This window comes from Pseudophryne corroboree, chromosome 1 (assembly GCF_028390025.1).
Source record: "Pseudophryne corroboree isolate aPseCor3 chromosome 1, aPseCor3.hap2, whole genome shotgun sequence".
NCBI lineage: Eukaryota > Metazoa > Chordata > Amphibia > Anura > Myobatrachidae > Pseudophryne > Pseudophryne corroboree.
In genome coordinates this window covers 133,557,940-133,630,028 of record NC_086444.1, presented here as the reverse complement: position 1 = coordinate 133,630,028, position 72,089 = coordinate 133,557,940, and positions in this window count along the sequence as shown.

Here is a 72,089-nt window from a genome sequence, read left to right as displayed (position 1 = left end):
ATATTTTCAGCACACTGAGCACAGATTATTTGCAGCACACTGAGCACAGATATTTGCAGCACACTGAGCACAGATTACGGAGCTTTTCAGAGAGAACGCAGCCACGTCCTCTCCGTTCAATCTCCAAAGCACGAGTGAAAATGACGGCTATGCACGGCTCCTTATACAGAATACAAATCTCGCGAGAATCCGACAGCGGGATGATGACGTTCGCCCGTGTTCGGGTTAACCGAGCAAGGCGGGAGGATCCGAGGCTGCCTCGGTACCGTGTAAAATGGGTGAAGTTCGGGGGGATTCGGATCTTGAAGAACCAAACCCGCTCATCTCTAGTTTCTATATATGCCCCAAATGTCTACTCCTGTGCCTTTATGCTGAAGATTATTGCATTACTACTCCCTCACCTACACTTACCTATTATATTAGGCTGTGATATGAATCTTGTTTCCCTATTCCATTTAGGTAGACAATCAATACCTGGTCCTAAACTGAAATTGCCTAAATTGGGGGTTCCTGAACTTGCGAATAAACTTGAGCTGCTGGATACCTGGCGCACGCTACACCCCACTGATATTGAGTTCTCCTGTTTATCGGCAGCGAGAGGGACTATGTCAAGAATTGATTTCATTTTGATATCTAACTTCTTAATGCCTAAACTTATTTCAGCAACCCTTGAGCCTATAGTTATCTTAGACCATGCCGTTGTATGGATAGAACTGCAGATGGTTGGTGAAAGAGGATCTTTTATTAGGTGGCGCTGTCCCTCTTCTCTGGCGACTTCCCATATCCTAAAAACAGTAGTTTTCCAAACATGGAGTGATTTTGAATCTGACAACTCGGAAACGAGACTGAATAATCCGGTCCTCTTTTGGCAAGCCTTTAAGGCCACAATACGTGGTGTACTTATTGCACATACCACAACTTATAAGAAAAAGGATATTTTTTCATACACCGTGGCTCAGGATCTCCTCACCTCCACTTTTAATATATATAAATCTCACCCCACACCTAAGACCCGCACAGCGTACAATCAGGCTCGAAAGCAATTTGAGGGTATATTCATTAAACTAGAGGCCTCTTACACCTTTACTAAAAATTTTAAATCCTACAAATTTGCAAATAAATCTAGTAGACTACTATCTAATTTACTGAAGGGACATCAAGCACCATCCGTAGTGTTTCCTCTAAAAAACACTGCTGGTTCTCTGACCACGTCGAATTCTCAGATTGCGCAAGTTTTGCGGGAGTTCTATGGGTCATTGTATTCAGCTCCACCTCCCCCCACTTGTGACGATCAGTCCTTTTGGGATGACTTGCCTCTGCCCCAATTATCAAGGGAAGGGAGAGAGACACTGGTCAGGGCCATTACAGTGGAGGAAGTCACAACTGCCATATCTCAACTGAAGCAGGGAAAGGCCCCAGGCCCAGACGGATTTACAACTGAATTTTATAGATTACTAGCGCCAAAAGTTATCCCCCATTCTTGCTATAGTCTTTAATTCAATTTTGGAGAATGGTACACTTCCGCTCCATTATAACACGGCCAATATTAGAGTGCTCCTCAAACCAGGCAAATGTTCTTCTAACCCAGGTTCATACGAACCTATCTCTCTCTTAAATATTGAATACAAACTTCTCACCAAAATTCTAGCGACCAGACTGAAACCGATCATTGCCTCTCTCATACATTTATATCAATCTGGATTTGTTGCGGGCAGAAATCCTATGGCCAACATACGCCGCCTTCTCATGGCGGTGGGGGAGTCCCAGTGCGCCATGACGACAACCTCAAGAGCTATACTTTCCCTTGATGAAAAAACATTTGACATGGTGCACTGGGATCACTTATACTCTACCCTGTCCCATTTCTCCATTCCGCAAAAATTTATACTTTTTCTCCAGACTCTTTACACTAACCCATCCTCTTACATTCTATGTAATGGACTCCTTTCCCAATACTACGGGGTACAAGACAGGGGTGCCCACTATCCCCCTTACTATTCATCTTAGCTCTTGAACCCCTGGCTATATCCCTTAGACAATCCCCGTTATTTCAAGGTGTATTGATAGGAAGAAGTGATCTGAGAGAATCTTTATTTGCAGATGATTTACTTCTGCTCGTGTCAAACCCAGAACACTCAATTCCAATGATTCTAGATTTCATAAATAAATTTAGCGCTCTCTCTGGATACAAAATTAATATAACTAAGTCAGAATTGCTTATCCTGAGTAGTGCACGACCTAATCTCTCCCAGGCAGGGCCGGTGCAAGGTTTCTTGGCACCCTAGGCAAAACTTCAGCCTCCACCCCCCCCCCCAAAATAAATAAATAAATAAACACCCCGCCATTGGCTACCACAGGAATATATAATAACAAACACATTCGCCCCTTTCAGGAAAAAAATAAAAAAACACTTTGGGCTCCACAGCGTAAAAAAAACACACATTAAGGCAGACGCACACTCACAATGACACTCATACTGAGGCAGAGGCACACATACACACTCATACTGAGGCAGAGGCACACACACACACACACACACACTCATACTGAGGCAGAGGCACACACACACTCATACTGAGGCAGAGGCACACACACACACACACTCATACTGAGGCAGAGACACACACACACACACACTGATGCTGAGACACACACACACACACACTGACACTCATATTGAGACACACACACTGATACTGAGACACACACACACACACTGACATTCAAACTGAGGCAGAGGCACACACACTCGTAATGAAACACACACACTGATACGGAGACTCACACACTGACACTCATACTGAGGCAGAGGCACACACACTCGTACTGAAACACACACACTGATACGGAGACACACACACTGACACTCATACTGAGGCAGAGGCACACACACTCGTACTGAAACACACACACTGATACGGAGACACACACACTGACACTCATACTGAGGCAGAGGCACACACACTCGTACTGAAACACACACACTGATACAGAGACACACACACTGACACTCATACTGAGGCAGAGCCACACCCACTCGTACTGAAACACACACACTGATACGGAGACACACACACTGACACTCATACTGAGGCAGAGGCACACACACTCGTACTGAAACACACACACTGATACAGAGACACACACACTGACACTCATACTGAGGCAGAGCCACACCCACTCGTACTGAAACACACACACTGATACGGAGACACACACACTGACACTCATACTAAGGCAGAGGCACACACACTCGTACTGAAACACACACACTGATACAGAGACACACACACTGACACTCATACTGAGGCAGGGCCACACACACTCGTACTGAAACACACACACTGATATGGAGACACACACTGACACTCATACTGAGGCAGAGGCACACACTGAAACAAACACACACACACACACACACTCATACTGAGACACACACACCCTGACACTCATACTGGGACAGAGGCACACACACTCATATTGGAGGCACACACCTGGCACTACCACTTACCTCTAGCTCTGATCACAGGAGCCAGTCAGGCAGGCCAGGCAGAGCCACAGACAGACCGCGGGGAGAACAAGCAAAGTCGGGGGCGTGGCCTAATCACGGCTTATGTGGCCACGCCCCCTTAAACACAAAAGCATCTAAAAAATACAAAGCAGCAGTCTATGGAGCCGGCAGAGAGGGGACACGGGAACGGCCGAGGGAGAAACCACCTCTCTGCTGCCACTGCATAGCTTCTACAGAGAGGTGGTGACTTAAAGAAAAACGGTGGTGGATTCCGGGACACTGAGTAGGGTATAGTGGCCTGGAATGGCCAAAAAGCATCAGTTGCTGTCACTTGGTTTTAGTAGCGTTGCAGGACTACCCGCAGCGCTGCTACTAGTGTGTCCAATGTCCATGCCGCCGGGTGCCCTGCTGCTGCTGGCCTGCTATTTCATGGGGGATACAGGGAGGGGGTCTGACCACTAGAATGACCAGGGCTCCTGACAGCCTCAGTGTGCCGCCCCCTCAGTTCCCTGCGCTCATAGGCAGCTGCCTAAAGCTGCCTAGTGGAAGCGCCGGCCCTGCTCCCAGGTAGAAAATGGGAGAGACATTGAGATTGTTTCTTCTCATATCACATATTTTGGGATTAAAATTCCGAATGATCTAAATAATCTCTATAAACTAAATTATACCCCAATACTGGCTAATTTAGAGCAGGCAATGGAGCAGTGGCATGACCTTCCACTGTCCCTCATGGGCAGGATTGAAGTATTTAAAACAATCCTTCTACCTAAATTGACTTATCTTATGCAATTACTCCCCCTAAAGTTGAAATCCAAAGATATCAAACGTCTTACCAGTGCCTGCTCAAAATTCATTTGGCGATCTAAGAAACCTCGCCTTGCTTTTTGGAAGTTAAACTGGCTTAAGTCTGATGGCGGATTTGGGGTCCCAGACCTGTCTCAATACTCTAGAGTGCTTCTCTTTCGCATAGCCCTAGACTGGCTCATGGAACGGGACACATATATAGACTATAAACTAGAATGCGAGGCATTTGCTCCATACTCCCCGGGGGCGCTTCTGCAAATGCCAAAGGCCTTACTCCCAAAAAAGGTTTATATCAATCTGTTGTTTAGAGATGTATATGATGCATGACATGCTTCCTGCAAGAAACTACATAGCCCCTATACCAGGAGGAATTGGCTGCCAATTTGGGGTAATCCGGCTTTTACTCCAGGTATTGAAAATCCAGCTTGTCAACGCCTCATTATTAAGGGCCTTAGAGCGATGTCTCAGGTATTTGATCCCGGGGGTGGAGTCAAGTCATTCCAAGCATTACAATTGGAATTTCATTTACCAAGCAGTAGTTTGTTTGCACTCATGCAACTAACCCACTATGCCAGCTCTCTCCTTCTCCACACTGAAGTAGAATCGACCCCTGATGCTCTTCAACCTATTTTTACGGCCTATATTAATGGAACATATAAACCCAAGATCCTATACACTAAGCTGATCCAACCTTCCTCCCTGAAACTTCAACGACAGGTGTCTGCAGCGTGGTCCAGTGACTTCCCACACTTGTCTACTGAGTCTATTTTATCCAAGAGGCATGATAAGGTATTGTGTACCGTGCGGACTTCTGTGTTGCAGGAATTGCACATAAAAACTATTCACAGAGCATACATATCCCAGAGCCAACGTAAACATTATGTGGCTGACGAATCCGGTCATTGTCCAAAGTGCTCAGCATCCTCTGCTTCTCTAATGCATAACCTTTGGTCCTGCGGTCATATTAAAAAATATTGGTACAAGATTGTAAATTTCCTAAATACTACATTTAGACTAAACACATCCCTAAATCCGATACCCCTGCTTTTTGCGAACTTTGACCCCTGGCACTTAGATAACACCCAGAAACACTTAATCCCATTTTTGACCATATATGTGACCGCTGCTTAAAAAGCATTATTGAACTCCTGGATTAGTAGACACACCCCGACTATAAGAGAAGTAGATGATTTATTGATGAGGTACATGTACTTTGATAGGTACGATTTAGCTTTTGGGCCCCAGCGAAGGGTAACAAACTTTCTTGAGAGATGGAGTGCCTATATAGCAACGAAACCAACAGAGGTGCAAGAACAAATTTATGGGGTCATAGATATCCCTCGACATTGAAATAATCTACTATCTCACTGTCTTTAAATCCCACTGATAGGTAAAATATGCATCCTAAATCACCGGTAGATCTCAGATGATTGGTTCTTGTCCCCTTCATTGTCAAGAGTGGAATACCTGCCGTTACAGAATTTTCTCTGTGACCCTTTCCTGGGATCATGCACCCTCTAAACCTATGGAGAACTACTCCAGATCTCTCTATTAAATTTTCTGTTCTGTTGATGGGAATCCAGATTACAGACGGAAGTATGCTACAGGTTCAGAGTAGTGTAGATGCTCTCTTGTGGTAATACATATCCCTCTGCTACACCGTAGCGTGGAGTTCATACCTGGTAGTGGACAAATGTTTAATGAGGTTTTATTTTTTCCCCTGTTTGATGTTTTATTTGTGTATGTGTCTATTCAACCATTGTAGAGTATATTATGAGGAAAGCACTATTTGGGAAGATCCTATGCAAGGACTTTCTCCCACTGATTGACTATGGTACAAATGTTTTTTCCCTTGTCACCGCTAATGGCATATGTTTTGAACTCTGCAATGTTACTGTATGTATGTTAAATGTTCTATTCTGAAAACTTCAATAAAAATATAAAAAATAAAAAAAAGATCACAGGTAAATACTAATTCGGCAAATGGGAGTAATGAGAGAAGTGCAACATTACCCTTTGACAAAACCTGCTGAAGTTACGATTAGGCCTCTATGATGATAAACCCTTTTCTTTTCTCCTAGCAGCAGTGGCCCCTGACTTACTTAATCGACAGAGATTTTGTTGTGTAAATTGAAACGTGAAATACATATATTGTACTCCTGCTCAGGAAGTACAAGGTATTTTAGATACTCATCAAAGACTAATGTTGCATTCCACTGTTCTAGATTCATGTCCATCACAGGTAGAGGAAATTATTTCACAGATACCAGGTTCCCTATGAACTTAGGATGGAAAGGACACTGGATTGATGGCTGAGGTAGTCCCAGTAGTGACACAGCAAGCACAATATTAAAGGGGGGTTGACCAAGTATTTAAGAATCAATTCCCCGTAGTGTCCAATCCAGTTGTCATTTTAATAAAATCCTCTCCACCTCTATAAACTTTACTGTCACCAACCTCTATTCTGTTTTCTTCACAGTTTCCTCTTCATCTTTGCGTTCACAAAGGGGGTACAATACATGGGCCCGATTCTCCCAAGGTTTCAAGTGACAGCCTGAGTATTTTCTGCGAAGTCCTACATGACTGCTTACAGTCCTTTCAGCCTTAGAATGGGTCGGTGCTGATACAATATGTTGTGACTTGTTGTTGTGCGCTGATTCATTTGAGTCGTCCATGGCAGATACGAAACAGTTTCTGTTTCGTCTCTTCCAGACAGGACACCAGGTCTCAAGGAATAAACTGCAGTTGTGTAGGACAAGGGTCAAATACTTAGGACGAAGTACTGGTACATGATTTGACAGTTCATACACCACATGCCGTACTGGTCCTTCAAAGTTCTGCCCGCACCCGGTATGTCTCATCAGCACGATGACACCAGTATATTACTGCATGTGCCTTGTAATGCACAAAGGGTGGAGGATGATAATACTGGTGAAGAAAAATTTTGTACAGATGGTGTGGAATATCTGAATCAGACCTTTACTACAAGACCAGACATAAGTGACAGCCCGTTGGTGAACGCAGACCTGATATTTTTTTATTTTTCCCTCTAGAGATGTTTTTACTCTATATTGCAAACACACAACAATTAAATTGCGATGCAAATTTGTGTTCCCTACAGGAAAAGGAGGTCTGGAAGGCGAAGGGGTATGGTCATGAGTCCTCAGGAATCTGGAGAGATGGACAAGGTAAGCCAGTGACCCCCAGGGCGTATCTCCCAAGCCTAGCTGAGGCAGCACATGGTCTGACTCATCTGCGTAGAGAAGTTTGTGTGTTTATGTGCAAATTGGTAAGAGCTTACTGACATGCACCGGGGTTCTCTTCTCAAGCAAGCAGGAAAGCAATGACCTGTCTTACTTGCATGAGGAAGAACATTTGGTAAGGTAGTACTAACAGAGCCATCCCATACTCCTCCTGCAGCCAGACCTTTTCAGGTAATGCAAATCGACTTTGTACAGTTAACACCCTGTAGGAATTTGAAATATGTATTGGTGTGCACTGATGTTTTCTCAAACTGGGTAGATGCATTTCCTGCCACCACAAATACTGCTGTGTTTACCGCAAAGAAAATTGAGCAGAAATTTGTGTGTAGATATGGTAACCTTAGGAGTAGGAGCAAAGTGATAGCTTGAAACTGGACTATTGTGGTCATAGACACTGCCACTAGTGTTATGTAGCATTGGAACCAGATGACTGTTATGATTCCAGTACTCCTGACCGGAGGAGATCTCATGGCAATGGCCAGAGTACTGGAAGGGAATGCTGGTTACGGAAGCTGGAAAGACTAGTTGCCCCTGGCGCCCTAACTCTATTGTCTCACCCGTGCTATCGGAAATACCTTGCGAGACTATGGTTTCTTGAGCCCCTGGCAGCCACGTTTGAAAGGCGGATTATGTCTGCCCAACTCCGGTGCCCCCCGGTCTTAGTGAGAGACAAAGGGAAATCCGAGGCAGGATGATGACAAGAGGACCTCTGACTGACAACAGGCCAGGGGCAACAAGCTAACTAAACAAACCAGAAGTATGCGCGGAAAAACCGCCAGATAAAAGGACAACCAAAATCCACTAGTCCGTTACTCCTACCCAGCACCGCTGGATACCAGAGTGGATCTGTGGGAGCGGAATCCTCCGCAAAAGCTCCGAAACACAAATAATAAATAATAAGTAATAAAGCGGCCAAGCCGCAACACACGGCTACGCCGTGACTCACGAACACCACTGGATGTTTAAAGGTGCTCAGTCAGGACTCCAGGAACAGATGACAACTTCCGAGTACAGGACAACTGAGGACAGGAACGACTGGGTACAGCAGGACTGGAAACACTCTCAGCAAACAGATACAGCATGCAGGAAGCTATTACCGGCGTCTGTGAGAAGCCCTGGGAGTGTACTTAACAGGGAGTCCTCCAATCAGCTGTTTAGAGGCTGATTGGACTAAATGCCGTGCAGCTGCCTTGCTGCACGGCCAGGAAACAGGTGCCCTTATTAATTTAAATGGACCCAGCAACGGGGAACGCGGTCCGCCAGTGGCGTCCCCGTTGCTAGGGTCCGTGCGGCTCCGTGCACCCGGCGTCTAGCGTTGCCAGGGAGCCGGCGGCTGTACGCGCACGGCGTCCCTGGTTGCTAGGCGCCGGGCCGCACCGACGAGCGGACCCCGGCGCCTAACAATGACAGTACAGTACCTTATCGAGATGAGCCAGCATTTCAGAACTTCACAAAAGAACTTGAAACTGTTGATTCCTGATATGCCAACTACTAACTGTCTTGATTGTGAACCAAGAGACTGTGTGATTGTTCTTATGCTCAGGTTGCCTAATAGACAGGTGGGAAGGACCATACCAAGTTTTGTTGACAGCACGATTCCAGTGTAGCCGAGAGAGAGACTTGGGTCCATGATTCCCATCGCAAGAAAGTCGATAGTCCAGAAGGAACTCGTAAAGGGAGTGAAATCGCAAAAATATCACCCGAGAATCTGTTCCGTGAAGACTGAGAGGCAGCACTGTTGAACACTACCTGAGCGTACTAAACGATTGCAAAAAGACCAGTCGTAGTAATGGATTTGCTATAAGCAAGATTTGTTTTGTTCTATCTTTCTTTTTCCCCATTGACAAACATTTTTTTCAGGACATTCTATTTTTGTGAGGTTTCATGAGGAGTCGAGTGTGGGACTGGAACTGGTTCTGAAGAAAGTAGTGATGTCTTTATAGGATCCCAGAATCATCCTGTCACTTTGTTTAAAGCCAGAGAAAATCAAAGGTCTAGTAGTTACGGAGTTCGGAGGTAATGTGATAGGCTATTTTCTGAGGAATACTGTATTTTGTAGTTACTGCGACCCCATAATTGAAGATGAGTGCATCCAGAGATGTCAGTTTAGCAATAAGGCAGCATTTGACAGACATCCCTTGAGTGATTACCACTCACTAGTGGGTAAGGTCTTAAACCAAACAGAATGTTGGATGTGCTCACAGGTACCTCTAAGACAAAATAATGCAGGATTAGTGACATATTCTTTAGAGGTAGCTGAGGTACTTGAATTACATGGAGGGGTGGGACTGGTGGACGAGGAATATAATATAATTAGACCCCCTAGTCTTAAGAGCCACGAGTACCATAGATAAATCCCGGGTGGTCTTCTGGTTGCCGACTGTCGAGATCCCGGCGCCCAATATACCGGTGCCGGAATCCCAACAGCCGGCATACCGACAGCCGGCATATCAACAGCCGGCATACCAACAGATTTTCTCCCTCGTGGGGGTCCATGACCCCCCTGTAGGGAGAATAAATAGCGTGGCGCACATAGCGCGCCACCGTGTCCGTGGTGCCCGCAGCGTGGCGAGCGCAGCGACCCTGCAGGGGGCTCATTTGCATTTGCCACACTGCCGGTATGCCGGCGGTCAGGCTCCCGGCGCCGCTATGCTGGTCGCCGGGAGCCCGGCCACCGGCATATCATACTACACCCATAAATACCTGGTATGTTTAAATCTCACCAATTTCAGGAAATCAGGAAATTGGGAGGTAATCAGGAACAATTATACAATGGCTATTCACACATAGCAGATAAAGAGCTCATTAACATATGTGGAATAAAAGTTTATGAGTGGCTCTCCCCGGACGCCGAAGGTTTATGTTATCTAGGAAGGACACTACCTGAAATAATAACCCTTGTTCAATGACGAAACAGATCTAGCATATACGTTCCAGAAATGGAAACAATGTTCTGGGAATGATAGGAATGTATACCATGAAAATTGTATATGTCTCTTTCACGACTTGTTTGTGTTTTCTCCCTCTACCCAGCAAAACCTCTATCGAATCCAAACATCAGTGTGCAAAAACGTAGGTACATGTATGTATGTAATGTTTATTCAAATTAGACATCATAGACCATAGCACCGTTCCAGCATACTCTATAGGTTGAATGTCGTCCCACACTCAACCAGTGATCCTGCAACTGCTGAGCACATATAGAGGATGTCCCGTCCTCCTCCCTGTCTTCCCCAACTATGGTCAATGTCTGATTTGCAAAATGAATACATACATGTGTCTAGGTCACCAATTATTGTTTGAAATATTTTTTATGTATGGAAATTATGTTTATCGTGACAGTTATGACAGTTATTGTTTACTGTCAAAGGGTGGACTGTCAAAGTCAAAAATATTACATACAGACAACATACAAACTCCAAACAGAGAAGTCTCTGTTCATGCACATACACGCAGTGTGCACAGGATATATGGTAGCATACGCATCAGCACAGACAAGCCACAAAGATATATTCAACACATATTTCATACAACACATAAATTACACTTAGACAAAACATGTCAAGCACCAATTATACTGTATTTATATAATAGAGTGTAACATCAGATATATATGTATTATTGGAACAGAACAAGTTAAATATATCATTTTTAGTGCCAAAATGATCAGGAGAGTGTGTGTATTAATTTGATAAACAGATTGTAGCACATTGCAACGATTAGTTATGACCAAATGTATGAATACAAAGGACTTCCTGAAGACTTGAACTCGATTCACAGTCATGGCCCTGGGGGGCATACACATGTGTTTCCAACATAGGACAAAAGCCCTCACACTGACCTATGAGCCGTCAAGTTCTTGAGAAGTCTAGCCTCTGGACCAATGGAAGAAGATGAAACCCACTGTTGTATACTACACCCATTATCTTACTGTATAAACATAGGTACCCAGAAGCAGGCAGTTCTCTAAGACATTTTCATTCACTCTTACACACAAACACACACACTCACTCACACATTCCCTCTCACACACACACACACACACACACACCCTTACCTGATGACTGGCTGCCTGGGACCAGTGAAACTAAGCATATGTATATTGGCTGTAACTGAATCTTTTGTAACTGTAACTGCTTCTTGTGTAATTGTAACTCTGTAACCATATATATGTTATACTTATTGATATACTGTACATATGTAGTTTTGTATGCATACCCTTTTAATATCAAATATATATCTCTGAGCGTTGGACCTCAGCTTACAATGTGTGCGACTGCTTGCTTTCTCTTAAGGGATATAGTGTTGCGATGTTCAGCGCACTTTTAATGTATATGGTAATAAGATGTGCCTTGCATCCGCAGTACATATATTAATGCTGGCATTGAAATGTTTATTTAGAAACAATTTGAAATTCACAGAAGTATTTCTCAAGCCAGTAATATTCAAAACTGCATGAACGATTCCTTCCTCTGGGTCCTCTGGGTAATGGGTTTCAACACTTTAGTCCCCACAGTGTCAATAACACCTCCAAATGAATCCTAGATGGGGAGATAACATAGTGTAAAAGCATAACATTTTATTTAAATATGCAAACAAAGGGCCTGATTCACTATCATTTTTAAATAAGGGAACGCCCGCACTGATCAATTATCATCAGACTGTGCATGCACTGCGAATGCATTGCACATGCTCAACGGCAAAATGCGATTGCTCTGTATTTGCAACCTAACTGAAAAGCTATCACAATTTGATTGACAGGAAGTGACCATTCATGGCTGACAACATGGTGTTTGTGAGAAGTGGTTGGGAAAATGGAGGCATATCATGCCCGTTTTCAGGGTGTGTATCTGACGTCATCTGCAATCACTGCAATGACAAACATGGTGCCTGGTGCAACTGCTATTGCATTACTCTGGGTAGGCATGGGTCAGCCGCAACTGTCGATGGTACTGAGTTTTTGCGTAAGGACTGCAATTCCAGGGGCATGATAGAGTCAGATTTAATTTCTAATAAATATTTAAAATGCCAGCGCTAATATATGTTGTTGACGCAAGGCGCATATTATTACCATATATGATAAAAGTGCGCTGTACGTTGCAAACACTACACCCCTTAAGAGAAAACAAGTACAAAGACACATTTCTGAGTTCCAAACCTCACTGATGTATATATTTGATATTAAAAGGTTATGTATACAATATATCACATTTACAGTGTATATATAGTTACATGGTTACAATTTACACAGGAAGCAGATATGTACAAACTAATCCATTACAGCCACCAATACATCACCATATTTGCTCAATGCACCCTCCGCTCCATATCTCTCTCTCTCAGCAAAAATAAACAGCCACTGGACAGACAGCATCTCGATCAGTACCCAGCAAACAACAGGGACTTCTTGTGTGTAGGATCAGCTATACACTGTGTATGTTGGGGAAGTATAGGTCTGGGACTGGGTCTTCTGTTATTGGTCCAGGGGAGGGAACTTTCTCATTCATGATGAGTCATTGGTCAGTTCATATGCAAGCAACGAACATGCCATCATAGGGGCTGGCCTCTGGTTTCCTGTCCACATGCTTTAAATGGAATGTCCTTTTGTTCACTTCAGAATTGGGGCTTTATATTCCTACATTCAATCATAACTACTCATTGCAATGTGCTAGAACCTAATCACAGGCATCAAATGAATCCACACATTAATCTAATTACTTTGACACCAAGCACGACATGTCCATCTTGCTCCGCTCCAACAATACACATAAATGACGTTATACTCCATTATATAATTTAAAACCTTATAATGGCTAGTGCTTGATATGTTTATTTTATGTGCTGTATGAAAAATGTGTTGAAGATATCTTTGTGGCATGTCTGTGTAAATGCATATGTTACCATATATTGCTGTGCTCGCTGCGCGTATTCGCAAGCATAGCGACTCATCAGTGTGGAGTTTGGATGTTCTCTCTATGTATTATTTTTTACTTCGACAGGCAAATGCAGGATTTGTGAGGAGGGGTTTCCAAATATGCTATATAATTATATATATATATATATATATATATATATATATATATAGTGAAGAATAGTTGTCTGCACTCACATTCAGAGTAATTTATTGCTGGGGTGTCACTCAATGTTTCATTGGTAAAAGAAAGCATTCCTTATTCCATGAATATATAAAGTTCCTGTATAGAGTGCACTCACCAGACGGATACTGTAGCCAACAGGGTTTTATTAGGACACAATTTTCATTGTCATGCCGACGTTTCGGTCCTTATTAGGACCTTTGTCAAGGTTCAAAAAATACCCATACAGCTTATCTATATATAGCCCTCACCATAATTACACAGTATACATGAAAACCCGACACAGAACATATATAACATATAAAACATATATAACATACACACACAGAAAACACTTAATACAGTGTATAGTCAGGCCCACTTACATTTTTAGGTATACTGCTCATCCATCCCGTATCTTAACCGGGAGGATCGTTGCACATTGCTTCCCGCCTCGATCATTGTCATCGTTGGACCGCACGCTGGAAGAGGCGGAAGTGCTATTTGGAACGCATCCACGTGTTGTCATCACATGGTGCACCCAACTTCCGTTTACGTCAATAGCAAAATTAGCACAGTGCGTATACAACAGCGCGTCATGTGACCCACACGTCACACAGCCACAACGGCGTAATCACCTAGCAACCGGAGTACTGTGTTTATACTCACATGGTAAAGTACATAGCAACTATGAGTCAGTATACCTCACATAGATACGTATTACACATTGTAAGTGGGGCTGCAAGCCACTAGATAAAAACGATTGAAGGGAATAAACCACATTGGAATCAGGTTAAAGCACATTAGTTGTTATACACAATATGGATCCTGTACAGGACCAGGTGACACAGACCGAAACACACTAATAAACAAAAAATATGATATTGTAAAAAGTCCATTCCATAGCAGGGCCCAAAATCCAACTGGAAATGTCCAGGGCCAATCCTTCAAAGAAAAATGCTGTAATGCACTACATCATTGAGACCCTTTGGGTAGACAGTATCTAGTCTCTGTATCCAATATGCCTCACGGCGTAAAAGGATCTTGGCACGGTCACCACCCCTAGAGAGTGGTGGTATTCTATCAATCACCATATATCTTAGAGCTGTAAGTTGGTGTTGATGTTGAACAAAGTGACGTGCTACTGGTTTGTCCGATCCACCAGTTTTCAATGCCAATCTGATATTGGAACGATGATTAGCGATTCGTTCACGGAATGACCTGATTGTTTTACCCACATATACAAGTGAGCATGGACATATCAGAATATAAATGACATAATCGGATGTGCACGTCAATCGATGTTGTATTGTTATCCGTCTACCATCATGTGGGTGCGGAAAACTGTCCCCTATAAACATACTTCTGCAAGTAGTACAATTTGGACACTTATAGCATCCCAATTTTTTAGTCGGTAGCCAATTATCACTTTCTTTGCCGACCGATTGTGCAGGGCGCATGAGCATATTCCGAAGGTTAGGTCCTCGTCTGTATGCAATCAAGGGTTGCTTGGGAAGTGTATCTTTCAGTACCCCATCGGTTGCCACAATACCCCAATTTTTCTTAATGGCAGATCGTGTAGCAAAGCTACCAGTATCATATGTGGTGAGAAACACAAACGGATTTTTACCGCACTCCGGCATGGGCCTCTTGCTAACCTTATGGCGATGTTCAGCTGTTTTCAGACATCGGTCGATAACATCAGGGTGATATCCCCTGTCCAGGAAACGATGTTGCATTTCTATAAGTTGACTTTTAAGGATCTCTGTATCCGAATTGTTCCTCATCACTCTGATAAACTGGGAAATTGGTAGGCTCTCTTTAAGTGGCTTTGGATGGTAACTACTGTAATGTAAAAGTGTGTTCCGGTCTGTGGCCTTCCTGTACAATTTGAATCCATAACCCCTATCTGTGGTGAACACGGTGACATCCAAAAAATTAATGCTTTTGGAATCATATTCCATGGTAAATCTAATTGGTGTATCTAACTGGTTGAGATGCGAAACCATATTCTCTAGTGCAGTTATACCGCCAGACCATAGTAAGAATATATCATCGATATAACGTTTGTAATAACCGATACTACCCCCAAACATCGGTAATATGTAGTGTTGTTCATATTCATCCATATATAGATTTGCATACGCCGGGGCTATGTTACTCCCCATCGCGGTCCCGGATGTCTGGAGGTAGTATCGGTCACCAAACTTAAAGTAATTACATGTCAACGTCATATCAAGTAACTCCAGCAGAAATTCAATCGGTGGGTTGCGCTGTTGGGTCTTCACTAATGCTTTCTTTACAGCAGCCATACCTGCTTGGTGGGGTATGACCGTGTATAATGAAGACACATCCATAGTCACAAGTAAACAGTTTTCATTATACCCTGTAATAGATTTTAGTCCAACAATGAAGTCATTAGTGTCCTTAATGTAGCTTTCTATCTGTCTGACACATGGTTGCAAGTAAGTGTCGAGATAACGTGCAACCGGTTGGAATAATGATCCCCTGGCAGATATAATTGGTCTACCAGGGGGAGCATCAACACATTTGTGCACTTTTGGTAAAGTATACAAGATCGGACAAACAGGGAACTCAGTATGCATAAAGGATGACACAGTTTCCGAAATGACACCCATATTGGATGCCATATTCAACAACGTATCTAATTTCTTCTTAAACAGTGGCATAGGATCACCCTCAAGGATCCTATAGGTACACTCATCACCCAGCTGTCGTAAAATTTCTCTATTATATGCTACTGTATCCTGTAGCACAACTGCCCCACCCTTATCTGCTGGGCGTATCGTAATCATGGGATTATCTTTCAATTGTTTTAGAGCAAGTCTTTCTGTTTTACTGAGATTTGGTCTACCCTTAATGGAATTAGTCATGGAGTCAGTCACCCGATTGCTCCATCATACGTGTAAAAGTCTTGATATTAATATTATTTGATGGAGGATCATAGGTGCTTTTCTTTTTGAACACAGGATCAGGTATGACACGTTTATTGTCCCCAAATTTTTCTTTAAGTCTTAATTTGCGTGCCAAGCAGTAATTATCTATTTTCCACCTCATTGGACTGAAGTGTACAGTGGGGATAAAGGACAAACCACGTGATAATACCTTTTCTTGCTCAAAACTTAATGCTACAGACGAAATATTGATTATTTCGCTCGTGGATTCTTCGGAGGTTTTTTTATATTTTTTGTAGGACCCCCTCCTTGGGTGGGGCCTTTGATGTCTATTTGTATCGGATCTAATTGTGAACGGGTAGCCACCCGAGAAAAAGGCGGACGTTGATTGTTTCTCCGATCAGAGTTGTCTCTGTCTGAGCTGGAAGCAGTAGAATATTGATCTAACTGATATTGGCCCCTTCTAGATCTAAACTCACGTGATTTACGGGGGGGGGAAATCATTCCCTACCAACCATCCATAAACTCTATGATCACGGTAATCCCTTTCCAATTTCTCAAGTTTATTACGTTTGAAGTTAATTAGATCCGTTCTATATTTATCTACTTGTGAGTTTAGTTTAGCGAGCCAGTCCTCAGTTTTGTCACCTTGCAATATACTCTCAAGCTGATCCTTATTGGAACTCAAATCATTCCTTACTTTCTTAAGCTCAACTCCAACCTCTTCAATTACCAATAACATAAGATCTAACGAACATTTATTCAAGATCCCACACCATCGGCTGCAAAATACAGGGTTATTGCGACCGATGGTGGGGACATTACGCACCCGAAATCCACGTGGAATTTGTTTCTTCCGAAAATAGTCGGAAAGAAACTGTCCATGTAGAAGTAAATCAATTTCACGTTTGTTGAAATTTAACAATTTGTAATATACATCGATAGCTTTCTCTCCCGGGATAGCACCAAAGTCAGTCAAATTAAAAAGAAGGCGTTCTGCATCATCATCAGTATAGGACACCTGACCATACTCAGCATTTGACAGGAGTTCAGGATTCACTAAATTCTCCATAATAGTACCACTATAGCAGTCAATATTCTAAAGGATGTACCGATGTCACCACAGAATTTAGGGAAAAAAAACCTTAATACAAAAAACCAACTAACAAAAATAGCAAAAATAGAAAAAATCAAAAATAATCCAGCCAAATAATAACCAGTATCTCGCAGTGGATTAAAGTCCAACAACCGTAAAACTGTACCTTAGTATCATGCCAATATAAATAGCCACCTTCAATATAAATATTTAGAACAAATACATTTCTTAAAAGGCCTTGGGTGCACAACAAAAAATCTGTATAACTTCCCAGAAGATAGTTATTCCAGAAATCCAGTGAAGAATAGTTGTCTGCACTCACATTCAGAGTAATTTATTGCTGGGGTGTCACTCAATGTTTCATTGGTAAAAGAAAGCATTCCTTATTCCATGAATATATAAAGTTCCTGTATAGAGTGCACTCACCAGACGGATACTGTAGCCAACAGGGTTTTATTAGGACACAATTTTCATTGTCATGCCGACGTTTCGGTCCTTATTAGGACCTTTGTCAAGGTTCAAAAAATACCCATACAGCTTATCTATATATAGCCCTCACCATAATTACACAGTATACATGAAAACCCGACACAGAACATATATAACATATAAAACATATATAACATACACACACAGAAAACACTTAATACAGTGTATAGTCAGGCCCACTTACATTTTTAGGTATACTGCTCATCCATCCCGTATCTTAACCGGGAGGATCGTTGCACATTGCTTCCCGCCTCGATCATTGTCATCGTTGGACCGCACGCTGGAAGAGGCGGAAGTGCTATTTGGAACGCATCCACGTGTTGTCATCACATGGTGCACCCAACTTCCGTTTACGTCAATAGCAAAATTAGCACAGTGCGTATACAACAGCGCGTCATGTGACCCACACGTCACACAGCCACAACGGCGTAATCACCTAGCAACCGGAGTACTGTGTTTATACTCACATGGTAAAGTACATAGCAACTATGAGTCAGTATACCTCACATAGATACGTATTACACATTGTAAGTGGGGCTGCAAGCCACTAGATAAAAACGATTGAAGGGAATAAACCACATTGGAATCAGGTTAAAGCACATTAGTTGTTATACACAATATGGATCCTGTACAGGACCAGGTGACACAGACCGAAACACACTAATAAACAAAAAATATGATATTGTAAAAAGTCCATTCCATAGCAGGGCCCAAAATCCAACTGGAAATGTCCAGGGCCAATCCTTCAAAGAAAAATGCTGTAATGCACTACATCATTGAGACCCTTTGGGTAGACAGTATCTAGTCTCTGTATCCAATATGCCTCACGGCGTAAAAGGATCTTGGCACGGTTACCACCCCTAGAGAGTGGTGGTATTCTATCAATCACCATATATCTTAGAGCTGTAAGTTGGTGTTGATGTTGAACAAAGTGACGTGCTACTGGTTTGTCCGATCCACCAGTTTTCAATGCCAATCTGATATTGGAACGATGATTAGCGATTCGTTCACGGAATGACCTGATTGTTTTACCCACATATACAAGTGAGCATGGACATATCAGAATATAAATGACATAATCGGATGTGCACGTCAATCGATGTTGTATTGTTATCCGTCTACCATCATGTGGGTGCGGAAAACTGTCCCCTATTAACATACTTCTGCAAGTAGTACAATTTGGACACTTATAGCATCCCAATTTTTTAGTCGGTAGCCAATTATCACTTTCTTTGCCGACCGATTGTGCAGGGCGCATGAGCATATTCCGAAGGTTAGGTCCTCGTCTGTATGCAATCAAGGGTTGCTTGGGAAGTGTATCTTTCAGTACCCCATCGGTTGCCACAATACCCCAATTTTTCTTAATGGCAGATCGTGTAGCAAAGCTACCAGTATCATATGTGGTGAGAAACACAAACGGATTTTTACCGCACTCCAGCATGGGCCTCTTGCCAACCTTATGGCGATGTTCAGCTGTTTTCAGACATCGGTCGATAACATCAGGGTGATATCCCCTGTCCAGGAAACGATGTTGCATTTCTATAAGTTGACTTTTAAGGATCTCTGTATCCGAATTGTTCCTCATCACTCTGATAAACTGGGAAATTGGTAGGCTCTCTTTAAGTGGCTTTGGATGGTAACTACTGTAATGTAAAAGTGTGTTCCGGTCTGTGGCCTTCCTGTACAATTTGAATCCATAACCCCTATCTGTGGTGAACACGGTGACATCCAAAAAATTAATGCTTTTGGAATCATATTCCATGGTAAATCTAATTGGTGTATCTAACTGGTTGAGATGCGAAACCATATTCTCTAGTGCAGTTATACCGCCAGACCATAGTAAGAATATATCATCGATATAACGTTTGTAATAACCGATACTACCCCCAAACATCGGTAATATGTAGTGTTGTTCATATTCATCCATATATAGATTTGCATACGCCGGGGCTATGTTACTCCCCATCGCGGTCCCGGATGTCTGGAGGTAGTATCGGTCACCAAACTTAAAGTAATTACATGTCAACGTCATATCAAGTAACTCCAGCAGAAATTCAATCGGTGGGTTGCGCTGTTGGGTCTTCACTAATGCTTTCTTTACAGCAGCCATACCTGCTTGGTGGGGTATGACCGTGTATAATGAAGACACATCCATAGTCACAAGTAAACAGTTTTCATTATACCCTGTAATAGATTTTAGTCCAACAATGAAGTCATTAGTGTCCTTAATGTAGCTTTCTATCTGTCTGACACATGGTTGCAAGTAAGTGTCGAGATAACGTGCAACCGGTTGGAATAATGATCCCCTGGCAGATATAATTGGTCTACCAGGGGGAGCATCAACACATTTGTGCACTTTTGGTAAAGTATACAAGATCGGACAAACAGGGAACTCAGTATGCATAAAGGATGACACAGTTTAGGGGTGGGGCAGTTGTGCTACAGGATACAGTAGCATATAATAGAGAAATTTTACGACAGCTGGGTGATGAGTGTACCTATAGGATCCTTGAGGGTGATCCTATGCCACTGTTTAAGAAGAAATTAGATACGTTGTTGAATATGGCATCCAATATGGGTGTCATTTCGGAAACTGTGTCATCCTTTATGCATACTGAGTTCCCTGTTTGTCCGATCTTGTATACTTTACCAAAAGTGCACAAATGTGTTGATGCTCCCCCTGGTAGACCAATTATATCTACCAGGGGATCATTATTCCAACCGGTTGCACGTTATCTCGACACTTACTTGCAACCATGTGTCAGACAGATAGAAAGCTACATTAAGGACACTAATGACTTCATTGTTGGACTAAAATCTATTACAGGGTATAATGAAAACTGTTTACTTGTGACTATGGATGTGTCTTCATTATACACGGTCATACCCCACCAAGCAGGTATGGCTGCTGTAAAGAAAGCATTAGTGAAGACCCAACAGCGCAACCCACCGATTGAATTTCTGCTGGAGTTACTTGATATGACGTTGACATGTAATTACTTTAAGTTTGGTGACCGATACTACCTCCAGACATCCGGGACCGCGATGGGGAGTAACATAGCCCCGGCGTATGCAAATCTATATATGGATGAATATGAACAACACTACATATTACCGATGTTTGGGGGTAGTATCGGTTATTACAAACGTTATATCGATGATATATTCTTACTATGGTCTGGCGGTATAACTGCACTAGAGAATATGGTTTCGCATCTTAACCAGTTAGATACACCAATTAGATTTACCATGGAATATGATTCCAAAAGCATTAATTTTTTGGATGTCACCGTGTTCACCACAGATAGGGGTTATGGATTCAAATTGTACAGGAAGGCCACAGACCGGAACACACTTTTACATTACAGTAGTTACCATCCAAAGCCACTTAAAGAGAGCCTACCAATTTCCCAGTTTATCAGAGTGATGAGGAACAATTCGGATACAGAGATCCTTAAAAGTCAACTTATAGAAATGCAACATCGTTTCCTGGACAGGGGATATCACCCTGATGTTATCGACCGATGTCTGAAAACAGCTGAACATCGCCATAAGGTTGGCAAGAGGCCCATGCCGGAGTGCGGTAAAAATCCGTTTGTGTTTCTCACCACATATGATACTGGTAGCTTTGCTACACGATCTGCCATTAAGAAAAATTGGGGTATTGTGGCAACCGATGGGGTACTGAAAGATACACTTCCCAAGCAACCCTTGATTGCATACAGACGAGGACCTAACCTTCGGAATATGCTCATGTGCCCTGCACAATCGGTCGGCAAAGAAAGTGATAATTGGCTACCGACTAAAAAATTGGGATGCTATAAGTGTCCAAATTGTACTACTTGCAGAAGTATGTTAATAGGGGACAGTTTTCCGCACCCACATGATGGTAGACGGATAACAATACAACATCGATTGACGTGCACATCCGATTATGTCATTTATATTCTGATATGTCCATGCTCACTTGTATATGTGGGTAAAACAATCAGGTCATTCCGTGAACGAATCGCTAATCATCGTTCCAATATCAGATTGGCATTGAAAACTGGTGGATCGGACAAACCAGTAGCACGTCACTTTGTTCAACATCAACACCAACTTACAGCTCTAAGATATATGGTGATTGATAGAATACCACCACTCTCTAGGGGTGGTGACCGTGCCAAGATCCTTTCACGCCGTGAGGCATATTGGATACAGAGACTAGATACTGTCTACCCAAAGGGTCTCAATGATGTAGTGCATTACAGCATTTTTCTTTGAAGGATTGGCCCTGGACATTTCCAGTTGGATTTTGGGCCCTGCTATGGAATGGGACTTTTTACAATATCATATTTTTTGTTTATTAGTGTGTTTCGGTCTGTGTCACCTGGTCCTGTACAGGATCCATATTGTGTATAACAACTAATGTGCTTTAACCTGATTCCAATGTGGTTTATTCCCTTCAATCGTTTTTATCTAGTGGCTTGCAGCCCCACTTACAATGTGTAATACGTATCTATGTGAGGTATACTGACTCATAGTTGCTATGTACTTTACCATGTGAGTATAAACACAGTACTCCGGTTGCTAGGTGATTACGCCGTTGTGGCTGTGTGACGTGTGGGTCACATGACGCGCTGTTGTATACGCACTGTGCTAATTTTGCTATTGACGTAAACGGAAGTTGGGTGCACCATGTGATGACAACACATGGATGCGTTCCAAATAGCACTTCCGCCTCTTCCAGCGTGCGGTCCAACGATGACAATGATCGAGGCGGGAAGCAATGTGCAACGATCCTCCCGGTTAAGATACGGGATGGATGAGCAGTATACCTAAAAATGTAAGTGGGCCTGACTATACACTGTATTAAGTGTTTTCTGTGTGTGTATGTTATATATGTTTTATATGTTATATATGTTCTGTGTCGGGTTTTCATGTATACTGTGTAATTATGGTGAGGGCTATATATAGATAAGCTGTATGGGTATTTTTTGAACCTTGACAAAGGTCCTAATAAGGACCGAAACGTCGGCATGACAATGAAAATTGTGTCCTAATAAAACCCTGTTGGCTACAGTATCCGTCTGGTGAGTGCACTCTATACAGGAACTTTATATATATATATATATATATATATATATATATATATACTATAGATAGATACACACTGTAGTTAGACTATAGATCTAGATAGAAGTTGGATACATAGATACAGATATATTACATATATATATATATATATATATATATATATATATATATATATATATATATATATTAGAGATGTGTGTCTGGCACTTTTGGTGTTTTGTGTTTTGGTTCTAATTACACTTTCTTGTTTTGGTTTTGGCTTGGTTTTGCCAAAACCACCCTTTTGTGTTTTGGTTTTAGTTTTGGATCTAGATGATTTTTGGAAAAAAACATAAAAACAGCTAAAATCACAGAATTTGGGGGTAATTTTGCTCCTACGGTATTACTAACCTCAATAACAATCATTTCCACTCATTGCCAGTCTATTCTGAACACCTCACAATATTGTTTTTAGGGCAAAAGGTTGCACCGAGGTGGCTGGATGACTAAGCTAAGCGACACAAGTGGACAACACAAACACCTGGCCCATCTAGGAGTGGCACTGCAGTGTCAGACAGGAGGGCAGATATAAAAAAAAGGCCCCAAACAGCACATCATGCAAAGAAGAAAAAGAATTGCAATGAGGTAGTTGTATGACTAAGCCAAGCGACACAAACAATTGGCCCATCTAGGCGTGGCATTGCAGTGGCAGACAGGAGGGCAGATATTTAAAAAAAGGCCCCAAACAGCACAACATGCAAAGAAGAAAAATAATTGCAATGAGGTAGTTATATGACTAAGCCAAGTGAGGATTTTAAACTAAGAGCCTGGGGGAGGGTTTAGCTTGAAACTATGGGTCATGCAGTGAGAATAGTGGGGATGGCGGTAGTAAACGAAATGGGGGAGAAGTTGGGTAAGAGCAGGCGGTAAGGTTACTAACATGGGTACTAAAAGAGATTTTTTCAAAGCACTAACCAATGACGATTACAGGTCATCATTGCCACATAAGGCGAAAGATGTCCCTAACGCAAGGGAAAATACTTATCTTAGTTGTATGTATGTAAACACTAGAAGCATTACTGGTAAACAGGGCTAACTAGAAATACTTGCAGCAAGCAAACAGTATGATATTATAGGCATTACTGAAACTTGGTGGGACGAATCTCATGATTGGACAGTCAATCTAGAGGGCTATACACTGTTTAGGAGAGACAGACTAAATAAAAAGGGTGGGGGGGGGTGTCTTTACGTAAAGCCGTTTTTAAAACCTGATATACGGGAACAGTGGCGGATCCAGGGGGGGGCACCCAGGCACGTGCCCCCCCTGTCATTTAGGATCATTCACTATAGCTGCCCCCGGCCCCCTGCCACACCACAGATCGGATTGGAATAGAGATCCGACCTGCGGTGCTGCGCTCCCCGGCTCCCGTCCCCACTACAGCTCAGGGAGCCGGCTAGCCCGGTCCCCCTGTGTGCGGCACACTCGGGCAGCAGCGGGTCCGTCCTCCAACCCCCCCTCCCCCCCCCCCGCGCCTCCGCACCGGAAGCTGTGATCAAACCAGGTCCCAGCGTGCAGCTCCCACCGCTGCCCTGCTGCCAGAGCTTCCCCCTCTCCCCATCCTCCTCACACATGGCCGGCCGCCAGAGCCCCGCAGCACTCTCTCCCGCAGCCGCACCTCATCTCCTCATCTCGGCGGCACAAGGCCCCCTCCCCTGCTAATCTGTGAGTAGATTGCTTTCGGGCCATCAGTGCTGCGGCCCCCTGCCTGATATACTATCACAGTGTTCTATAGAGTCTACACATAACCAGTATAATATGGGGGCATTGAAGTTATTTCCCCCCTGGCTCTACTCTCATAGGACCCTTTACTTTAGAGACTGCTGATGGGAATCAGTTCTACATCCCGCTGGACGGGATCACGGCGGTCGAAATACCGACGCCGGAATCCCGACCACACAATCCACACAGGGGTGGCGAGCAGAATGCAGCCCCTTACGGGCTCGCTTCGCTCGCCACGCTCGGCACACTATTATATTCTCCCTCTATGGGTGTCGTGGACACCCACGGAGGGAGAATATGTCAGGATTGTGCCGGTCGGGATTCCGGCGTCGGTATTTCGACCGCCGGGATTCCGTCCGGCGGGATCTTGACCGCATCCCCTGCTGATGCACTCCTTCAATTTCTATGTGTCCCCACCCAACTCTCCTCCATTATTTTCCTCCTCCCATGCTTGTTGTACAGTATTAGAGGCACCCAGAAGCTTCACTAGTGTGCTTCTTACCCCCTCCCATAGTTGTCCTCTAACCCCCCTGTGCCACTGAACTGCTCCCCATATGTGCCTTGGCACCCACCTGTTCATGTGTGCCACTAACTGTCTCCCCTATGTGCTTATCTGAACCCACCTCCCCTTGTGCTCGCAGACACCTCATCCCATGTGTGCTTCAGCGTCACCTAACCCGGTGTGCTTCAGACCACCCTATGTGCCTTTGAGCCACCCACCCCATCGATTTCTGTGTAATCACCGCCATCCCCAATTAATTTCCCTTTTTTTAATACTACGCCGCAGCACCAGCCGTGAGCCCGGACTACCAGCTGCAGCAGATCCCAGAGTGCAGCTCCCACTGCTTCCTCCTCTCTACCCTGCTGCCAGAACTTCCCACTCGATCCCCGTCCTCCTCACGCATGGCAGACAGAGCCCCACAGCACTCTCTCCCACAGCGGCACAACTAGTGAAGGCCCCCTCCCCTGCTCCGGTCTCTGCTGACACTTTCAACTAGGTATAAAGTGCAGATATAAATCTGATATAAAAGTGCCCCATTGCCACATCTGGCATGCCACGTGTCACTAACCCCTGACAATGAGCATGAAACCACTGGCAATGAGCATGGAACCAAGGGCATGAAACCCTTGGCAACGAACATGAGACCCCTGGCAACGAGCATGAAACCGTTGGCAATGAGCATGAGACCCCTGGCAACGAGCAGGTAATTTAAAAATAATTAGAGGCCTTACTGTGGGCATAATTTGTAAGAGACATTATTGTGTGTGGAGCATAAAGTGGTGTCAGGGGTATACTGTATGTGGCATAATGTGTAATGGGCATTACAGCGTATGGCATAATGTGTGGCATTGTGTGGAATGGGCATTACGGTGTGTAGAATAATGTGGAAAGGCAATTACTATAAGGAACAAACATGACACATAATGCAAATGGCATGAATCAGTTTTTTTCCCCTGTGTTTTTATATTTCCTGTGTTGTATAGGGGGCTCTACCTGGCATAATGTGTACAAGGTGTACTACTGTGTGGTGTAATGTGACTGACAAACACTACTGTGCGGTGTAATGTGACTGAGAAACCATACTGTGCGGTGTAATGTGAATTGGTACTATTCTGTGGCCATGCCCCTTCCCCATGAAGCCACGCCCCTATTTTTGGCAGCACACCTTCGGCGTGCACTAACCCTTTCCTTTTTCCATACCCCCACTTCAGAAATTCCACTTATATATATATATATATATATATACCTTCTCTTTACTAGGAGCCCCACTGTCTTAAGTGCCCCAGGCCCCCCATGGTCTTAATCCAGCTTTGTCGGCACAGTGACAGGGGGAAGCCCTCGCCTCTAGCGGTTCCAGCGTTCCCGGTCATGCAGGCCGGGCAGCTTAAACTCATCCGACTCCTCCTGCTATTAGGGACGTGAAACTACACCTTACTCCATGCCCCAGCGTTTGCTCTCCCTGCTGGAGACCCCGGTTGACCAGGGAACCAGAACAGGCATCTTCTCCTCCGGCTCCCCTGTTCCGGCCGCTGTCAGTGTGAGTGGTGTCCCCGGCAACCAGCAGTGCAGAGGGGTGAGAAGGCGTGAGGGAGGATGAGAGGGCATCCACAAAGCTGCAGTGGATCTTTGGTAATATGGGGAGAAATGTCACAGGGGGAGGGGGGGTCTTCTGTGCTTGGGGAAGATGCTCTATCTGGGGGTAGGGGGGTCTTCTGTCCTTTGAGGTATATAATGGTGTTGGAGAAGCTGTGATGTGATGAAGTGCATTGAAGTGAGGGAGTGCTGTGAGGTAGGCATTGAAGGACGAGTAGGGGTGCTCTGCCCAGTCCTGGTTACAGACTCTCTCATCCTGTCAACCACAACATCTGCCCCACAGAAACTCACCCCATCCCCCACCACACCTGTCCCTGTCCCCCACCACACCTTTCCCTGTCCCCCACCACACCTGTCATTGCACACTCACACTGTCACCCACCAGACCTGTACTCTATGCCCCCAGCGTGATGAAACAAGGTTGTGGCTGGTGAGTACGGAATTCCCTGTGAGGCCACACCCACCATCCCAGGAGTTCACACAAAGACCAACCCGCCCCCCCGCCTTTCCCTATCGTGGTGCCCCCTGTCATTTTGTTCTGGATCCGCCCCTGTACGGGAAGATAATCAGGAGGGGACTGTAGACACTGTCGAGACATTATGGGTAAAAATTGCATGCGGGGAAAAAGGAATAAAAAAGTTAGTATTGGGTGTATGCTATAGGCCACCTGGTATCAACGTATCTGATGAGGAATTGTTACTAAAGCAAATTGAAAGAGCAGCAGGAGTAGGAGACATAGTAGTGATGGGAGATTTTAACTATCCAGAGATAAACTGGAAAAACGATTCATGTGATACTGCTAGGGGCAATATGTTTTTAAACACACTTAATGATAACTACTTAGTTCAACTAATTGAGGAACCAACTAGGTACAATGCAATCTTAGACCTGGTATTAACAAACAATGGGGATTTGGTATCAGGTATTATAGTAGGGGAACCCTTAGGAAACAGCGACCACAATATGGTCACATTCAATATCAGTTTTCATAAACAGCCCTATACTGGCTCAACTAGGACTCTAAACTTTAGCAAAGCAAATTTTGAAAAGATGAGGGTATTTTTCAGGGATATTGAATGGGAATGTTTGTTTGTAGGAAAAAATACTACAGAGAAATGGGAGGTACTAAAATTCCTGCTAGCTAAAAATACACTCAAATTTATTCCTACGAGCAGCAAAAAAATGAATAAAAATCATAAACCGATGTGGCTTAACAAAAAGATAAAGGAACTTATGGGCAAGAAAAGGCGAGCATTTAAAAAATACAAATCTGATGGGGAAGCAGAGTCATTTCAGCACTATAAGGAATGTAACAAAATAAGCAAAAAGGAAATAAGAGCGGCTAAAGTAGAAACTGAAAAACTAGTAGCAAAGGAAAGCAAAGCAAATCCCAAAAAAATCTTTAAATATATTAATAGCAAGAGATTAAAGAAGGAGAGTATAGGCCCTTTAAAAGACAAGATGGGAGACTTAAGCAAAAATGATAATGACATAGCGGACACACTAAATGAGTTTTTTTCAATAGTATTTACTAGAGAGGATCCAATTCAGGGACTAACACATAATCTCAATAATGAGAATATCCCACTGATAGGTACTTATTTAAGCGAGGAAGTAGTCTGTGACTGATTAAAACATTTAAAGATTAATAAGTCACCAGGTCCCGATGGTATTCACCCAAGGGTTCTAATGGAGCTTCACTCTGAACTTGCAAAACCGCTATTTTTGATATTTAAGGATTCAGTAATATCAGGTATGGTTCCCAAAGACTGGCGTATAGCGGAAGTAGTGCCTATATTCAAAAAGGGAAGTAAAGCTGAACCAGGTAATTATAGACCAGTCAGTCTTACATCTATAGTGGGGAACGTATTGGAAGGTATTCTAAGAGATAGTATTCAGAAGTTCCTTGAAGTCAATAAGGTCATTAAAAGGAATCAACATGGGTTTATGAAGGACAGATCCTGTCAAACCAACTTACTTTGGCTTTTATGAAACAGTAAGTGCAAACCTAGATCAGGGTAAAGTGGTGGATGTAATCTTTTTAGATTTTGCCAAAGCATTCGACACTGTACCACACATGAAACTTATCTACAAGCTACAAGAATCAGGGCTAGGAAGCACAATATGCACTTGGGTCAAAAACTGGTTAGATAATAGGGAGCAGCGCGTTGTGGTTAATGGATCTTTTTCAACTTGGACTGAAGTGCTAAGTGGTGTGCCACAAGGCTCAGTATTAGGACCGCTATTGTTCAATATTTTCATTAACGACCTAACAGAAGGTCTAGAGAGCATGGTGTCAATTTTTGCAGATGATACCAAATTGTGTAACATTATAAATGCGGAGGGGGATGCTGAGTCGCTTCAGAATGACTTAGTTAAATTAGAAGCTTGGGCAGCGAAATGGAGAATGCTCTTCAATACAGACAAGTGTAAGGTAATGCACTGTGGTAACAAGAACAAAAATAACACCTACCTACTAAATGGGGTAAAATTAGGGGATTCTGTACTGGAAAAGGACTTAGGTGTCCTCATAGCAAACTAAGCAGTAGTACCCAAAGTAGGACTGCAGCAAAGAAGGCTAATAAGATACTAGCATGCATAAAATGGGGAATTGCTGCTAGGAACAAGAGTATTATACTCCCGTTATATAAATCACTTGTTAGGCCACACCTTGAATACTGTGTACAATTCTGGGCACCTTACTACAAAAAGGATATCCTGGAGCTAGAAAAGGTTCAAAGGCGGGCGACCAAACTAATTAAGGGTATGGAGACTGAATACAAGGAAAGGCTTGCAAGACTAGGCATGTTTACACTGGAAAAGAGGAGATTAAGAGGGGTCATGATCAACATTTACAAATATATAAGGGGACAATATACAGATCTTGTGCAGGGCCTGTTTTTTGTTAGATTAACACAGAGAACTCGTGGACACTCGCTCAGGTTAGAGGAGAGGAGATTCTGCACAATACGGCGTAAAGGCTTTTTTACGGTAAGGACGATATGTGTTTGGAACTCCCTGCCTGAGGGAGTTGTAATGGCCGACTCAGTCAACACCTTTAAGAATGGGTTAGATAAATTCCTAATGGATAAGGATATCCAGGGTTATGGGGCATAGTCACTCACTATGGTTATTATAAAAAAGAGGGGTAAAACATAACGACAGTCATCAACTTCAGTCAAAATTTTATACAAAATAATCGTGCAAAGGAGACCACAAATAGGTTGAACTCGATGGACAATTGACTTTTTTCAACCTTAGATACTATGGGGTCAATTCAATTCGGCAACTTATGAATAGCGCCGGGAATTAGCTCCCGACGCTATTCAATTCAGCTCCAGTTAAGTTGGCGATGGCCTGTTCTCGCCGACTAAACAGGTTGAATTGCCGGGAGAACGAGCATTCTCCGACTTAACTCCCTGGCGCGAGGCTGATTCCCGACAGAATCAGCCTCGCGCCGGCCGCGAGGCAGCACTTTTGTCGGGTTCTTCTCTCATCCCCCGGGGATGAGAGAAGAATTCCCGACAATGGGGGTAATTCCAAGTTGAACGCAGCAGGAATTTTTTTAGCAGTTGGGCAAAACCATGTGCACTGCAGGGGAGGCAGATTTAACATGTGCAGAGAGAGTTAGATTTGGGTGTGGGGTGTTCAATCTGCAATCTAATTTGTAGTGTAAAAATAAAGCAGCCAGTATTTACCCTGCACAGAAACAAAATAGCCCACCCAAATCTAACTCTCTCTGCACATTTTATATCTGCCTCCCCTGCAGTGCACATGGTTTTGCCCAACTGCTAAAAAAAATCCTGCTGCGATCAACTTGGAATTACCCCCAATTGCGGGTAACTAGCAGCTGAATTGAATAGCGTCGGGAGCTAATTCCCGGCGCTATTCATAAGTTGCCGAATTGAATCGACCCCTATGTTACTATGTTACTATGACACAAACAGTTGGCCCATCTAGGCGTGGCACTGCAGTGGCAGACAGGAGGGCAGAAATAAAAAAGGCCCCAAACAGCACATCATGCAAAGAAGAAAAAGAATTGCAATGAGGTAGTTGTATGACTAAACCAAGCGACACAAACAATTGGCCCATCTAGGCGTGGCACTGCAGTGGCAGACAGGAGGGCAGATATATAAAAAAGGCCCCTATCAAAAAAGATGCACCGAGGTTGCTGTATGACTAAGCTAAGCGACACAACCACCTGGCCCATCTAGTAATGTCACACAGTGGCTGAATGTCGAGAGTGGGCCGCAATTGTTTGGTCCACTGACGGCATCTCCAGCACGCTCCAGTCACTTTTAAAAAAATCTGCAATTGGTGGACTTATACGGCAGTACCCCAGGACTAATACAGCAGTACCCCTGGACTCATACGGCAGTGTCACACAGGTTGGCACTTTTCAAAAACTAGGCCCCAAACAGCACCTCATGCAAAGATTTCAAGGAGGTGCAATGTGGTAGCTGTATGACTAAGCCAAGCGACACAAACAATTCCAACTCAAATTATACATCCATATCACTGGAATTAACTGGCAAAATCACTGTAATTATACGTCCAAATCACTGAAATTAATTGGCAAGATCACTGTAATTATACATCCAAATCACTGGAATTAATTGGCAAGATCTCTGTAATTAATAATTATACATCCAAATCACTGGAATTAATTGGCAAGATCACTGTAATTAATAATTATACGTCCAAATCACTGGAATTAATTGGCAAAATCACTGTAATTATATGTCCAAATCACTAAAATGAATCAGCAAGATCACTGTAATTAATAATTATACATCCAAATCACTGGAATTAATTGGCAAGATCACTGTAATTAGTAATTATACGTCCAAATCCCTTTCAAGTTCTAATATGTCTTTTATATTGTGTATTGTGTATCAATGATTTGTACAGTGGTAGGATTACGCTCTCATCCCTTGTCTCAATTCACCTTTTACTGCATGCTAACACCTTATTTGTATCACTGACCTGGTCGAAGGGTGTTGTGGACTCGGGGCTTCTTCCGGTGACTGGGAAGAGGAACCGCTACTGGGTCGCAATAGAGATGGCCGGATGTAGGTCTTCTTCATGCAGGATGAAGATGGTAAGCAGGAAGCACGGAGGAATGTTTGAAGGTCTCCTGAAAAACAAGACTAGTAAAAGTGCTAAGTGCTGAGGTACAGAGGTGCTGGTGTTATTGAGGTACTGAAGGCACTGAGATGCTGGAGGTGCTGAGGCACCGAGGTACTGAGGTTCTGTGGCACTGAGGTGCCGAGGCACCGAGGTACTGAGGTGCTGAGTTTCTGTTGTGTTGAGGCACCGAGGTGCTGAGGTTCTGTGGTACTGAGGTGCTAAGGCACAGAGGTGCAGAGGTTCTGTGGCACTGAGGTGCTGATGGCGCTCAGGCGCCTTGGTGGCACGGAGGTGCGTGATGGCGCTCGGGCGCTTGGAGGCACGGAGGTGCTTGATGGCGCTCGGGCGCTTGGAGGCACGGAGGTGCGTGATGGCGCTCGGGCGCTTGGAGGCACGGAGGTGTTGATGGCGCTCGGGCGCTTGGAGGCACGGAGGTGCGTGATGGCGCTCGGGCGCTTGGAGGCACGGAGGTGCTTGATGGCGCTCGGGCGCTTTGGAGGCACGAAGGTGCTTGGAAACACTGAGACACTGGAGACACGGGTATACTGGAAGGCACAGCGGAAACAGGAACAAGGGAGCTCTGGAGATCACGGCTTCTGACAGGCAGAATGATGATACACAGGCACCGGCTCCCTGCTCGGCGTCTGGCTTTGAACCTCCCGCCTTAGTCTGATTGGCGGAGCGGGCAGATGACGTCAGCCCCGCTCCGCCTACCTAATCCAGAACAGCATGGCAGCGCCCTTGCTCCGGGAGCCGCTGGAGAGACCCGCCGACCCGACGCCGGACCCCTGAGGCCGCCGGAGGAGAGAGACGCCAGGCCATCCAGGACACCCGCAGAGGTAAGCGCGGCCGCCGCTGCCCGCGGGGTGTGACAGTACCCCCTCCTCCAGGAGTGGCCCCTGGACACTTTCTGGGTTTAGTTGGATGTCTGGAATGGAAGATCCGAACCAGTCGGGGAGCCATTACCTCAGTAGCATTGATCCAACTTCTCTCTTCAGGACCATAACCTTTCCACTCTACCAAGTACTGTAGTTTTTTATGAAAATAACGAGAGTCAAGAATAGCTTTGATTTCAAATTCTGTCCCAGCTTCAGACACTGTAGTAGTTGGCCTAGGAGATGCTGAGTGGAACCGATTTAGAATGAGGGGGCGGAGGAGAGAGACGTGGAAGGAGTTTGGAATTCGAAGGTGGGAAGGCAACTCCAATTTGCAAACGACCGGGTTCAAGACTTGCCGCACTGAGAAAGGACCAATGAACCTTGGGGCAAATTTCATGGTGGGTACTTTCAAACGAAGATAGCGGGTAGAGAGCCATACCTTGTCACCAACCTTATATTGAGGAGCTGCTCGTCGTTTCCTATCCGCAAAGAATTTATAGCGACCGGAAACCCTCTTAAGATTGGCATGAACTCGGCTCCAAATTTGAGTGAAATGTCAGAGAGTTGAAGCTGCAGCAGGAACTTCTTCTGGAGGACAAATGGGCAACTCCGGAACTTGGGGATGAAATCCATAATTAATAAAGAATGGAGACTCACCAGTAGAAGAATGATAAAGATAGTTGTGGGCAAACTCAGCCCACGGCAACAACTCCACCCAGTTATCTTGAGAAGGGGAAAGGTAAATACGGAGAAAAGTCTCTAGATCCTGATTGACGCATTCAGTTTGCCCATTAGTCTGTGGATGGTAAGCAGAAGAGAATTTGAGCTTAATTTGTAGAGTTGAACAGAGGGCTCTCCAGAATCTTGCTGTAAACTGTACTCCCCGATCTGAGACTATTTCCAGAGGTAACCCGTGCAGGCGGAAATGCTCTTGGATAAATAACAGGGCCAACTTGGAAGCGGAGGGTAATCCGGTCAACGGAACAAAATGTGCCATCTTAGAGAATCGGTCAATGATCACCCAAATGGTGTTATGACCCTTAGAGAGCGGTAATTCAGTAACAAAGTCCATCGAGATATGAGTCCAAGGCCTTTTAGGAATGGATAAAGGATGCAACAAACCTGCAGGCGGCAGACGTGGAGTTTTGTGCTGAGCACATTGAGGACACGAATTGACATACTCTTGAACATCTTTTTTCATAGTGTCCCACCAGTATGATCTTCGCAGAAATTCCCACATTTTCTGAACTCCCGGATGACCAGAAAACTTAGAAGTATGTGCCCACTGCAACAGTTTCGGTCGAAATTTAACTGGTACCGACATTCTTCCAGGAGGAGGACCCAACCTAGTGGGAGCTGAAGAAATAGAGATGGGACTGAGGATTAATGCCTTCCCCATTGTATTCTCCTCATCAGAAGCCATCACTGAACGGGATAGGGCATCCGCCTTGGTATTTAGAGTTCCAGCCCGATACTTGATGATAAAGGAAAATCTGGTAAAGAAGAGCGCCCATCTTGCCTGACGGGGGTTCAAACATTGGGCCGTTTTTAGATACAGTAAATTCTTGTGGTCCGTAAAAATTGTAATTAAGTGTTTAGCACCCTCCAGAAGATACCTCCATTCTTCCAACGCAGATTTAATTGCCAGTAGCTCTTTGTCTCCGATGGTGTAATTTAGTTCAGCAGGGGAGAACTTGCGAGAATGAAACCCACACGGATGCAACTTCCCATCTGAGGCGTACTGCGAGAGTACAGCACCTATGCCTACCGTGGAAGCATCAACCTGTTAGGGTCTCCTGCCCTGTGCTGCCACGTCGTCATGGCAAACGGGAGACAAGTGCTAGTGGAGTAACCTGAGCGCAGCTGATACTCCGGTTCGGGTCTTTTGCTGTGCAGTGGTTATAGGCTCTGTGCACGGCAGGGGATCCGGTGCTGGTTTTTGTGCTCACAGTCTGTGAGGTCTGAGTGGGGCGTGGACAGCACCTGCTTTATAAGGCCTCTTTTCAGGGTAAGCAGATGCTGCTGAATCTTTGTTGGTTAGTCAGTTCATGAAAGTTAGCCAGTACTGTGTAGCTTTGTATTTGTTTGTTGCTTACTGCAAATAGGCCTGGGGATTTGGTATTACACTCTGCCAATCCAGACCTAGCAGTAAGACTGGAGTCAGTCGTTTAGCTTGCTGGGGTTCTGTTACTACTCTGTGAACTTGGCAAGTTTGCGGCTGTGTTCTAAGACTTGCCTGTCTAATCCTGTCTCACTGTGCTAGGTGTCAGGGGTCAGTTTAGTGGCAGTAAGCTAAAACCTGTGCACTGCAAGTGAGAATTGGGATTGTGGAGATTCTCCTTGTGTCTATCATTCCATCTCTGACCAAGGAGTTTACTGCCACACCCGTTGGTAACCCTTTAGGGTTTTGCTGTTGCCCTTAGCAACAGCATTTCGGGTTCTCTACGTATTAAAACACAACATCTTGCTTTTCCATCTGAGCAGTTCTTATACAAGGGAGATGCCCAGTTCCTTGGCCTCTGGGCTTCTCTGTTCACTTTGTGTGTATTTTGTTACCCTATCACCTTCTGTGTACATTATGTCATATCCCCCAGTTTGTCTGTGAGTCCATCTGTTTTGCATAACAGTTCAAACACCAGTACATTCCTGCAGACACTGGAGTGCATAACAGTTCTGACACCAGTACTTTCCTGCAGGCACTGGTGTGCATAACATATTCAGCAGCCTAATACTCCTGTTGAAATTTTGTGGGAATATGGAGCATACCCCTCAAAATACGTTGCAACAGGTGGTCGATCAGGTGCAGGTCCTGACTCGACAATTTAATGATTTGTCCATTAAAATGCACACCTCCCAGGCTGCTGGCGGAGCTCCCGCAGCAGCAGCACCTGCAGGGGTTAAGGAGCCGAAAGTAAATCTCCCGGATCGTTTTTCTGGAGATCGCTCGCAGTTCTTTTGTTTCAAGGAGAGCTGCAAGCTATACTTCCGGCTTAGGCCTCAGTCTTCTGGGTCGGAGATTCAGCGGGTGGGCATAGTGATTTCCTTGCTACAAGGAGACCCACAGGTCTGGGCATATGGGTTGCAGCCTGACTGTCCGTCACTTAAAAGTGTTGATGCTTTTTTTACGGCACTGGGCATGTTGTATGATGACCCTGACAAGACGGCCTCAGCCGAGGCTCAGATTTCGATCCTTAAGCAAGGGCGAAGGCCAGTTGAGGTTTACTGTACGGAGTTTCGGAGGTTGGCCCATGATACCCAGTGGAATGACCCAGCCCTGAGACACCAGTACCGAAGAGGTCTTTCTAACCAGATAAAGGACCAACTGGTACAATATCCCTTGCCTGATAGCTTGGATCAGCTCATGCAGTTATCCATCCGGGTGGATAGGCGGCTGAGAGAGCGTAGGCTTGAAAGGGAGACTGAGATTTCCTTCCTTCCCAAGGGAACCTCAGACTCTGAGGAATTTTCTGAGGAGCCTATGCAGATTGGGGCTACCCGCCTCTCCTCGCGTGAGAAGACGCGGAGGAGACAGCAGGGGTTGTGTTTGTACTGTGGGAATAAAGGTCATGTGGTAGTATCATGCCCAGAAAAGCCGGAAAACTTCAGGGCCTGAGGGTGATGGGAAATATCCTGTCAGGCCAGAAGTCAGAATTTCCCAAGAAGACTTTTATCATTCCGGTGACCTTGAAGATCCTCGGTCAAACTGTCAAGACTGAGGCCTTTGTGGACAGTGGGGCTGACGGGGTTTTTATGGACCGCCAATTCGCCCTGAAACACTCTGTTCCCTTAGTACCCTTGGCATCGGAAATTGAGATTTGTGGGTTAAACGGGGAACCATTATCCCAAGGTAAAATTACCTCTTGCACTAGCCAGATTTCTTTGTTTATTGGAGCCACACACTCTGAAAAATTGTCCTTTTATGTGACTGTCTGTACTTTTGCCCCATTGGTGTTGGGGTTACCCTGGTTAAGGGCCCACAATCCTCAATTTGACTGGGTCTCTGGGGAGATTCTTAGTTGGGGTACTGATTGTTTCAGGAGTTGCTTGAGCCTTCCAGTCAGGCTCTCGCAGCTAAGTTTGCCAGGATTGCCAGGGTGTTATGCAGATTTTGCGGACGTGTTCTCCAAAAAAGTTGCAGAGGTACTACCTCCCCATCGCCCCTATGACTGTGCCATTGATTTGTTGCCAAATGCTAAGCTTCCCAAGAGCAGGTTGTACTCCCTGTCACGTCCTGAGACTCAGGCTATGGCAGAGTACATTCAGGAGAACTTGGCTAAGGGATTTATCAGACCTTCACAGTCTCCAGTTGGGTCGGGGTTCTTCTTCGTGGGTAAAAAGGACGGTTCGTTGCGACCCTGCATCGACTTCAGGGAATTGAACCGTATCACGATTAAAAACTCATACCCACTGCCTCTCATTTCGGTCTTGTTTGACCAGCTTCGTACTGCCACAATTTTTTCTAAGATTGACCTACGCGGTGCGTACAATCTAATCCGAATAAGAGAGGGGGATGAATGGAAGACTGCCTTTAATACCCACTCAGGGCATTATGAATATTTGGTGATGCCTTTTGGGCTCTGTAATGCCCCGGCAGTCTTCCAGGATTTCATGAATGATGTGCTCAGGGAATATTTGGATAGATTCTTAGTTGTATACTTAGATGACATCCTAATCTTCTCCCATTCCCTGGAGGAACATCGGAAGCATGTACGCTTAGTCCTCCAGAAACTCAGAGACCACCGGCTTGGGGCGAAGCTGGAGAAGTGCGAATTTGAAGTTCAGCAAATCGCATTTCTAGGATATATTATCTCCCCAGAAGGTTTCCAAATGGAGGGTTCCAAGGTACAGGCAGTCCTGGATTGGGTGCAGCCCACTAGTTTGAAGGCGCTTCAGCGTTTCCTGGGCTTTGCGAATTTTTATAGACGATTTATCGCTGGATTTTCGTCTATAGTGGCGCCCTTGGTGGCACTCACTAAGAAAGGGGCGGATGTTGCTCACTGGTCTTGTGAGGCTAAAGCCGCTTTTGCCCGTCTCAAAAGGGCATTTGTTTCGGCCAAGGTGCTGCGACACCCAGATCCAGAGCGTCCTTTTGTGGTGGAGGTGGATGCCTCTGAGATGGGTATTGGGGCAGTGCTTTCTCAGATGGGAGTGTCTGATAATCGCCTTCATCCCTGTGCTTACTTTTCCCGTAAATTTTCGCCTGCCGAGATGAATTATGACGTGGGTAACCGGGAATTGTTGGCTATTAAGGATGCACTCGAGGAGTGGAGACACTGGCTTGAGGGGGCTAAGTTTGTGGTCTCAATTCTCACTGACCATAAGAATCTGGCATATTTAGAGTCAGCGAAGCGTCTCAATGCCAGGCAGGCACGATGGGCTTTGTTTTTTGCTCGCTTTAATTTTTTGATAACATATCGCCCTGGGTCAAAAAACATCAAGGCTGATGCGCTCTCGCGGAGTTTTGCTCCAATCCAGGAGACCACCGAGGAGCCGTTGCCCATTGTTTCCCCATCATGTATTAAAGTGGGCATTACCCAGGACCTCTTATCATTAGTCCTTAGAACACAGGAGCAGGCTCCTCCAGACCTTCCGGTAGGTCTTTTGTTTGTGCCTCCTAGGTTAAGACAGCGAGTGTTCCTGGAATTCCATGCCAAGAAGTCGGCAGGTCACCCGGGTATTGCCAGAACTCGGGAGTTGCTATCTAGGGCGGTGTGGTGGCCCTCGGTGGCTAAGGATGTGGATCAGTGGGTTCGGGCATGTGACATCTGTGCCCGAAATAAGACTCCTAGAGGGGTTCCTGTTGGCCCATTACATCCACTCTCTATCCCATCTAAGCCATGGACCCACATTTCAATGGATTTTGTGGTGGACTTGCCCAAATCCTCGGGGATGACAGCCATCTGGGTTGTCGTTGACAGGTTTTCGAAGATGGCGCACTTCGTTCCACTGGTTGGGCTGCCATCAGCCAGACGCCTGTCTGAATTATTTATGCTGCATGTTGTGCGTCTCCACGGGTTGCCACTTGATGTGGTCTCTGACCGCGGATCCCAGTTTGTGGCCAAATTCTGGAGGGCATTTTGTTCCGATCTCCAGATTTCTGTCAGCTTGTCGTCAGGCTACCATCCGCAGTCTAATGGGCAGACTGAAAGGGTGAACCAGTCCTTGGAGCAGTTCCTCAGGTGTTATGTCTCCAAGTGTCAGACTGACTGGGTTGCTCATCTGTCCATGGCGGAGTTTGCCTATAACAACGCGGCTCACTCTGCTACAGGGATCTCTCCCTTCCTTTGTGTGTATGGGCATCATCCTAAGGCCAATTCTTTTGACCCCCTGGACTCCACGCCTGGTGGTTCCTCTGTGGTTTCGGTCCTTAGAGGTATTTGGCGGAAAGTGAAGAAAGCCCTTGTGTCTGTGTCATTAGTGACCAAAAGGGTTTTTGATAAGCGGAAAAGACCCTGCAGCTTCAAATTAGGAGACTTCGTCTGGTTGTCTACCAAGAATTTGAAGTTGAGACAGCCATCTCATAAGTTAGGGCCCCGGTTCATCGGCCCTTATAAGATCACCAGGGTTATCAATCCGGTGGCATTTCAGTTAGATCTGCCCCGTTCTTTGGGTATCAATAAAACATTTCATTGTTCCCTTTTAAAACGGGCGATTAGTAATCCTTCTTCCAGTGGAAGACCTTCCCCTCTTCTGATACGTGGCCAGAGGGAGTTTGTTGTTGAAAGGATTCTTGACTCCAAGGTGGTTCGGGGTCGGCTGTCATTTTTGGTGCACTGGAAGGGGTATGGCCCGGAGGAGCGGTCGTGGGTGCGCAGTTGTGATCTTCATGCCCCCAGACTGATACGCTCATTCTTCTCGCAGTTCCCCGATAAACCAGGTGGTAGGGGTTCTTTGACCCCTCGTCAGAGGGGGGGTACTGTTAGGGTCTCCTGCCCTGTGCTGCCACGTCGTCATGGCAAACGGGAGACAAGTGCTAGTGGAGTAACCTGAGCGCAGCTGATACTCCGGTTCGGGTCTTTTGCTGTGCAGTGGTTATAGGCTCTGTGCACGGCAGGGGATCCGGTGCTGGTTTTTGTGCTCACAGTCTGTGAGGTCTGAGTGGGGCGTGGACAGCACCTGCTTTATAAGGCCTCTTTTCAGGGTAAGCAGATGCTGCTGAATCTTTGTTGGTTAGACAGTTCATGAAAGTTAGCCAGTACTGTGTAGCTTTGTATTTGTTTGTTGCTTACTGCAAATAGGCCTGGGGATTTGGTATTACACTCTGCCAATCCAGACCTAGCAGTAAGACTGGAGTCAGTCGTTTAGCTTGCTGGGGTTCTGTTACTACTCTGTGAACTTGGCAAGTTTGCGGCTGTGTTCTAAGACTTGCCTGTCTAATCCTGTCTCACTGTGCTAGGTGTCAGGGGTCAGTTTAGTGGCAGTAAGCTAAAACCTGTGCACTGCAAGTGAGAATTGGGATTGTGGAGATTCTCCTTGTGTCTATCATTCCCTCTCTGACCAAGGAGTTTACTGCCACACCCGTTGGTAACCCTTTAGGGTTTTGCTGTTGCCCTTAGCAACAGCATTTCGGGTTCTCTACGTATTAAAACACAACATCTTGCTTTTCCATCTGAGCAGTTCTCATACAAGGGAGATGCCCAGTTCCTTGGCCTCTGGGCTTCTCTGTTCACTTTGTGTGTATTTTGTTACCCTATCACCTTCTGTGTACATTATGTCATATCCCCCAGTTTGTCTGTGAGTCCATCTGTTTTGCATAACAGTTCAAACACCAGTACATTCCTGCAGACACTGGAGTGCATAACAGTTCTGACACCAGTACTTTCCTGCAGGCACTGGTGTGCATAACACAACCTCCAAAAAGAATGGTTTTAGGAAATCTGGCTGCTGAAGGACGGGAGCAGATATAAAGGCGGTCTTCAGCTGTTTGAACGCTGCTACTGCTTCAGAAGGCCAATTGCTTGGGTCAGCCCCTTTCTTAGTCAGAGCCGTAATAGGTGCCACGATGGTAGAGAAACCTCTTATAAATTTCCGATAATAATTTGCGAATCCTAGAAATCGTTGCACTGCTTTTAAGGAAAGAGGTTGAGTCCAATCCCGGATGGCCGAGAGTTTCTCCGGATCCATACGCAATTCAGTTCCAGAAATAATGTAGCCCAAAAATGAAATAGAAGGAACCTCAAAGGTGCACTTGGAGATCTTGCCATAAAGATGATTCTTGCGCAACCGAAGGAGTACTTCTTTAACCTGTAGTCGGTGCTCAGAAAGATTCTTTGAAAAAATCAGAATGTCATCCAAATAGACTACTACATTCAGATACAACATATCCCGAAAGACTTCATTAATGAATCCTTGAAAGACAGCGGGGGCGTTGCTGAGGCAAAATGGCATTACCAGGTACTCATAATGCCCGTCTCTAGTATTGAAAGCCGTCTTCCACTCATCTCCTTGTCGAATACGTATCAAGTTGTATGCTCCTCTTAAGTCAAGCTTAGTAAATACTCGAGCTCCACGCACTCTATCGAAAAGCTCTGTGATGAGCGGCAGAGGATACTTGTTTTTAATGGTGACTTCATTTAAACCACGATAGTCAATGCATGGTCTCAGCCCTCCATCTTTTTTCTTTACAAAGAAGAAGCCAGCTCCCGCTGGAGAAGTGGAGGGACGGATGAACCCCTTCTGCAAATTCGACTTAATGTACTCTGACATAGCTTGTGTCTCTGGAACCGACAAAGGATAAGTGCGACCTCGGGGCGGCATTTTCCCAGGAATGAGCTCAATGGGACAGTCCCAAGCCCTATGCGGAGGTAATTTATCAGCCGCCTGTTCCGAGAAGACATCTAAAAATTCTCGATAAGCCTCAGGAACTAACTCCACGTCCAACTTGGCTGATGCACGGAGTGGAACGACAGGAGTAAGACAATTCAATCGGCAGAAAGGACTCCAAGAAATTATTTGTGTCGACCCCCAGTCGACATGAGGGTTGTGTAGCCTGAGCCAGGGAAGACCCAAAACGAGATCATGAGACATTTCCTGAATAACTAGAAACTTCAGTTGTTCACGATGTAAAGCTCCCACTTGTAGCTGAATTGACTAAGACTGACTCGTAATCAAGGCGTTAGGAATTTGAATACCGTTGATGGCTGTAATAGTAATAGGTCGCTCGACCAACTGTAATTTCAAACCCAAACTCTGGGCGCAGGGGAGAGAAATAAAATTCCCCGCAGCACCTGAATCCAAAAGAGCCATAACGGTTTTGACTTCTGTTTTAGTAGACAAAGATACTGAGAGTAAACAGTCCACTTCTGGAGAAGATTGAGAAACCACACCCAGCTTGACTTCCCCGGAACAGGCTAGGATTGCCCGTTTCCCGGGCGAGCTTTGCAAGACTTGAGGAAGTGATCCACGGCTCCACAGTAGAGGCAAAGTCTGTTCTCACGCCGACGCTGTCGCTCTTCTGGAGACAGTCGAGACCGATTAATCTGCATGGGTTCGTCTGGAGCTGTCGTAACCGATGGTTTAGATGGAGGAGCCCGGAATCTGCACCGATCAGACCGAGAACGTTCGCCAACTCGTTCCTGCATGCGGAGATCCACTTTCACACAGAGCGAGATCAACTGCTCCAAAGAATCTGGCAAATCTCTTGTAATCAATTCGTCTTTAAGTCGGTCGGACAGCCCGTTCCAGAAAGCGGCCCGTAAGGCATCATTATCCCAGCGTAATTCGGAAGCTATGGTCTGAAAATGAATCACATACTGACCCACTGAACGAGAGCCTTGTCGAACTCTGAGAAGATCTGAAGAGGCAGCGGCCGTTCTGCCAGGCTCATCAAAGATCCTGCGGAAAGATGAGATGAAATTAGTGTAGCTGGAAACCAAAGGATCAGATCGCTCCCATAAAGGAGACACCCATTCCAGCGCTGAACCCTCAAGCAAGGAAATAATGTATGCTACTTTGGATCGATCCGTGGGAAAGTTGTGTGCGAGGAGTTCAAACTGCACCTCGCACTGGTTAAGAAAACCACGGCAATTCTTCGGGTTGCCGTTGTAGTGAGAGGGAGTGGGAAGCTGAAGGCGTGACCTGGTACCGGACACTGCGTGAGCATTAACAGGAACGACTACCGGAGTGGGTACTGGAGCTGGAACCGGAACTACTGAAGCCAGGGAAACCTGAATTTGATCCAACCTGCGGGATAGTTCTTGGAGATACCGCATCACCTGGTTTTGCGCCGCTTCCTGACTCTGAACACGGGAAACCAGATCTTGGATGGCACTTGCTTCTGGGTTCCGATTCCCCGGGTCCATGTGGCCTGTGTATACTATCACTGACCTGGTCGAAGGGTGTTGTGGACTCGGGGCTTCTTCCGGTGACTGGGAAGAGGAACCGCTACTGGGTCGCAATAGAGATGGCCGGATGTAGGTCTTCTTCATGCAGGATGAAGATGGTAAGCAGGAAGCACGGAGGAATGTTTGAAGGTCTCCTGAAAAACAAGACTAGTAAAAGTGCTAAGTGCTGAGGTACAGAGGTGCTGGTGTTATTGAGGTACTGAAGGCACTGAGATGCTGGAGGTGCTGAGGCACCGAGGTACTGAGGTTCTGTGGCACTGAGGTGCCGAGGCACCGAGGTACTGAGGTGCTGAGTTTCTGTTGTGTTGAGGCACCGAGGTGCTGAGGTTCTGTGGTACTGAGGTGCTAAGGCACAGAGGTGCAGAGGTTCTGTGGCACTGAGGTGCTGATGGCGCTCAGGCGCCTTGGTGGCACGGAGGTGCGTGATGGCGCTCGGGCGCTTGGAGGCACGGAGGTGCTTGATGGCGCTCGGGCGCTTGGAGGCACGGAGGTGCGTGATGGCGCTCGGGCGCTTGGAGGCACGGAGGTGTTGATGGCGCTCGGGCGCTTGGAGGCACGGAGGTGCGTGATGGCGCTCGGGCGCTTGGAGGCACGGAGGTGCTTGATGGCGCTCGGGCGCTTTGGAGGCACGAAGGTGCTTGGAAACACTGAGACACTGGAGACACGGGTATACTGGAAGTCACAGCGGAAACAGGAACAAGGGAGCTCTGGAGATCACGGCTTCTGACAGGCAGAATGATGATACACAGGCGCCGGCTCCCTGCTCGGCGTCTGGCTTTGAACCTCCCGCCTTAGTCTGATTGGCGGAGCGGGCAGATGACGTCAGCCCCGCTCCGCCTACCTAATCCAGAACAGCATGGCAGCGCCCTTGCTCCGGGAGCCGCCGGAGAGACCCGCCGACCCGACGCCGGACCCCTGAGGCCGCCGGAGGAGAGAGACGCCAGGCCATCCAGGACACCCGCAGAGGTAAGCGCGGCCGCCGCTGCCCGCGGGGTGTGACAATTTGCCTTTGTTGTTGCACTTTAACATTGAATGTTGCCGCTAAATCTACTATCAATGAACACCCCCAAATACTTTTCGAATACAGTTTCCCCTATTATTTCCACATTTAATTGGTAGGCTGCATGTTTATTCTTAGTCCCAAAGTGCATAACTTTACATTTTTCCACATTAAACCTCATACACCGTTTCATTGCCCGAACTTCCAGTTTAAATATATCGCTCTGAAGAGACTCCACATCCACATCTGACTTGATTACCCTACACATTTTAGTATCATCTGCAAAAATTGACACTGAGCTTACTAGTCCTTCTCCTAAGTCATTAATAAATATATTAAACAATAGTGGCCCTATCACAGAACCCTGCGGTATTCTACTAATTACTTTAGCCCAGGTGGAAAACATCCCATTAATCACCACTCGCTGTTCCCTGTTATCAAGCCAATTACTCACCCATGTACAAATAGTGTGACCTATAGCAAGCTCCCTTAATTTGAAAATCAGCCTCCTGTGAGGTACTGTGTCGAAAGCTTTTGCAAAATCCAGATAAACCACATCTTTTGCGTTACCCTGGTTGAGATTGTCGCTTACTATCTCATAGAAGCTATTCAAATTAGTTTAGCATGACCTATTTCTCACAAAAACATGCTAGTTCTTATTAATAGCATGGGAGTTCTCCAAGTAGTCCTGTATGCTGTCCCTTAGTATACTTTCCAATAGTTTCCCCACTATTGATGTCAAACTAACTGGTCTATAGTTGCCAGGATAAAGTTTAATACCCTTTTTAAATATTGGGACTACATCCGCTATACGCCAGTCCTTTGGTACCATGCCTAATCTAAGTGACTCAGTAAAAATCAGATACAGAGGCCTTGCTATTTCAGAATTTAGCTCCATCAGAACCCTAGGGTTAGGTTATCTGGTCCAGGAGATTTATTAGTCTTAATTTTTTTAATCATTCCCGGACTATTTCCTCAGACAGATAAGTATTAAACAATGGGTCTTTATCAATACTATTGTTATTGTTACTCACTAATGCCATAATCTGGTCCTCTCTAGTAAACACTGATCAGAAAAATGTGTTCTATATTTCAGCTTTATCTTTGTCATCATTTATCAGGATTCCCAGTTTGCTTTTTAATGGTCCTGTATACTCTTTATTTAGCCTCTTACCATTTTTGTACTTAAAGAATTTTTTAGGGTTAGTTGTTCTCTCCTTAGCGATTTCCTTTTCATTTTCTATTTTAGCTGCTCTGATTTACTTTTTGCATTTTTTGTTACATTCCTTGTAGTACTGGAATGACTCCGCCCTCCCGTCTGATTTGAAAGCTTTGAATGCTCGCCTCTTTTTATCCATTTCTTCCTTTATCTTTTTGTTTAACCACATTGGTTTGAATTTAATACTCTTATTTTTACTGCCCAAGGGATGCACTTATGGATATATTTGTCTAGCATCATTTTAAAAACATCCCACGTTTCCTCCATGTTTTTTCCCTAAAACAAAGTTTCCCATTCTATGTCCTTTAGTGCATGTTTCAGCCTGTTAAAATTTGCTTTTTTAAAGTTAAGAGTCTTAGTTGTATCCTTAGAGTGCTGCTTTTGAATGCTAATGTTGAATGTGATCATATTATGATCACTGTTTCCCAAGGTCTCGCCCACTGCGGAATTCGCTATTATCTCCTCATTGTTAGTACCAGTTTTAGTATAGTCCCTATTCTGCTTGGTTCCTTGACTATTTGCGACAAGTAGTTATCCTTTAGAATATTTAACAACCTTTTAGCCCTAGCTGTACTACATGATTCGCTGACCCAAGTTATGTCTGGATAATTAAAGTCTCCAATAATTAGGCCCTCCCCCAGCCCTGTAACTTTCTCAATTTGCATCAAGTGCGCTTCCTCAGTCACTTTGATATCAGGTGGCTTATAACATGTCCCTATTAAAACTTTTTTTGTACTTTTCTTTCCCACAGACATTTCAACCCATAATGTCTCCACAATATCTCTAGTTCCCTCATAAATATCCTCCTTTAAGTATGGTTTTAGAAATGGTTTAACATAAAGACATACACCACACCCTCTTTTAATAGCCCTGTCTCTCCTGAAAAGAGTTTAACACTCCAAATTAGCTACCCAATTGTTGGAATCATCCCACCATGTCTCTGTGATACCTATAATATCGTATTGTTCCTTCATTACAAGCATTTCTAATTTCCCCATTTTGCCTGAAAGGCATATTGCGTTTGGAAGGATACATTTTAGGTTAGTAATACCCTTATCTATTTGTATATTCATTTGTATCCTTTCCCTTCTTACTTTAGTATTCCCTGAAATTCAAATTCTTGCTGTTTTTCCCCTCCCCCTTCCCCACCCTCTTTATACTTAATCCCTCCCCCCTTGCTGCACTCACTAATGATCCCATAGTTTTTTTCTAATCCCTTCCCCCGAACTTCTAGTTTAAAAGCTCATCCAACCTTCTAACCACCCTCTCCCCCCAGCACTGCTGCCCCCTCTACATTCAGCTGCAATCCATCGCAACAAAAAAGATGGCGCTTGAGTGAGAAGTCCAGTGTTCCAGAAACACAAACCTCTCTCCCTCCCACACATTTACTTCCCTAATCTCCCTCTGCTTCTCTAGGCTAGCACGTGGCACAGGTAATATTTCAGAGCATATTACAATAGATGTCCTTGCCTTAAGCGTCTGGCCTAAGTCCCTATAGTCTTTATTAAGGACATCCCACCTACCACTAACTTTGTCATTGGTGCCAATGTGCACCAAAACCGCCAGGTCATTCCCGGCCCCTCCCAATAATAATTTTTCTACCCAATCCTCTGTACGGCAATCATGGTCCAAGTAGCTGATTGCCCTGATAATACAATCCCTTACCACAACAATCTGACTGGGTACCTTGCTTTCTTGTTTCCTATCTGTGCCGGAGGGACCGCTCTTCTGGTTGATAGAGGGAACAGTCTCTTCCAGCTCTGTCAAATCCTCACTGCCATCTTCAGAATCTTTGTCCAATTGGGCAAATTTGTTGAGGTTTTGCAGATCGGATATGTCCTGTCTCCCTCTCTTCTTCTTCTTCCTTCTGACTGTGACCCAGCTGTCTACCTGTTCATCCTCATCTACCAGTGTCCCTCCCTGCAACTCCTCCACCGTTCTATCTAAACTTTGCTCGAGATTGTGAAGCTCTCTCAGTCTTGCAACGGTTTGCTCTAGATCAGTTACCTGGCCTTCCAGAGCAACCGATCGCACACACCTTCAATAGATGTATTCACACTGGGACGGTTGCTCCAGGTACGCATACATCTTGCATGACATGCACTGAGTGAGATTCTCAATCACAGCCATACGTTTTGTTTGAAAGCTCTAACTCCCTGTTACCCTCAGAATACAATATGGTACTTTAGTCTAGCTGTGAAAAGGAACAATATTCAACAACTGAACAGTAGTTGATAATACAATATGTGATAGTGAATCAATGCAAAACAGTTAATTCAGTAATGATGATGATACTTGCATGTCCAGGGGGGTCAGGACCTCCTGCAGCAGCACCTGGTGTAGCAGCACCTGCTTCCCCTATGTTGGCTCCGTCCAGCTGCTCACGGCACCTTGTCACCTTCTCCAAACGTTCACAGCGTCACCTCCTGCCAAAAAAAAAAGACACTCCCCACTTCAGTGGGTAAGCGACTAACCAGCACACACTTACCCCCACTCCTGCTACTCAGATGCTCCTCCTCACATACACCCGGAGCAGCAGTTGTCTTTCCTGCTGCCCGCTCCTGCACCTTACTGCGAGTAATAGAGCTCCTACACAGGCACAAACGGAGTGGCAGCTCTTTCACCTGATGCCCGCTCCTTTCAGTAGCTGTGCTCTCCTTCACCCACGAACCCGCACAGTTGCCTGCTCCACTTTCTCACTCACCCAGTCACTCCGGTCCCCTTGCCCTGATTCCTCACTCACACACCCCTTACACGGAGCAGCTGCCTGCACTGCTCAGCCGTGCTCCGTCCTGCTCTCAGTCCCTGCCGGCCAGCATCTTCCACTTCTGGTCTTCTCCCCCACTCGTCAGCACGTTCATCAGCCCAGCAACGTCATCGCAGCCTAGGCAATGTCTCGCCCAGCCTCAGCTGCACTTATTACAGTAATGATGGCATGCACCAGTGTGCAGCAATAAAGAGTTAATCAATATAATAATGTCATTAAAATAAAAATAAATAATGCTGCCCTGAGGGGCTCAGGGCTGTGTGCAGTGTGTGCAGATAATATCATTTACTATTATTAATAATACCCTGGCAGTCTAGTGGATGTGCTCTGGGCTGTGTGCAGATAATATAATTTACTATTATTATTAATGCCCTGGCCATCTAGTGGATGTGCTCTGGGCTGTGTGCAGATTTTATTGTTTATTATTTTTAATATTGCCCTGGCAATCTAAATGGATGTGCTCTCTCTCTGGCGTCTGCTGTTAAATGGTACAGAGGAGGGTCCTTATATGGAATCCAAAACCTGCTCAGACTGCCTTGGATCGGGTAAGTTCAAGTTGACTTGGATCTTTGAGATCTGAGCCCGCACATCTCTAGTTCTAACCTTCTCCACTGACAGATTACATCTATCTCAGGTGATTCTTTGGTCTTCTCTTTGGCTATTAGTGCCTCCACCTAAGCAGTTTGATACTCGTAACACAATCCACCAGGGATAGGATTAAGGTAACCCCTGTTATATATCCCCTATAGTGTCAGTAAAGTTGTAGATTTACATAATCAGACAACCACATCAGTAATTATAAATGATTTAGCAGGAACTTCTGTGGTGGGATGTAGCAATGGAAACCTCCAAAATTATAATATTGTTTACATTTCCCGTATGCACCAAGACCTGAAAATGTAAACTTTCTGGAGTTTGGATCCAGTAGGAAACATCATGTATATATTGCTGCTGCCACTGACTCTGCCTATCACAAAATTAAGGATGTCTCTGAAAGAAACATCCTTGTACTTAATTCAAGTGGTGGGCGGTGGAATTTACTAGTCACACTTTCAGCTGAAGGCCTGGGAATTGGGCACTGGTGGTTGGGGGCAGTAGGCTGAAATTTTGCCTATGGTGCCGAGAAACCTTGGTCCTTCCCTGTTGCCGCATCCCGCCCCTGGCCTGTAAAGGATTTCAAAACTTGGATACAGTAGGTTAAATATTGGTGTATAACATTAAGATTACAATTATAATGCATTGTCCATGGCAACATGTCCCTTCCTTCAGTGCCCCCTCTTTCGCATCCCAGATGTCAAAACCAAAATTAAAGATACAATTAGAGTTATGTACTAACCAATCCCCTCCCCACCATGCTACTGTATTTCATGTTTTCTTGTTGTCTAATTGAGCTCTCCACTGAGGGTCACTTAGATGTCATTACTTTCCTAATTAACATATGTTAATATAAGGTTTATTAAACAATTCAGAAAGCTGTGTTATGTTTTGCCTTTAGAAGCTGACGTTTTTGTGTTGTGTCTGTAGCTAGATGGGACGCCACTGGAGAACGATCTTCATGAAATAAAGCCTTTAAGAAAAGTAAACTTAATTTGGCAAAAGCTTTTAAAGTTACTTTACAGAAACTCATTGGGAATCAGCTCTTGTAGATGTGTGGCTTCCCAGCTTCATAAAGCAGATACAAGTTGAAAATGCAGTATTTGCTCTATCCTACAGTGTATAGGAGATCTTAGGAAGATAACTCTCCAGGCTTCTCATAAAAGGGACATTTTCCCTATTTATACATGTGTATATTGATTTCATAAACTCACTAACGGCATATTTTCATGGTACTCTTTAAAGGTTACCTGCACTTAACTATATACAGTACTAGCTGTTCTACCAAGTTTTCGCATGTGAGTTTCTGATTTTCACAGTTGTACATACACATAAGCATGAATAATTTGATTAATCTACAGAGATGTAAATTTGAGACATCTAAATGTAAGTAAATATTATTACATGGTTCCTGGCGTTACCCAAGGAGCACCCGTAGCAGATATAGTAAAAAGTGACTGGACTATTTTTGTAGTTTATTAAGTTCTAAACAATGGAGGTGCAATCCAAATAGTGATGAGTCAGTCAGTCAATGGGTGAGTGAGGGCTTTCACATACTGTACATATATATATATATATATATATATATATATATATATATAAAACAAGAATTTATCTAGTACATTTTCCTCCTCCCTACTTATTAGATTTTTCTGCTGATCCACCATATTGGCCTACAGGGGAGAAAGCTGCCACCATGATCAACATTGGGGATTGGTGTATCCTGAAACACCTTTCTTATGATTTGAACCACTACAAGGACACTATCACGTATTAGCAAAGACTTTTATTATTTCCACTACGTTTTAAAGGTTGGCACCAGTATGTGAGACTGCTTTCTAATAGAGATGAGCGGGTTCAGTACTCAGAGAACCGAAACCTACCTGACTTCATCATCCGAGCCCAGATCCAAGTCAGGCTCAGGTTTTACCGCCTGACTCGGAAACCAAAACGAGGCAAAACGTCATCATCCCGCTGTCGGATTCTCACGGGGTTTGGATTCCATATCAGGAGCCAGTCGTTGCCGCCATTTTCACTCCGGCATTGGAGAGTGTAGAGAGAGGACGTGTCTCCGTCCTCTCAGTGTCCTCAGTGTCCGTGTCTTGTGCTGCATCTGTCCAGTCACAGTGGTTGTGTCCTCTACTGCCATATGTCCAGTGCTGCTGTATAAATCCAGTCCAGTGTTGCTGTGTTGTGCTGCATCAGTCCAGTAGTGGTGTATTGTGCTGCATCAGTCCAGTCACAGTGGTGGTGTCCTCTGTTGCCATACAGTATGTCCAGTGCTGCTGTATAAGTCCAGTCCAGTGTTGCTGTGTTGTGCTGCATCAGTCAGTGGTGGTGTGTTGTGCTGCATCAGTTCAGTCACAGTGGTGACTGCTGCCATATGTCTAGTGCTGGTGCTATATGTCTAGTGCTGCCATATGTCCTCTGCTGCCATATGTCTATTGCTGCTGTATAAGTCGAGTACATTGCAGTGGTGCTGTGTTGTCCTGCATCTGTCCAGTGGCGGTGTCCCTGTGCTGCCGTATATGCCCAGCGATACTGCAGTATAAGTCCAGTGATCCTGACGTATAATTACAGTGATCCTGACGTATAATTACAGTGGTACTGACGTATAAGTCCAGTCCAGTGATACTGCCGTATATGTCCATTGATACTGCCGTATATGTTCAGCGGTACTGCCGTATATGTTCAACGGTACTGCCGTATAAATCCAGTGATCCTGTCGTATAATTGCAGTGATCCTGCTGTATAAGTCCAGTGATCGTGACGTATAATTAGAGTGATCCTGACGTATAATTACAGTGGTACTGACGTATAAGTCCAGTCCAGTGATACTGCCGTATATGTCCATTGATACTGCCGTATATGTTCAGCGGTACTGCCGTATATGTCCAACGGTACTGCCGTATAAATCCAGTGATCCTGCCGTATAATTGCAGTGATCCTGCTGTATAAGTCCAGTGATCCTGCTGTATAATTTCAGTGATCCTGCCATATAATTCCAGTGATCCTGCCGTATAATTACAGTGGTACTGACGTATAAGTCCAATCCAGTGATACTGCCGTATATGTCCAGTGATACTACCGTAAATGTCCAGCGGTACTGCCGTATATGTCCAGTGGTACTGCCGTATAAATCCAGTGATCCTGCCGTATAATTCCAGTGGTACTGGCGTATAAGTCCAGTGATCCTGCCGTATAATGGTAGTGATCTTGCCGTATAATTCCAGTGATCCTACAGTATAAATCCATATAAATCCATATAATTCCATATAAGTCCAGTCCAGTGGTGCTGCCATATAAGGTCAGTGGTGCTGTTCTGTGCTGTATATTATTTACTCCAAATAAAGGGGTTATTAATATTTAATCCAAATAATTTTCACAGGGTTTGCCCTGTGTGGTGTAGAGGTACGCTCTCCTGTACCGCATATAGGGGATCATTCCGAGTTGATCGCTAGCTGCTTTTGTTCGCAGTGCAGCGCTCAGGAAAAAATAGGCACTTCTGCGCATGCGTATGCAGCTCAATGCGCACACGCATCGTACTATTACAATGAACGATGTAGTTTCACACAAGGTCTAGCATAGCTTTTCAGTCGCACTGCTGGCTGCAAAGTGATTGACAGGAAGAGGGCGTTTCTGGGTGTCAACTGACCATTTTCATGGAGTGTTCGGAAAAATGCATGTGTGCCAGGAAAAATGCAGGCGTGGCTGGGCGAATGCAGGGCTGGTTTGTGACGTCAAAACAGGTACTGAACAGTGAAGTGATCGCAAGCGCTGAGTAGGTCTGAAGCTACTCTGAAACTGCACAAAATTATTTTGTAGCCACTCTGCGATCCTTTCGTTTTCACTTCTGCTAAGCTAAAATACACTCCCAGTGTGAGGCGGCATAGCGTTTGCACGGCTGCTAAAAACTACTAGCGAGCAAACAACTCGGAATGACCACCATTGTTTTATAACTCCAGAAAAATAATGGAGAACAAAAATTTGGAGGATAAAATAGGGAAAGATCAAGAACCACATCCTCCTAGTGCTGAAGCTGCTGCCACTAGTCATGACATAGACAATGTCTGCCAAGGCCTATGTTCATGACTAGTGGTCCAGCTTCACATGACAATGGAAGCCCTCATCCTCCCTCTAAAAAAATTATAAGAGTTAAGCTGGAAAAAGCAAAGCAAAGAACTGTGCGTTCTAACATGGTATCACAAATCCCCAAGGAGAGTCCAAGTGTGGCGGCGGTTGCGATGCCTGACCGTCCCAACACTGGATGGGAAGAGGTGGCTCCTTCGACCATTTGCACGCCCTCTGCAAGTGCTGGAGGTAGCACCCACAGTCCAGTTCCTGATATTGAAATTGAAGATGTCACTGTTAAAGTACACCAGGATGAGGATATGGGTGTTGTTGGCGCTGAGGAAGAAGTTGACAATGAGGATTCTGATGGTGATGCGGTTTGTTTAAATCAGGCACCAGGGGAGACACCTCTTGTCCATAGGATGAATAAGCTCATTGTGATGCCTGGGCAAAATACCAAAAAATCCACCTCTTCGGTGTAGTATTATTTCTCCACAAATCTGGACATCAGGTGTCAAGCTGTGTGTTGCCTCTGTCAATCTGTAATAAGTAGGGGTAAGGACGTTAACCACCTAGGAACATCCTCCCTTATACGTCACCTGCAGCGCATTCATCAGATGTCAGTGTCAAGTTGTGAAACTTTGGGTAAGAGCATAAGCAGTCCACTGACACCTAAATCCCTTCTTCCTCTTGTACCCAAGCTCCTGCAAGCCACACCACCAACTCCCTCAACGTCAACTTCCTCCTCAGTCAGGAACGTCAGTAGTCCTGCAGGCCATGTCCCTGGTAAGACTGAGGAGTCCTCTCCTAACCAGGATTCCTCCAGAGGATCCTTGAGTGGTACGCCTGCTGTTGCTGCCGCTGCTGTTGTTGCTGCTGGGAGTCGATCGTCAGCCCAGAGGGGAAGTCGGATGACCACTTGTACTACTTCAACTAAGCATTTGACTGTCCAACAGTCCTTTGTGAGGAAGATGAAATATGACAGCAGTCATCCTTTTGCAAAGTAGATAACTGAGGCCTTGACAATTATGTTGGTGTTAGATGTGCATCCGGTATCCGCCATTAGTTCAGTGGGACTTAGAGAATTGTTTGAGGTACTGTGTACATGGTATTAAATCTTATCTAGGTTCCATTTCACTAGGCAGGCAATACCGAGAATGTACAGAGACATCAGAAAAAGTGTCCTCAGTGTCCTACAAAATGCAGTTATACCCACTGTCCACTTAACCATGGACATGTGGACAAGTGGAACAGGGCCGATTAAGGACTATATTACTGTAACAGCCAACTGGGTAGATGTATGGCCTCCCACAGCATCAACAGCAGCGGCACCAGTAGCAGCATCTCGCAAATGCCAACTCCATAAGAGGCACACCACTGACAACCTCTTACGGAAACTAAGGGACAGCATAGCACAATGGCTTACCCCAATTAGACTCCCCTGGGGATTTGTGATATCGGACAATGCCAACAATATTGTGCGTGCATTACATCTGGGCAGATTCCAGCATGTCCCATGTTTTGCACATACAATTAATTTGGTGGTGCAGAATTTTTTGAAAAATGACATGGGCGTGTAGGAGATGCTGTTGGTGGCCCGAAAAATTGTGGGCCACTTTCAGCATTCAGCCACCACGTGCCGAAGACTGGAGCGCCATCAAACACACCTGAACCTGCCCTGCCATCACCTGAAGCAAGAGGTGGTAACAAGGTGGAATTCAACACTCTATATGCTTCAGATGATGGAGGAGCAGCAAAAGGCCATTCAAGCCTATACATCTACCTACGACATTGCATAGGAGGGGGAATGCACCTTACTCAGGGGCAGTGGAGAATGATTTCCATCTTGTGCAAGGTTCTCAAACCCTTCGAACTCGCCACCCGTGAATTCAGTTTAGACACTGCCAGCTTGAGTCAGGTCAATTCAGCAAAGTATGTGGGACTTGTGGATGGAGCCCTTCATTCGCTTAACCAGGATTCATGGGTGGTCAATCTGTTGAAATCAGAGCACTACATTTTGGCCACCGTCCTCGATCCTAGGTTTAAAGCCTACGTTGTATCTCTCTTTCCGGCAGACACAAGTCTGCAAAGGTTCAAAATTCTGCTGGTGAGAAAATTGTCAAGTCAAGCAGAATGTGACCCGTCAACAGCTCCTCCTTCACTTTCTCCTGCAACTGGGGCTGCAAGGAAAAGGATAAGATTTCTTAGCCCATCCGCTGGCGGTGATACAGGGCAGTCAGGAGTGAGTGCTAACATCTGGTTTGGACTGAAGGACCTGCCAATGATTACTGACATATCTACTGTCACTGCATATGATTCTGTCACTATTGAAAGAATGGTGGACGATTATATGAGTGACAGCATTCAAGTAGGCATGTCAGACAGTCCGTACGTATACCTTCAGGAAAAAGAGGCAATTTGGATGCTGGCGGCATTGGCAAGTGTGAATGCACTTGCCGATGCCGACCCTGCTGCTGGGTCCCATCACAGCCTATTTAGATATCATCTAGTATGTATCCATCATAAGCCTTGGAGAGCGATAAAGTGGAGCACAATAAACTATCAACCAATCAGCTCCTATCATTTTTCAAGCACAGCCTGTAATATGACAGTTAGCTTGCTGGCTGGTACTTTATCTCTCTCGCCACTTTATCACTCTCGAAGGCTTAGTATATCTCCCACTAGCTTTGATTTGTATGCCCCATGAACTGTCAAGGTAAGGAAACTGCTATAGAAGAAGATCATGATACCTTGGTCCATGACATGATATCTCTAGAAATATCATTAAATAGTGCTGGAAAACTGACCAGATTTACTACAACATATCTCAGAATAACTGTGGATCCATCTGTATTTGTGTAAAATATTTGTTGGAAACATTTTATTTTTTAAGAATAATTTATCTGTACATTTTATATTATTTCAAAGTATTTTGTAGAGCCAACCTTCATGTGTATGATTTATTTTTCTTTTCTTTTTTTTTTTGTTATGAACATGTTTATCTTTTTTAGAGAAAATATATGGGATCCTTAAACAATGTATTCCATGAGCAATGGTTCCGGCTGCTGTTTTAATTTCATTGTATTTGACAGATGTGCTTTATAATAAACCCAAAGGGGAAATACAGTATTAGGCTTTTATTTTTTAATGTGGCTTCAAAACAGCTTCTTTGGGAACATCTCAAATTCTGTGGATCAGACAACTCCCAGGTAGTTCCTGCTGAGTAACATAGCTTCTCTATTCTACCTGGGAATCTACAAGGTGATGAGAACCTTAATTCCCTGTGATAGTGCTTATCACTTTTACCACCATCATATTGAAAACATGTTGTTTCGTTCTAAAAGCATGATCAATTTTTCATTGCACCTATTCACAGTATTCTAAAATGTAAGAGATGTCAGCAGATGGCTCTGATAGCTAGATGTAAATTATTAAACATGTTTGCTAAATAATTTAATACGTTATGGTATTTGAAATCAAATAATATAATTACTTTAAACAAAGTAACCTCTGCCTTATAAATATGTCTGCTACTTTCTGCTTAGACCTCCAGAATTTGCTTTAGAGTTACAGCATGGGCAATCCAATTAAAGGGTCTGATTCAGAGTTGCATACAAATTGGCCGCAGGGAGTTGGCAGTCAGGAGACCGACAGTTGCATCCCGACAGAGGTTGAGAAGTATACTAACCCTCCCCATACCCTACCGTAACTCTAACTCTCCATTTGTGCCTAGCCCTAACCCTCCCCTGCCACAGCCTAACTCTAATCCCCCAGTTGGCAGCTAAACCTAACCCCCCTTCCCTGCACCTTAAATCTACCTCTCCCCCTTCCAGCCTAACCTTAACCATCCTTGGTGGTGTGTAACCCTAAACCCCCCTCTCTGCACCCTAAATCTAACCCCTCCCCCCGCAGCCTATCCCTAAGTGTCTTGGGGGTTGTCTTAACCTAACCACCCACACCAGGGTCTGCTGTGGGGTTGATCGGGATTCCATTAGTCTGGATTCTGATGTCAGAGTTTTGTCTTCTTTTGGGTTTCCAGCGTCAGGCTTGTGTTGTGTGTCAGGATTTCGTGGCTGGTATATTATGCACCGAGATCCTGATCATCAGGATTTTAACCATATCCCAGTGAAAATACCTGTCATCCAGGATGGATTGGCCATAGTGATCACTGAGAAAATTCCTGGTAGGCCAGAGGCCTGATGGCGCCACATGTTGGCCAGTTGAATTCTGTGTTTTTTTTTTATTGTTTTTTTTACTGGCAGCACTGGGGATAAGTTCAGGGGAGGGGGCTTGTGGCATGGTTGGAGATTGTGGTAAGCGGGGATGTGGTGCTCAGCTAGAGATGTCTTGGCTTGGCTGTCAAAGACTGACCAACCCAGCCTAAATGGATTAGCCCCAGCAGTGACGTGTAGCAGACAGGCAGCCTGTCTGTCCTAGTATAATGCAGGGCAGTCCACATAAGGGTCTGTTAGGAGGGTGACAGGGTCCTCTACCTAAGAAATATGACCACTTGTGAATGCAGAATGTGTATGCCTCTGTTGGCACTCACCATCAGTATTTAGCTGTCCCGCTGTTTTTCTCACAGCCAGCAGCACTAAGCTTGCATGCATATGGCTAGCATTAAATGTCAACAATAGGTGTGTGAGTTATGCACATCTCATAAAAAATGCTGTGGACTCATCTAGGGGGCAATTTTGGGGTAAGAGCATATGCGTAAATTGCACCCATCAAATACATTTTACATTATTTTATGCACACTAGTAGTGAGTATATGGGTTGAGGAGCAAGATGAGAGGCAGGCAGGGCAATCAATCACTGCTCACACCCATGTCCTCTCCCCATTAGCACCCACTTCCGCTTTGCACACTGAATGCCCCCACATGCAGGCACCAATCTCCTCCCCTCATGCCCGCCCACCAGGTTTGCATACACCAGGCTACTCTATTAGGTAAGAAATGACAGTGGGGGCATCGGACACCCCCACTGACCAAGGAAGCTGTGACAGTGGAAGAGATGGGCCTCTATCAGGGCTGGCTCCTGGCAGCAATCTCTTCCATTCTCACCAGCAGTACCACCCCTGGTACATATGCTGTGTATGTATGCTTTTTTTGTAATAAGTGTACATTTCTCTTCATACAGTCATGATTTATTAGTACATTTAGAGTACAGGATGTGGGTACTGTATTTATTCTGCTCTTTTTTTACCTTTTTTTGTGTTGGCTCTACCTACAGTTTATTTGGCCCTGCCTACAGTATAAGAGTCAGCTTTAATCATTTTTATTCCTTGGCCACTTTAACTCACATTGTTATAATTATAGGAGTGCAAATGAAATTTAATTTTGGCATCAAGGGAAAAATTAAACTACTTTGGCATGCAGCCCACAAATACTGGGCAGCTTTGATTTAACACTGCACTGCAATTTAATCTTGAGCACCCAACTTCATACGCAAATTTTACATATGCCCCTGTGTTGAAAGTAACATGGGTTTGCCAAGGTTCAATTTTGCATCTTCTTGGTTGGATTCCTCCAAACTCTAAGACGCAACGAGTTTTATCATACACAACAAGTTTTAAAACTCATTGCGTATGATAGATAGTACTCAGGCCAATCAGCTTCTGTCATTTTGTCATTCTGTCAAACACATGACAGCTAGGAGCTGATTGGCTGGATCACCATTTATCAGATGCAACAGTTTTAAAACTTGATGAATACAAACAGGAATCATCTTAGATAAAAACTTTTCTTGATTTATCCAAACTGTACGTTAGGTCAGGTACAGAACGATCTCGGACTGATATATCGTTTCCAGACAAACTGGCATGGCATATCAGCTGGAATGTTCAGTGTGTATGCCCAATTTGCGCACCCCCAGGGTTGCATGCAATAGGTTCCAGTTGGCAGTGCAGCAAGGACAACCAGAAGATTTTGTGTATGAAGCTAGGCTGCCAAAAGCAGCATGGCATTGTACATTGCACCTTCGTCCCCTGCATCGTGCAAGTGTGTACACACTTGCCAATGCAGGGTCCCAACGACTGTTGGATTAGCCGACTACACAATATAATAAACTCATTTGCTGTAGACTAACAAAGTTATGAATACATATTATAGCTTACTATTTAAAATGATTTAGGGGCAATTAGGTATAGAAGACTAAGAACTAGAAATGTGCAAGGACCCCTGTGTTTTGGTTTTGGTTCTATTTCATCATCGAGTTCTGATCTTGTCAAACCACCCACAAGTGTTTTAGTTTGTATTCGGTATTTGGTTCGGTTTTGGATTCCTTCAATCGAGAATTTAAAAAAAAAAATCAATGTAAGCTGCTAAAATCATGCCATTTGGAACCGTTTACAATACATACAATCTAACACCCAAATTCAATTTCTATATCCCAGTTACAAAATGACAACAGACCCAAGACGAGACTGGTAAACACAAAGTGATCCCGAAATGGGACTCGATTCAACTCGGAACTGAAGTAGTATTGGACCTGGTTATGAGTCAGACACACTGCCAATGTCGGACACAGTTGAGCACTTTTCTTTCTTCTGTGCAAGTGTCCAAGTTGCACTGTACATGTGTCCAGAGTCTGTATGCAGAGTTGCAATTGCAAATGAGATGCATGGGAGATTAGAAATGAACCTCTCTGACCATTCTTTCTATCATTCTTCTCATTGTTCCAGTTCTCCCCCTTCTTCCACTACAAGTTGGCTTCCTACAAGGTTCAGTTCTTGGTCACCTTCTATTCTCCCTCTATGCATCCTTCTTAGGTGATATCATGAGCTCTTTGACCTCCAATATCATCTATATGCTGATGTTATTGAGCTCTACCTTTCCTCCCTTAACTATTGATTCTCCTAACTGTATACCCCCTACCACTCTTGCCTCCAAGATTGTTCCCATGCTGCACCCCACCTTTAAAACTCTACTTCTCCCTATCAGTCTATCCACCTCTCCCCAACAGGCTTATTTATTAAGTGTTGGGCATAAACACATTTAGAAGTGACAGGTTTTACAACCCAATGCTTAGTAAATAAACCCCAAAAGCTTCCGATGGGCTTTCAAAACCCATTGAATTATTAAAGCCACACAGCTCTCAATATAACCATATATACTTATCACTCACTGGCCCTGATTCAGATCTGTGCACGCTGCTGATATTTACGCAGCTGAGTGATTATTGGCTGACCACACAGGCACTCTTGATCGCACTGCACATGCAAAAAAGTACCTTAGTGAAGTCGCTAGCAATAAGGATTTAATTACAAAATGATTGACAGTCAGAGATAGTTTGGGGGTGTTTACAGGGAGTGCTGTCAAAAATGCAGGCATGACTCTGACTATATCTGTGATCTTCTAGGCATTAAACATGGAGCCAACATCTCCATTCTGTGGCCATTCTGCATGACCACAGGGTTACTGATGTGGTCAATATCTGCGCGCACTGCTGTGTGCAGATTCTGATATTTGCGATGGGCGTCTCAATCCATGTCCAGAGGTGGCAGCATTAGCATATTTTCGCACATCTGCTGCAGAAAAAATTGCAGTTGAGATTACATTAGCGACTGCATCTAAATCAGGCCCAGTGTCTCTCTCCTCTGTGCCACTCCTGTTGTCTGCCCTGTCCTCTTGCATACTGTAAGTAGGGCCCTCTTCCCTCATACTCTTCTCCTTCCGGGCAGGATGTACTAAGGCAGAATGCAGTAAAAACCCTGATTTCTGGGTTTTTACCACATTTCCAAAAGTCCAGTCACTGGGGCTCCGATGTGGAGGGTAACCCCAATTATAGCTAGCATTACCCTATAGAAGCCTATGGGCTTCTTACTGCATTGCAATGTGTGAGGGATCTGATCGGATCCCTCCCAGCATGCCCCATGGCTGCCCCGTTTCTCTGCAGAAGTCCAGGGACTGGAGCGCATCGCAAAGACAGCTCTTATCGGGGGAGTTGTCCTTTTACTATACTAATTACTATACTAATCGTATATGTTAGTGCATATGCGATTATTATTAAAGCAATGTGTGGTGAGATGTACACCGCAAGGTTAGTACATCCCGCCCTCCCTCACTAATATCATCATTTCCTCTTCAATGCGATTAAGATCACCAAACCTCTAGGTTCAGTCGGTGCAGCATTTGTGCGTGTTATGAACGCATGTATAGCAATGGTTATATAGCTGTATCTCATGTTATGCAGGTGCTTCTGTTTCCATTTTATATAAGGAATGATTGTAGACTTGTTGTGATGCCATGTAAATACATTTTCATAACAGTAATAGTAATAATGATAATACAAGGCTGGATTTACCTTCCATGCACAGCTGGCCTTTAATCAGTGATTGCTTCCTTATTTGTATTTAGAGAATTACTTTAGCCTTTGGACAAACAAAAATGCAACTCACAGGATGATTTCTGACATCATTTGATTATTTTTGTGTTAAATTGAGTAAGCATCTTAACTTATATAGTAGTAAAAAAGACAAAAGAAGAGGGGGCGCTCCATAGTGCATAAAAGTTTTAATTCAAACAGACAGATAAAAGACTGTGAACTCCAGAGAGATGTGACTCGTACCAGAGAATAAAACACTGTGGGCTGGTTACCACACGACATGTAATGTTACCATCCAGGCAATACTCGTCCCGCAGTTTAACGACTCTCCAGAGCAGAATACATGAAGCTGCCAGCCGGAAAAGATGTTTTAGCTTCACACGGACCCGCCGTGTGTGTGAGCTGCTGCACTGGATCGCTTAGACACAGTAAAGGATTGCCGGAGGTGCAGATAGAGAGCGCACTGTCAGATCACACCCTGACCGGTTTCGTCTGAAAGACTTCGTCAGAGGGCGTGACCTGACATGCACCAGGGCAGCTTTTTAAAGTGTGTCTCTACCAACAATAGCAATCACACTAGCACACCCATTACTAATGACTTCTAATTACTGTGTGCAATGAACATTAGCCCACCACAGCAACAATATAATGACTCACAAACATGTAGCAAGTCCTCAGAGAAGAATAAATGAGTATAGTAACATAGTTACTTTAGCAGCAGAGGTAGTAAATATTTGTAACAGGAATAGGTATAAAATAAAATAAATCATACCTAACAGCAGATAAATACAAACATTAAAAATACATACAATGTCACAATTAAATTTTGTGGTCTATTTACTTACATGTCCTTGCAATAAACATTATATAGGGAAAACCAAGCGAGCATTAAAAATTAGAATGTTAGAACATTATTGTAACATCAAAAACGGGGTGTTAACGCATAGTGTCCCGAGGCACTTTAAAGCTTTTCATAATATGGATCCTAGTGGGCTCACCATAAAAGGTATTGAAGTAGTAGCTGCTAATAAGCGTGGTGGTGATAGAGACAAACACCTGCTGAAGAGAGAAACATATTGGATACTGATGTTAAATACTATGGTACCTATAGGATTGAATGAAGGTTATGAGGTTACACCTTTTATTACTGACTGATACTTAGAACTGTAATGTTATGGTATGATTATGAAATTGGCTGTAATTTAATTGTGACATTGTATGTATTTTTAATGTTTGTATTTATCTGCTGTTAGGTATGATTTATTTTATTTTATACCTATTCCTGTTACAAATATTTACTACCTCTGCTGCTAAAGTAACTATGTTACTATACTCATTTATTCTTCTCTGAGGACTTGCTACATGTTTGTGAGTCATTATATTGTTGCTGTGGTGGGCTAATGTTCATTGCACACAGTAATTAGAAGTCATTAGTAACGGGTGTGCTAGTGTGATTGCTATTGTTAGTAGAGACACACTTTAAAAAGCTGCCCTGGTGCATGTCAGGTCACGCCCTCTGACGAAGTCTTTCAGACGAAACCGGTCAGGGTGTGATCTGACAGTGCGCTCTCTATCTGCACCTCCGGCAATCCTTTACTGTGTCTAAGCGATCCAGTGCAGCAGCTCACACACACGGCGGGTCCGTGTGAAGCTAAAACATCTTTTCCGGCTGGCAGCTTCATGTGTTCTGCTCTGGAGAGTCGTTAAACTGCGGGACGAGTATTGCCTGGATGGTAACATTACATGTCGTGTGGTAACCAGCCCACAGTGTTTTATTCTCTGGTACGAGTTACATCTCTCTGGAGTTCACAGTCTTTTATCTGTCTGTTTGAATTAAAACTTTTATGCACTATGGAGCGCCCCCTCTTCTTTTGTCTTTTTTGTTAGAAATTACACCCATGAATCCTGGGTTTCTGGAGTTGGAGTAGGGGAGCAGCGGCCCTGATATACGTGGTTATAAGTGCAGACTCCCTACAGCTCATCTGTTGGCTTTGCTGGACTATTTATACACAAGTACACTGGCGCTTTCACTAATATTTTATTTTTATTATATAGTAGTAAGCATACTATATAGACACATCTTTCAAAATGACAGCTTCTGAATAGATGAAAATGCTTCCATGGAAGGATCTATGCAGATTAGGGCATTTCTAGGCTTGGTGCGGGGCCTGTTGCTGCTCAGTAGGGCCATAACTAGGGTGGTGGGGAGTGTGCTTGGCACACAGCACATAGACTCTGTGGGTGGAGATCAAGCTGAATCCACCACAACCCGGAACCCACCGCAAGCAGAAGACTATATACATTGCAGCGGGCAGCACTGCAGCTGGCTCCCTTCTGTCAGCATTGCAAACAGATTCCTCATTCCAGAGCTTGAGCTCCAAAGCTCCCCCTTCAGGCTCACCACACGGCACACTGATTGAGTGTAGGGAGATACGTCATGTGTAGTTCTCTTTTTAGGTTCTACCTGGGGCAGAGGAAGGGCCACATGGGCCTGGAGCTGAAAATTTTCAAGGGCCTATACTGAGAAGGGGAGGAGCTGTGACCAGTGCTGTGTGGGTGCGGCCAGAGCCATTTGGGTGTGTACACCCTATACACTATGAGCTCTAATGTCTCCCTAAATACATAAACATAGAAAATCTGCAGAATTCTGTGAGAAAACCCCCCCACAAATGCATGATTGTTTGGCCAGCTGTATGCCTGGTCATCATCCTGCTGCTAGCATGATGGGCCTATTTCTATGTGGAGGCCTGGAGTTGTAGCTCCATCCGCCCCATTGTTAATCTGGCCCTGGGTGCTACCCCAGTGTTTCAGGTCTAAGACTAGTAGTTTCAAACATGAAACAAGAAGGACAGAAGAAACATCTTTCAGGGTGCACACTGGAATATGATTACTTGTTTATATTGAAATGGATTAAAATAATTTCAGAAAAAAAGGGTGAAATATTAAAAAACTGTGTGGTAAATAATAAAAATGTGAAAATAAAACTATTAAAATCACTGACTGTTGTTCTTTCCTGTGACCCTTAATATATTTATGGAGGCTAAATTGCCTATACAGTCTGTGCTTAGTTCTGTTATATTTGTATCATCCTACATATAAACCTTCTCAGGTTGCAACAAAGTAGCCTTTATTATGATACTGTGTTTCTGCTTAAATTTTGTTCTTCTCAGGATAAAATCCTATTGTGGTGTTGTAGAGCAGGAATGTGCAGTTTCTTTACATGTAGTATTTATACTGCAAAGGATTATTTATATATCCCCACATTTGGGATTTCTTAAATGTAATAATTATTAGCCTTTATTATAATACTATGTTTCTGCTTGATTTTTTGTTCTCTCAGGATAAAATCCTGTTGCGGTATTGTACAGCAGGATTGTGTAGTTTCTTCACGGATAGTGTTTATACTGCAAAGAATTATTTATCCCCACACTAGAGATTTCTTGAATATAGTAATTCTTAGTGTGAGACACACACTTATTGATAGTATACCGGTGTCACTGGGGGTTATATTATTACCATTAGGGGATATTCCTTATACACCTCTACATAATGTTCTCTTTATTCCAAGATTGCAATTTTAATGCGTGCTTCACTCATATGATTAATCATATTCACTTTAAATATATTATTTTTATCAGATTTGTTTTCAGTAATGTTTAAAAAATTACCTATATATTTTTAAACATAAATTCACCTACATTCATGTATTTAATACTTGTTAAAATACCATTTGTATTCCCTTCCATTTTTACTCATTTAAATGGTATTAATCATTGATGCAAAGGTATATGGCCTCAATAAGTGTATAGTGTCCAAAATAAATCAGTGTGTATTATTTCGGTGATGCATTGTGTTTAGTCTTTCACAAATATATTAATATACTACTCCCCTATAAATATGTGAGGTTATGTGCATAAAGCATTTTGTGTCTGATAATAAGTGATATGTGTCCTAGATCATTTGTGTTAATGTGCCATAACAGTGAGGTAATTCCAGTAACGAAAAATTTGAGAAGAGAGCAAAAGAACTTGCAGAGAGGTTGAAGATAAAGGGATATAGTAATAAGAACATCAAAAATGCTAGAGAATAGCTGCTAACATAGAAAGGAAGCCCCTTATCTATCCAAAAAATAGAAGAGAACAGAGAAGAGGAGAACGACAAAAAAAAAATCAGACTTATAGGCACGTTTTGCAACGCATATAAACAGATACAAGACATCTTACAAAAACACTGGAATGTGATAGCCACTGATAAGATCTGAAAGAAATACTGGGGTGAGAAGACATATACCAGTTGGAGGTGATCACCAAGTATGAGAGACACCCTGGTACATAGCTATTTTCTGCAAGATGGTAGAAACTATAAAAAGAAAAGAATCATAGGATGTTTCCCATGTGGCACATGTAGCACTTGCCAATACATCCAACTGACAAAAGAAACTGAAGAGTGCTATGGCAAAAAAACGGAAGATACATGAATACATCAATTGAAAATCAGTATGAGTGGTGCACTGTTGAACTTGCCCCTGTGGAAAGAAATACATGGGGATGACGGGCAGACAACTGAGGAAACGAATTATGGAGCATATAAGAAACATCAGAAATACTCCTATAGATCTTCAAAGGTATAAGAAAATCACAAGTGTGGCTTGTCACTTACTAAAAATACATCATGGGAATCCTAAAGACCTAAAAGCCTTCACTTAGGAATTAGAGGATTATGGTCACTAGGTCGACACAACTTAGGTTGACATTCATTAGGTCGAACACTGAAGGTCGACAATGCCATTAGGTCGACATGAACGCTAGGTCGACCGGTCAAAAGGTCGACGTGAGGTTTTCACTGTTTTTTTCTTGTTTTTTGGATTTTTTCATACTTAACGATCCACGTGTACTATGATTGGAATGGTAATCTGTGCCGAGTGAAGTTGGAGTGGTTTGAGGCACCTTGCCCCGAAGCGAGCCATGCGAGGGGACACGGTGCACTAATATGGGTTCCCCGTCACTTTATGGAGAAAACGACATCAAAAATAGTCAAAAACCTCATGTTCACCTTTTGACCTGTCGACCTAGTACATGTCAACCTAATGCCCATGTCGACCTAATGCATGTTGACCCAATGGCAATGTCAACCTTCAGTAGTCAACGTAATGTGTCGACCTAAGTTGGGTCGACCCAACGACCCATACCCGAATTAGAGGTGGACACACAACAAAATAACTATTGAAGAAGGGATCCAAGTGGATATTTCTCAACTGTGTTGATCTGTTAGGCATGAATGAATACAACCCAGTGCCGTAACTAGGCATTATAGCGCTGTGTGCAAGAAATGGCATTGGCGCCCCCCCTCCCCTCCCATGCAAGATAGGGGCAGTGCGCGCCGTAGGCACGCAAAAAATATATAGAGGCGTGGCTTCATGGGGAAGGGTCGTGGCCACAAAATAATACCAATTCATACTACGGTGCACAGTAGTCTCCATTATCAAATTACGCTGCACAATTGCACCACTACACCAGGTAGAGCCCCTTTTACACATTACGGCAGACAGCGTCCCCCTTTTTACACATTATGGCAGACAGGGTCCCCCTTTTTACACATTACGGTAGACAGTGTCCCCTATTTTACACATTACGCTACATTACATTGCGCTCACTTAACTCACCAGTCTCCAGAGCTGTCCTGCTGCCTCTTCCTTGTTTCCTGTCTCCCCATTCTCTCTGCATCGCAGCAGTGTACTCTCCATCATCAGCGATGCCTGCCAGGGCTGTCATCAGAAATTGTGGGGCCCGGGACTGTCAAAACAGACAGGGCCCCCTCATCCCCGCCCCCACCCACATGACCATGACCCTTATCTGTACACAATCGAAACTATTTTATATGTGGCATCCTGGTCTCTAACCAATTACCTCTGATGCCAGATTATTATTTTGTAAGGGTGGAAGGGTGGAACACTGCGAGCAATGTTTTTTTTTTTTTTTTGTTTTTTAGACAGTCACTCAATATTTAAGACAGTTACAACCCTGCACACAAATCAGCATGTAATGATTACTAAATGAGCAGGCAATGGTGTTACAGCCTGCACAAAGAACCAGCCCACTCACTTACCCCCCTTCTTGTGAGTGTCAGCATCTTCTTCTTCCTTCCCATGCTGGTCCTCAGGCCGGCGCTGGCGGTTCCTCTCATTTTCACTAGGCGGGCGGCATGATGTCATGACGTCACGCCGCACAGTTAACTTTATTGTACACCGGTACCGGCAGCAGGGCTTTTTTTCCTCCAGGTTGTTCACTGCTTCAGCAGTGAAAGTCCCCCGGCAGGCGGTGAGAGGTGGGCAGCGCCGACGTGAAAACGGGGCCGCCATCACTTTAATGCAGGGCAGGGAGGCAATGGCAGTAAGAGCGGCCGGCGGAATGAGGCAGAGCGGCCCGGGCCCTCCACTCTCTGGCAGAGTGGCCAGGCCCGGGACAGTTGTACCTATAGAACCCTCTTGATGGCGGCCATGCTGCCTGCTCTCCTCTCCACAGCAGAGAGCAGACAGCGCTGTCCTGTGCCCGCTGCCGCCTCCTCCAGTGTCCCGTAGCACCGCGATTCGCTTCTCCTGCAAGTCGGCGGTGGTGCCTCTCATATTTGGGGTCGGGGGGGTGAGCTGATACTCCCGTTCCGACACCTCTGTTCTGTACAGAGTAGTCCGGCGCTGCTGCGGGTGGGGGGCACAGTGTTAACATGAGCTGAGGCGGGGATTCCGCACTGATGCACAGTAAGCTCCAGCTTGGGAGGGGAGCGGGGCGGAGGTGGAGACGATCGCGCGGCTGAATGTCACCATGAGGTGGAGGGGGGGAGTGATACTGCTCGCAGCTTTCCGCGTTGCTGAATTGCTGAAAGGCGGCGGAGATCACTTACATGTATATACATTTTGCTGGTGGCTGGATGCGCACCAGCTCATACTGCGCTGTGTGCAAGGCACACAGCGCACATAGCTAGTTACGGCACTGATACAACCAATACTCAGACTTCCTTTAAAGATCTTATTAACAACAACATACTGTACACATGAGATTTCGGAAGGATGCCTGCATGTGTGTTTTTGAAAGGATGGAATTATTTTATAGCTTCACTTTGGGATTTTACAGTGAATAGAACAATCCTGAAAAGGTAAAAGAATTTAAGAAAAGAAAATTCTATATAGTAACCCCTGGAATAATGATATAAAATATACTTACCTTGGATCTCTGAGGAATTGGGTGAGATTTTTCTAGAGGCATACGAATAAAGAACCTTATACAACATATAATAATTACAATAATAATAATAATAATAATAATATAGATATAAATGGAATCTACCTGGGAGATGTGGGAGAGTGGAGAGGGAGAGTCTTGGATGTGGTCCTCGTCTCCTTTTTCTTTTGGAATGGAGAATTCCCTTTTATATTAAAAGTACAGGCAAAAAAAAATGATGATAAAGGCTTTACATTACATATTTATTTATTCTCATAAACACATCAAAAGATTCTGACAAATTTAAAACCAATCGGATTGGGTTGAAACCCACCCAAGAAATGTAGGAGAGTGGAGATGGAGAGTCTTGGATGTGGTCCTTTTTTTTTTCCTCTTTAGAAGTAGAATGTTGTCTTTCTAAAAATATTGGCAAAAATTAAGACATAATCTATATGTTACAGATGTACCTGTCCTCAAACATATATAAAAAGATTCTGGCTAATTAAATATGTTTCCTTGCAACATTGGAGGTTTGATTTATCACCATTAATAGTAAAGTGGGTATTTATAATTGGAGAATACCTACAACGCACAAAAAAAATTTTCACTAGTTATTACCAAGCACACTTTGTTTATATTTGATTCATTTTAGACACAATTTGATTTTCACATTTTATTACATTCACCAATCTACTAGCACTCACGCCGGACACTGGACATAAATAAATTCATGAATTAATAAATATATATGTATGACATGTATTATCACACTAGGGATTTATATCAGTAAACAATAACACTATATGAAAATATGGATATGATACACCACAACCTCGTATTGGGAAGAAGAAAAACTTGTTTTCAAAAATGTGTGAAATAGTATTAGTAGTGAGTATTGAATAAATAAGCATAGGATATAAATATAAGTTTAAAACGGATAGGTTCAGTACAACAATTACCTCACTGTTATGGCACATTAACACAAATGATTTAGGGCACATATCACTTATTATCAGAACAAAATGCTTTATGCACATAACCTCACATATTTATGATTTTTTTTTGTCGTTGTTGTCCTCTTCTCTGTTCTCTTGTATTTTTTGGATAGCTAAGAGGCTTCCTATCTATGGTAGCAGCTATTCTCTAGCATTTTTGATGTTCTTATTACTATATCCCTTTATCTTCAACCTCTCTGCAAGTTCTTTTGCTCTCTTCTCAAATTTTTCGTTACTGGAATTACCTCAGTGTTATGGAACATTAACACAAATGATTTAGGACACATATCACTTATTATCAGACACAAAATGCTTTATGCACATAACCTCACATATTTATAGGGGAGTAGTATATTAATATATTTGTGAAAGACTAAACACAATCCATCACAGAAATAATACACACTGATTTATTTTGGACACTATACACTTATTAAGACTATATTCTCTACCTTAGCATAGATGATTAATACCATTTAAATGAGTAAAAATGGAAAGAAATACAATGGTTTATTTGCAAGTATTAAATACATGAATATAGGTGAATGTGTGTTTTACAAAATATGGGTCGTTTTTGAAAGATTACTAAAATCAAATCTGATAAAAAATAATATATTTAAAGTGATAAAATGTTTAATAAAATATATGATTCACAACATATCTTATTATGAAGGATGGATATGTGGTGTTCAAACTGAAATGCCGTCTTCTTGCCGCCCGGCCCAACCGCAACATGCTGCGGTTGGACCCGCGGTGGTGGGACTGCCGCACATGTGAGGGCACCTGCATAGGCACCCATGCAGAGGCGGAACTACCTGCAGTGCAAGCAGTGTGTTGCACTGGGGCCCGCCTCTGTTCAGGGGCCCAAGCATGTAATGAGTCAAACTGACTCATTACATGCCGCTGTGCGCTGCGGGCAACCGCTGCCCGCAGCGCACAGCCGCCCGGAGAGAGAGGAGAGGAGCGGCGCGCACTGCAGCGGTACGGGGTAAGGTGGAGGACGGAGGTGAAGGAGGGAGCCGCAGCAGCGCTTTGTTACTGGTGGAGGCGCTGCTGCTGCTGCTCCTCTGCTTCACTATAGGCTGTCTCTGAGAACAGCCTATAGTGAAGCAGAGGGGCAGCAGCAGCAGCGCCTCCACCAATAACACAGCGCTGCTGCGGCTCCCTCCTCCACCTCCCTCCTCCTTCTTCTCTACTGCCCGGGAAGCTGCACAAGGAGCCTGAGCCAACAGAGAGGGTAAGTATAATTTTTCTTTCTTTCTTTCTTTCTTTCTTTCTTTCTTTCTTTCTTTCTTTCTTTCTTTCTTTCTTTCTTTCTTTCTTTCTTTCTTTCTCTTTCTTTTTTTATTTGTTGGGACTGCCTGCCGCAATGTGTAAAAAGGGGGAATCAGCCTGCCGCAATGTGTAAAAAGGGGGGACTGCCTGCCGCTATGTATAAAAATGGGGAATCTGCCTGCCGCTATGTATAAAAATGGGGAATCTGCCTGCCGCAATGTGTAAAAAGGGGGAATCTGCCTGCCGCAATGTAAAAATGGGGAATCTGCCTGCCGCAATGTGTAAAAAGGGGGAATCAGCCTGCCGCAATGTGTAAAAATGGGGAATCTGCCTGCCGCTATGTATAAAAATGGGGAATCTGCCTGCCGCTATGTGTAAAAAGGTAGAATCTGCCTGCCGTAATGTGTAAAAAGGGCACGCTGTCTGCCGTTATGTGTAAAAAGTGTATGCTGTCTGCCGTAATGTGTAAAATGGGGATGCTGTCTGCCGTTATGTGTAAAAAGTGTATGCTGTCTGCCGTAATGTGTAAAATGGGGACGCTGTCTGCCGTAATGTGTAAAAAGTGCACGCTGTCTGCCGCTATGTGTAACGAGGGCACGCTGTCTGCCGCTATGTGTAACGAGGGCACGCTGTCTGCCATTATGTGTAAAAAGTGTATGCTGTCTGCCGTAATGTGTAAAATGGGGACGCTGTCTGCCGTAATGTGTAAAAAGTGCACGCTGTCTGCCGCTATGTGTAACGAGGGCATGCTGTCTGCCGTTATGTGTAAAAAGTGCACGCTGTCTGCCGTTATGTGTAAAAAGGGGAATCTGTTCGCTGTAAGGTGTAAAAGGGTCTCTACCTGGTGTAGTGGTGCTACTGTGCGGCGTAATTTGAAGAATGGAGACTACTGTGCACCGTTTTATGAATTGGTATTATTTTGTGGACACACCCATTCCCCACGAAGCCACGCCACTATGTATTTTTGCGCGCGCATACGGCGCGCACTGCCCATGGGGTGGACTTGGATGGGATGGGGGGGGCCAAAGCATTTTGTTGCACCTGGGCCCACCGCTTGCTTGTTCCGCCCATGTGCAGTCTCCTTGCGGCCAAGCGGATCCCACTGAACGGGACCTGCTTGGCCGCTATGTGTGGCCCCAGCCTTAGAAACTATAATATATATCCTACAGTGTGCATTAGATAAGTTCAAAGTG